Raw genomic sequence first — 65,991 nt, forward strand, 5'->3', positions numbered from 1 at the left:
CCACGACAAATGATAAGGCGGTGAACTACAAAAAAAATATATAATAGCCTAATGGAGTACTGCAGATCAACAATCTAAGGTGCACTACCTGCACATCATCTAAGTAATAAATATTTTGCTAGATTACAAATATATGGACAACTATAAGAAATTCTTTTTTGCTCAGAATGCTAAGCACAATAGATAGTTGCCCATGTATTTATATAAAACTCCAGCATCATGTAGTACTTAATCTTTAACTTGCTTTCAAAATTTCATGTATATAGAAGTAAGATGCTGTAGGAGTTGCTCTTTTGAGGGTTTCCCTGGAACAGTAACAACAGTTAGTGTTCCTGGCAAACACCACAAATAGATCAAGGTTTGATGTATTGCTACATTACAACGGATGTTAAATTATATCTATAAAAATATAGTAGTTTATATATGTGGCTTATTTGAAATTTATTATTATACTGTTTTTTTTTTTAAAGAACTAATTGAAATTATAAAAAAAAAAGTGATCAAGATAAAGAAAATAATCATCTTATGAGAATTCAAACTTAATTTATAAAACATCAGTACAGATAAGTCGCATAAACTATAAACTTCAACAATAAAAAGAAAGAAAGGAGAAATTCACAAATAAATAGAGAACACATAAAATTTGTTATTAAAAATATTAAAACTTAGACTAATGTTAAGAATTAAAAAATAAATAAGAGCTGATATGCTGATATTGTTAAAGCAAAAAAAAAAAAATAAGAGCTGATATGCTATAAAGGTTTCAATGGCATGACAAAAGCTGAAACAACAAACATAAATTGTCATTCACTAATCTTTTTATTAGGGAGGTTAAAATAACCCTCTGCATAGATTATTATCATAAAAAACATTACATTTTAGAAGATCTCAAATCTTCATTTATTATTACAGCTCCATTTCTCAAGCGTTGCAATAACCTATCACTAAAACAACGTCTAAAGAAACACAATCTCAAGCACAATCGGATCATTGCTCTGCAAAAAAACAATTCCGATTTTCCCATATTCTAACTGACCATCTGCAATCACTTGCGAAATTCCACCCATTATCCTATTATGAATGTTTCCATTCAATCGGGAACAAATTTCGACGACAGAATCCCATCTTCTATTTCCAAATTGCATTTGAATTTCAGTCCGCATATTGACATGATCAAACACCTGATTACCAAAGGCTACTGGAATTTCCTGCAAATGTAACACATAAAATGCATTAGATAAAATAAGATCACTTATTTAAAATCTTATATTCATAACTTAAATAAATAGAAAAAGATACTAACCAAAGTATCTTCTTCATAACATGTTGGTGTAATTACCCAAGGGAACCATGGCTGATTCCCAATTCCTAGGGAAGCAAGAAAATCATCATTAGAAGAACCAATTCCACCACTTAACATAGACCTATGTAAAGGTTCCAGAGAACCAAACCTTTCCACCATCGACGATGAAAATATTCTTACATAAAATCTCCTATTCCCACCATAATATACAATAAGGATCTCACCTTCACAAATATGATTATCATTGACAAACCCTTCCCAACCAAAGTCTAATAGCATAAATTGCCTACTATGCTCTGTCACTTTCAGCAACTGAACAATCCATACACGACTATTGCTGCCACGAATGACTTCCACTGGACTGGATACACCAGTTAACATAGATGTCCAACTCTCCGGTAACTCCTACAAAATAAATTAAAAATTGTATTGAAATCTAAATCCAAGAAATAAAAACACCTAGGAAAAACAAAATTATAGTTGATAAATATCCAAGAACAGGAAACAAAAAAAAAAATTTAAACAAATCGTTTTTTTCATACCAACTCTTTACGATATTCATCTTTAAAAAACAGCAAATGAGAAGGTAAATTTGTGTATAGACTCATAATTCCTGTAATCAAAAGAATTTATTCAAAATTAAAATGCAAGCATATATATCAAATAGAATAAAGTTGTTATTAAACATTTACAGAAACAGAATGTAAGAAATTTCAGCAAATTTCAATCTCAGTAAATTACTTTGTAAAAATTTGCATAAAAAAATAGTAAAATACAAAAAATATAAAATAATCAAGCCTTTCATACACCTTATCACGATCTTTCTTTCAATTACTTGCACATTACAATGGAAACTGCATATATAGTAAACTGTGTATGAAAAACATCTCATTGACAGTAATTCCAATTAAAGATAATATTGATAAATATTGACCACATTTATAACGGCTTATTAACTATATATTAAACACATGTATAACTTCATCAAGAATAAGACTTTCACATTAACTATAAATTGAATGCATTGAAAATAGATAATAGAAAACTTGACTATTCATCTAACATATATGAAAATTGGTCAGTGAATTTCAAGAGAGCTGATAAACATACAACCATTGTATGTTGTCCCTACATACAACACCATTAGAAATTTGACACATTATCAGAAAAGGGGAGAAAATTAGAAGTCAAATATAAATTGAATATAATGGAACTTAAGCCCATTATTCTAGCCAATAAAAATATGACAAATTAGAGTTGTATGTGGGGACCACATACAACAATTGTATGTGTAGCCTTTACAGAATTTCAAACTTATATACCTATTAATTAAATCACAAATACAATAACTCCTTTGGAATTTGTCAAAGTACAGACTGATAAATAAATACAAGATAAATACTCAAACTAAAACATTGATGTTACTTAACCAATTTTACTATAACATAGATCTCACTGCTCTATATAAAGCCAAGTAATAAAATTCAGCCACTACAAAACAAAAGCAGCATCATCAGCAATATTTAAAGCGTTCCGGCATATGAATAAAGCAAACAAATTCAGCGGTAAATGTATATAAACTCAACAGTTATTTGTATTCAATAGCTATAAACTAAGCTTAAATCCTCATAAAATAATAAAAGACATTATCAAATAACAGATAATGCATCACATAGTAGTTACAATTACTAAAAGATAAAGGGTACATTGTACATTATATGAGTAGAATAGCTAAAAACTGTAGCCATGTGAATCAAAATATGAGAAGGCACTCTTCATGGACTGCAAATACTTCAGCTTTGCAGTATGAAATCAAATCACTGTAAAAAAGCTTATAAGAAATGTACACAATCTAAAATCAATTCACACACATGTATCTTCTCAAATAAGTCATACAATAATAAACCATCCAGCATTGCTGCTATATATGACAATTGTTTAGAGGTTCATTCAGATGATCACCCAACTAATGATTAAAAACACAGCCTTCAATCCTAGCCAGGGTAGTTTCTTAGATGAGTCTTAGTCATAATCTGACATAGCATAAACATTAGTGTAGCTATCCATGTATGGTAGTAGCACCATTCCTTCAAGAATTTGATGGATGCTCTTTAAATTAGTACCTAAGCATTTGATAGAACTTGTTAAAACTATAGAGTTCAGACCTTAATAAAGCTTTAGAGTCACAATCTGAAATGTTAAAGTTTAAAGCAGCAACTTGGACTATCAAAATGGCATCAGTTAGATTTAAAGTTGGAAAAAATCTAGCTTATTTCTATTTAAACTTACCAAGAGATACTATATCTGAAAATCTTTACACAATACAAGAGCAAATTAATCTTTAAGTACTAAAAGTACAAATTAAGAAACTCCAAACTTCAATGAGCTTCATCCATCTGGTAGAGGCAATCAAAGGAGATTTCGATCATTCATAAGCCAACATTAAGTATATACTGAACTTGATATCTTATGATCCTCGTTCAGAAACCTATATATTAAAATGAACCACAAGTAAACTGAAACATGAATAAAGTATAGACGGAGTCCATTTCATGCGTAATTGATATAACCTATGGTTGTATGTCAATTTCGCTGAACATTCTTTAGAAATCAAAACTTAATTTGAAATGTAATGTCTTAATCGTTGTTTTCTGATTTCTCAATTATCCTTTGAAGTCTTATTTATTATTATCTTACACCCAATTTAAATGAACCTTTAAAACCCTCAGTATAGTTAACTCTTAAAAACAATTGACAAAATTTGAACGTCCCACCAAAATATACAACATAGCTAACTGCAATGGCAATATAGTTTGTTCAAGATAAGACTCAACATTGCAGAATCTTGACAACAAAGCTGCATCATTAATTCCAAATTGTGAAGAAGCATGCATGTTCATACTGCAGCAAAATAAACAAGCATGCATGACACTTATTCAGAGATGACAACAATTGCAATTTATCATGCACCATTCGTTTACAGCTGTAGCCATGTGATGCTTAAAGTGAATGCATTGTAAAATATCTCTATGAACCAGAGGCACTATGCAAGGTATTATCAAAATAAAGGTGATGCTTAAAGCTGCAATTTTTCAAAGAGAATAGCCGTAGTACTTTTAAGCCATTGAACTTTTAGACTTGCTCAATTTAATTTGAACAAATTATCAATTCATTTTCTTATTAAAGTAAAGCTAAATTACTTATGCTGAACAAATAGTTTTATAGCCGCGGTAGCTACTTACACGAGCTTGCTTCTTAAATGGTGTATGGACGTAGATCCAAGGATCAGCACTTATTCTCACATAGGCGAGTATACTTTTGGTAATGCTGGTAAAGTAATCGTATCAATTGTTCTTTATGTTGAACTTTATATGGTTACTTCAAGTTACATGATCTCGGAAGGAGATAATCTAAACAAGGTATTCCCGGGATTTTCAGTTGGAGTATTTGGAATCCCAATCGAAGGCAAATCATGCTTCATAGTAATTGTTGCTCTAATTCTTCTCCCAACTGTTTTGTTGGATAGTCTAAGCATTTTGGCTTACATTTCTGCGGTTTATAATTAAAAATCTATTTAAAGTGATAGAATTAACAGACCTATCACATAGTTTATAACTGTCAAAAGAACTTCAGATCATGGTGGTTCTCCAAATGGTTAAGATTCTCAATGTAACTTGTAAGTATGTAATTTCTTTAGTAATTGTTACATTATTGTATTAAGATGATATTAACATTGTCAAATAAACAATCTGTTGGCTTGGTTCTGGTAATTGAATTGTTTAGAATTATATTGATATGTGTTCTTTTACAAGAATATCATGCTGCTTAGCAATTTGATATTGGTGGGCCGTTCATACATGCATACAGTCAAATAAAAAGCAATAATGAAAGCACTACAAGACAAGGTGCTCACCTAAAAAAAAATTACCTGTAAAAAAAAATAAAATAAAAAGGAGCATTTTCTTACTATAAATAGGACTTAACATGTGAATGAACAAATGCAAAATACTTCATTCCAACACATTGCAAACCAAATAGAAACCAAAAATTCTCTACAAAAAGAAAAACAAAAATTCCTTATCATCCTAACTTAAAAAATGCCTCAAACAATAACTACCAAAAAATATCGACTTCACCTTCCTATTATAAACCAAAAAACAATTTCAGCTTACATAAAAATACCGTTACATCTACACATAAAAACACAATCAGCAGCAAAGTTTGTGGTAAAACAGGGAATCAGCAGCAAAGTTGGTGGTAACGTATTCCCTTAAAATGCACTTTAATATAATTATGTTGCTGGCGGTTAAATTCACTGCAGAAGTAACATATTAATATTAAAGTGTATAAATAAATCCCAAGTTATGCATTAAAGCAAATGGAGTGGGTGTTTATATGAAAGAAATGGAATTAATTTCCATCTAATGAATCCAACTCCAACAAATAAACTTGGGAGAAATGTGCGAATATGAAAAAAATCTATAATTTTTCATATTACGTACACGTATATATATATCTGTTTAGGTGAGTTGTCACTAAATAAAATCACTAAAATTTTGACAACTAAATACCTAATCAGAATCCAAATTGGTTGGTGTTGGTGTCTACATCAAAGAGATGGAAGAAAACTCCATAATAGAAGATCAGCACCAACCGACCAACTTCATTTTGGAGGATTTTGCACGTTAGATGGCTAATAGCGAAAAAAGTTTTACATATCATTAGAAAAAATTGTATCTTAAAGTATATAGTGTAAAGTCACGATATTACCATGTAATATAATTACTATTACTTATTAAATGTAATTTAATATACTTTTAAATTATTTTTTAATATTGTTGAAAATCATAATAAATATGAAGCTATTTTTATGGATCATTCCACCAATAAACGAAATATTTGAACTGATTACTCACTAGAAAAATTCGAAAGGATCTATTATTACAAAAAATGACCAAGGTAGATACATACAAAAGGTTTATAAAAATTCTACTACAACATTATACTACTGGTACATAAAATTATTTGTCTATATATAAATTGTAAATTAGTAGCTAACAATATATGCTTAGAGTTAACATAAAATGAAGAGCTAAACGAGTTAATTAAGAAGTGAACACCTAAAACTGTCCTTTATTCTAACAATATGGACAAACTTCACCAGTAAAATTAAATTATCATACATTTTTTTTTTTTTGAGGGAATAAATTATCATACATTAGTAATAAGCAAGTGGGTCCTTTTTAGTTTATTTATAAAAATGATTTGAATCTATGTAGCATGTACATATACAATATGGTTTAAACTGTAGAACCATAATTAGGAGCTAAGTCCAAAGTTAAATTGTGGATTATATTTCAAAAGCTTAATAATATACAAAGTATGTACTCGTATATATACTCCATCCAACATTCTAAAATTAATAGTTACTCGTACATTAATAGTGTGATTCGAACTACTAATATAATTTAATATTGCAGCTACTATGCGTACATTCAAGCCCTAGAATTTTATTCCATGACAAAAGAATTCGAGATTTGTTTATTTGTGCACAACTAATATTCAATGATATGGAACTTAAGTATGATAGACATCATTGATTATTAAATTATATCCAATTACACAAAAAGGGATGCTTTTATTTATTATATATATATAAATAAAAAAATAAAAAAAGGGATGCTTATATTATTTATACATAAGACTAACTTGAAGCTTTGTAAATATCGATGTAGTCATACTCGCTACCTCTTTCATAAAACCGTACTCATATTTAAAGTCATGAAAAATAGAGTATGAATATTCACTACAATAGAAAAAAGTACAAAATATGTATAAAGTTTGTATAACTCTTGTTATTTTCAATAGAAATGCATGCTAAGTGTTAAACTCAAGAATATTGTGGAGAAAACGGCTTAGCCTTTGTATTCTATTAATCATACATATATACCCAATACAATAGAATACCTAACTTGCCTAAAACTCCTAAACAAGATAAACTCTCCAATAATACAATATTAACAAATATAACAAACGAAACTCTAATACTCCCCCTCAAGTTGGAGCATGTAAATCAGTATCACAAAATACCATCAATTGTAAATCCATTGCAGGTCGCAACAAACTACCTTGTCCCGGACTACCCTTAAGATAACGCAAGACACAAATGGCCGCATCCCAATGAAAAAACTTGAGGAACACTCAAAAACTGTGCCAAAACATGCACTACGACCAACCAAATGTCGATATTATTCCAGATCAGCGAACGACTCACTTGAAGCATGCGCAAAACGATGATTCTGCTCCATCTATACGATGATAATCTAAGTTAAATAGTCTAAGAAAACAACACCTACAAACAATCAAATTACGGCGAATTACATTAAAGGATAAACAGCGGCTAATTAGACACTAATCACCAAAGCAAAATCACCGTTGGGGGACTGCGCGCGTTGTGCGCAGGCCAACAACTAGTGTATATAAAAGTACCATTACACTTTTTTTGGACAAATATCATGATGACTCAATTCACCACAACCTCTACATAATCTCTTCTTTTTTTGGTTTTGTTCTACAACCTTTTCTTTTTCTCCCTTAAGCCTTTTTGCACTTCTACCTCTTGTTTCAACATTTGACACATCAATCTCAGTCGCTTTCTTTTTTGAAGTCTCTTCATTTGATACATGAACTCCAGTCCCTTTATTCTTTGAAACTTTAGGAGGTTTGACAATTATTTTAGTTGGCACACTAGCTCCAATCAATAGCTCAATGTCTTGCTCTTTGTTTTTTGCACTTCCAGCTGTTGTTTCATTATTTCTTGCAATCCTCTTTGCTTCCAATGAAAGTTAGTTTGTTAGGCAGGCTTATAATCTCAGCGGTTGGATTTCATCTAATCTAGCGGCTGAGATTTGTTCTCACATAAGGTGTGGGTTCTCACATATATATATATACCATGGCATTTTAGAACCTTTTTTATTATGTGAATATTAGAGTTGATTTTATTACGGTTTTCTTTATTTAAAACAAGAGAATTTAATATCAAGATTCTAATTATTACCAAAATCTTGATATTTACCAAAATAATCCTTGAATTTTAATTTATTTACTTTCTTTTATTTACAAATTAACCCCTTTATTTTCCTATAAATAACCCCCTAATTCTCAAGTTTTAAACACATCAAAAAATTCTTACAACTTCTCTCTCTAAAAATTTCTCTTCTAATCTTTGTTTTAGTTAAAATCTCTCTAATTTAGCTTTATTTTTAAGTTATTAGCTTATTAAAAGCATCTTATAATTAAGTTGCTATTTCTATTTTTTTATTTAAGTATTGTTATTATCTTTAATTCCTATAAAAAAAACACAAAAAAATATTTCAAGTTCAAGTATTGTTGTTATTATTATCTTTGTTAAAAATATTAGTTTAATTGCTCAAGTATCCTAGTCTATATTAAAAAAAAAAACTAAAAAAAAAAATTTCTTTCTTAAGATTTAGTTTTATTTTTCAAGATTATTTTCTATAATAAAAAAAAAATAAAAAAAAAAATAAAAAAAAAAGGTTCTTTAGCTTTATTTTGCATTAATTTCTTTTAATATCTCAAAATTCCAAAAAAATCACTTAGTCTCTTTATTACACTTTAACTAAGGAGTAATCATCTTTTCATTCTTGATAAGTAAGAAGGGTTATCCAAAAAATTGCTACATCTAGTTCAAGGTATTATCTTTATTCCTTTCTTAATTTCCTTAATTATTATTATTATGCTAACTAATGTGTTTGTTTTCATGTGGTGTTACCAATAGGGGTAATGACGATATTAGGTGCTAAATTAGCCCTAAATATTTCATTACTCCACATTAGAAAGCCAAGCCTATTGGTGAGGTGATAGGTTACAAAGTGGGGGGGGGGGGTAATTGCATTTTGCATTGTATCTCTTTATAATGCATTTTAAATATGAAAGGCTAATACATTCACGTGACTACCTAATATATTTTTTAAAAGAATGATGTATTTCTTAAAGTGAGCTTAAAGACCTAAGGAATTAAGAGTTTAAGCAAAGGTTGTTCAAGAGTAAAGAACTACTTACCACGTCCCAAAGATAGCCTATTAAAGAACCTTTACGACCAGAATCAGTTCTAGTTATTTAGCTCAAGTGATAGAAATTTTCAAGAGCTTTCCAACCATATCTCACAATAATTTTTTTGATTTTTCTATGATTTTTAATGATTTTTTTAGTTCAAGCTATCAAAAAGAGGAAATATGCACGTTTTTCTCTTAATTGCTTTTTTTAAAAAAAAAATTTATTAATTTCTTTTTAAGAACCTAATGGTGGTATGAAACCTATATTACACTATATTATATATATATATATATATATATATATATATATATATATATATATATATATACTTTTTTTTTCTTTTTTTGAAAGAATATATATATACTTCTTAACTTATGAAGTTTTAATGAAAATGTCTTTAATCTTATTTTAAAAATGATTTTAGAAGTAAGAGTTTTAACAAGCCTTAATTCTAAGTGTTATTTTAAGAAACTTTAATCTCATTTTAAACATGACTTCAGAAATAAGAGTCTTTAATTCTAAATGTTGTTGTTTTAAAATCTTTAATCTTATTTTTTCAAGATGACTTTTGAAATAAATGATGTCTTAAGGACTTTAATTTTCTTTTAAGATGACTTCAGAAATAAAAGTTTTAACAAGCATTATTCTCTTTTATAATTTTGTGAACCTTCTTATTTCAAACCCTTTTGTGAACAAGAATGAATCATAACTTTGATTGTTTGTTTTTAGGTAATGATAGTTAATATGAGGTTATGGCCTCATTTCCAAACATGAGGTTAAGATTAATTATTTAGTTGTATAAGGTTGTAACAATTATCCATCTCCATGAAAATAAACTTATATCCCATCATAATTACCCGATGGATTAATTGACAATCGGATATGATTAAATAGTTTATTGTTCCCTCTTATTTGGAAGTAAGGCCTTGACAGGTGTCGTGTTTTATTTTGTCAATTCCATTAAGCCTAAACACATAACCCTTAAAACCTTACAAAAATTAACCTTGAGTGAATTTAAACCCAAAGTGAGATTATATAGTGAACCCTTACAGTTTCGCTCCAAAAAATACCTTGACCCACTAAAAAGTCGTCAATTGGGACGCATTTGTTGAATTGTCTTATTCAAAAGACATTTTTTTTTTTGTGATCACTAATCGGGGTGATCTTCCTCAACCAAGGTGGTTCATTTTACTTTTATGAGTGAATCCGTCAAAGATCACAAAGATCCCACTTACAAAAATGACATTTATGTCGACAACCCAAATTAAAAACCTAATGGAATTGGTTATTTAAAACATGGCATTTGTCCGAACTACGAAAGTTTTGATCCGTGAGTGAATTCAAAATCTCACTATGATCGGTACGTAGTGCAACTTTGGTGCTCAAACCTACCTTGTATTAATTTTTTTTTTTTTTTTATGTGGTTAATATGTCTTAAAACTTGATTTTTGACAACGCAATAGTAAGAGCCCGTTCCATAGAACGGAAGAGAAGATGAGTTCCAGACGTTCGATTCTCTTAACCTAAACCCCGAACCCTATGCCTTATTTCCTATTATGGAGTTAGCAGTTGATTTTTTATTAAGTTTTAATTTCTTAAAATTGACTGTTCTAAAATCCGTCCTTATTCGGATAAAAATAAGGTGGCGACTCTAAGTTTTGTTTATAAGTCTTATCAGACACTTAAGTGGAACCTTTTATAGACTAATTTCTGTCCACTAAAAACCAGGTACCACACATTCCTCATTTGGAAATATGGAGAGTGACACCCAAGTGATTGCACAATGCGAACAAATAACTCTCTTCCCATTTGAAATCTTTGTCGAAACATATTTGCTGGGTAAACTGGATCTTCAGAGAAATAATCATTGAAAAGACGATATACAGTCATACCTTAACCCACGATTTTGAGGTACCTCAACCCTTAGAGGTTGTTGACTCCTCCAATGTTCTTCCATGAGCATTGTCATCATTTGTTCATCTGTATGATCATCCAATTCATTAACCAAGAACTGGGCAACAGTTTGGAAATATATGGTCGTCTGACATTATGTTGTGGATGGAAGGTAATTGGAAATGTAAGAAATAGATTTTGAGATTAAAGAATTGATAAAAGAGATTATTGTAGTGAAAGGATATTTTTGCTTGAAAAGTATGAATGCTCAATGATTCAAATAAATAGACAGTATATTATGAGTAAGAGGCTAAGACTTTTATCTTTGTAATCCATTTTGCCCAATTGTTAAAAGGAAGATATATATTATCCTTATCCTTGATGATTGTGATCAGATAACAATGTTATCTTTTATGAAAATTTAATAAAAATGAATATATATATATATATATATATATATATATATATATATATATATATATATATATATATATATATATATATATATATATATATATATATATATATATATATATATATATATATATACTCAATTAGATAAATTTCCTATCATCTATATCTCCTTTCGAAATATAAACGTGGGAATTATTGAAATATTTTTTTTATTGATATTATTATCTTTAAATACACTTTGCAAAGCGATCGATAAAACAAATGATAATGATACAGCTTTATTCCTCAACTAAACTAAATTAGTATTTCTAGAGTCCACTTCTTCCCCATACTACAACTGAAAGAGAAAATGTATATCTTGTATATATATTTATATATATCCTTAAAAACTTTAAATTAAAATGCATTAGATATTACACAAATTAAAGTACATCAATTAAAAATACATAAAAATTGCTAGAGCAGATTTTATTTTTCCTTAATATTGTTACACACTTTCTCATGAACGAGTAATTGTTGTTGGGTCATGACAGAAGTGTCCTTGAATAGTAATTCCACTTCTTTCACCTTAATCTCCTCTTGTTTAGCTTTCACACTAGCCCCCAAACCTTCCCTTAATTCCTTCATAATTGTAATTTTCCCGACTTGGCTGTCTTGCATGAATTTCCATTTACTGTCGAAGGGATCTGCTTCTACCTCTTTTTTCTTTCCTTTTGCTTTTTTTTAGTGCCTTTGATTTCTTTGTACCCATAGGATTAACTTTAGCTTCTAAGTCAATGTTTGTATCTGCACCAGATGATGATCTTTTAGAAGAAGTAGAATTTATTCCTTCGGGTTGGTTTTGTTCTTTCCACTTTGGACAATCTTTGAGAATTTCCCACATGTGAACCAACTTGAAATGTCTTGTAATTGTTTTTCCATCTTTTCCTGTAGTTTTTTTTTATCATGGAAAATTATTCATGTGCAGCTGACCGTAGTTGATCCTCCGACCATCCACTAGGGTACTGACCACGAATTTGGTTGTAATATTGGTTGAACTCATTAATTAAAGGATTAACTCTAAAGTGAAATGACTTTACCGTACTAACATTTTGTTTTATAGGGGACTTACTCCACTCATTGAAGTATGTAGTCACCTTCCTCCAGAATTGCTTATCAGATTGTGCATTGCCAGTAATATTACATTGTGATATAGTACTCCAAGACTTCGCAACACGATTTTGCTCTTCTATACTCCATGGTTGGCGCCTCCCTACATCATCATCATCTTGATCATCATTCAGAGCAATGTTATCCAATCCATGTTGAGTAGAATATACGGGCACTTCTATAGACCCTGTCTTATACGCTGGAGTTGTGGGTTGTGATCCTTCCGTAGTTTCTCTTCGTTGCTCATTTTAACTACCCACTGGACTACCACACGGACCTTCAAATCTAGGTATTTCGTATGGAGCCATACCTGGGTGATAATATGGCGGATATGGATACACGGGATATTGTTGAAAATTTGGAAATGGATAAGGAGGAAAATTTTGTGGGTTTTAAGATGTGGGTTGTGTAATATGGGAGTCATTTTGAGGTGGATTAGCTGGGTAATTATGTGGGTATTTGGATTTTGGGGGTCATTAGGAGTATTCGAGGAGTTTAATAAATTTATAAAACCTCTATAATTATCCTCCATTGTAAATAGATACTACTGGAAAAAAAGATAACAAATTATTTTAACACTAGCATTAGATAGACAATATTATAAATTGGTAAAGACAATGGAGAAATGCTAGTGTATTATGAATACTTTGGACCAACATCTTCTATAAATAGTGTACAAATTATGAATTTATATTTTTTTTATAACTTATGATTATTCAGATTTCTGTACAAAAAAATTGACAACACTTGAATTATAAATGTTACGAAAAAACTTTGCATGTAATACTTCTCTTGATGAATAGAACTACTGTAAATGAAAATATTTGCACGCATGAAGTAACTTGAGGCATGATTGGAGTTGTCAAAATAAAATAGACAACACAATATTACTGTTGTATGCATGCAAAAGCTTTGTTTTTTTTTTTACTATCTTTAATGCTAATACAATATAGTGGGCCCCCAACATTTTTTCTGTAAAAAAATAAATAAATAAAATAAAATAAATTAAAAAAAATGAGAGAGAGAAAAGGAATCAATTTTTGCTAACTCATCTAGTGCAAAACAAACTTCAACCCACAACATGAGGTTTGTTCCCTCTAAATTGTTCCCACTAGGAATGGCAACGGATCGGAGTCGGGTCGGACTATGTAGGATCCGACTCCAATCCGCCACATTATCAGACCTAAAATCCGGCTCAAACTCTAAATCCGACTCCGAGTAGCAGAACTCCGAATCCGAGTCCGATAACTTTCGCCAACTCCGGCTCTGACCCGAATCCGAACAGTTTATTAATAAATCTTTAACTTTTTTTTTATATGTATACATCCAAATCATTGAAGACTCTACATTAATGTATAATTGCAAATAAATTTTCAACATAATTAAATATTTAAATCGAATTAATATTTTAAAAATTTACAATTATAAAAATTACAAACTCAGATGTAGAAATATATACTAACACTAATAATTCAAACTAGCATATACTTACGTTTTCCTCAGATTTAATCCTTATTAACAAGTTGCAAAACTAGATCTACAAATTGATAAAAGATCTTTGGGAAGGAATTTTGCAGCTTTGAACGAGTACGAGCATAAGTACTACACATTAGAACCAAAATGGGGGCCTTCAAATTGATGGGAGGTGAGAGAGAGTAACTTCTGAGATAGAAATGTTAAAGGGTTTAAAATGGGAGATTTTTAGAAAAGAGGAATTTTGAGGAGAGAGAAAAGAGAGCATAGGTGAAGATGAGTATTGAGTAGCAGAGAAGAGTAAGTAGCGGAAGAATAGAAAAAGGGTTATGGGCTTTTGGTTCTTTAAATGACCCCCAAGGCCACAATAATCAGAACTATAAAACCTACCCGTATAATTTTATTACATACAGCGGGTCGGACTCGGACTCGGGTTGAGTCCATCGGACCCCAAGCAAGATCCGAGTCCGATCCAACTCCATTCGGATTCGGACTTTTTAAATCGGATTCGGATTTTTCCATTTCAGATTTGGATCAGACTTTTTTCTTCGGATCAGATCGAACTTGGATCGAATTCGGATTAAATTGACATCCCTAGTTCCCACAAACCTCTCCACAAACCTCTGATTTCTATTGCCCTTAGCAACTTTTCTTGTGGAGTTGCTAAGTTTAAATACCAACTTATTGGTATACATTGCAAAAAACACACTATCTCTCTCCTAAAAATACATATTGTTATTGCCCTTAGCAACTTTCTTGTGAAGTTGCTAAGTTTAAATGCCAACTTATTGGTATACATTGCAAAAAATACTCTCTCTCTTCTAAAAATACTCACTTGAGTCTCACCATTGGAGTTTTAGGAGAGGGTCTAAGAACATCTTCTTTCTCCAATAGTTGAAGATAGGGGGTTTGCTTATAATTTAAAATATTCCCTAGGTAGTAGGTACTAGCTTGACCATTAGAGCTAAAAAATGAAATTACTTTGGTTAAGAAAATTAGCTTGAGAAAAGATTTGCCAAAAAGATTAGAGTATTAATTGATATATTAATAAAATTAATTTTACAAAGCTGATTAAGAAATTAAGACTCATTTAAATCATAAGTTAATAGCTAACCAATAGAGCACAAACTAGCTACAAAAGAGATTAGCTTAAAATCTTATGTGGCATAAAAAGCTAATTTGCTAATTAATCTAGCATTGAAGTTGCTATAACTTTTCTTGTTGGGAATCAAACAAAAGAAAACTAATAATTATTTGCAATTGTTATTTTCTTTAAAGATTTTTTTTTTAAAAAAAAATAAAAAAAAATCAATTTTTCATTTAAATTGTTTTACGTCAAACCAAACACAATTTAATGATGCAACTAGTGTGTATCCCGGGCCCGGATTGCTAGTTTGTGTAACTCTTGCTTTAATTTAATAATTTTGTTCATTTGTATAGTTAGTGTGTGTAGTGGTTCGAGCGTTGCCTCATATGTCACTTTTTTTTTACATCATATGTAGTTATATTTAATCTTGTGAAAAATAAATGAATTATATTACTTATAATCTACTTAATAAATGAAAGTAATATATAATATTATGTGAAACTTGAAACATTAATAATATATAGTTGGTTGAGATGGTAAGTGTAATACCTATATGTATTGGAGGTTATGAGTTTGAATCTGCTTCAAAGCATATTTTATTTTGTTAAATGAAGTGGCTAGCTTATGTAGCGCATATACTTTGGATGATGATGTGGCATCGTGACATAGCACGCATACTTTGAAAAGTGTCATGTGGCACAGTTTCTCTAAAAGGAATGTCTTTTAATATATAGTATAGATATAGATGCCTTTTAATATATAGTATAGATATAGATTTTCTATCATTGGGAATATTGATTTTCACACCTTCACAACCGAAACAAAGAAAAATAGGATATTTGGCAAATTCGCTCATGATCTTCAAAATAATAGCGATTTAAATATTTTATAAATTCGCTCGATTGAATAGTTGGCAAATTTATTTACTAAGAAGCTTCCAACTTAAAGATGGGCACGGACCGTGCCGACACGTGGGCGACACGAGCCCTGCACGATCACCGACATGGCACGTCACGGCGGCCCCCTTGTGGGCCGTGAACAAAAAAATTAAAATCCGGCACGGGCACGGCGAGCGGCACGGTCGCCGGCCCATGGGTCGGCACGCCAGCATGGCCCATAACCCAATTATAGCTAACTTATTTAATTAAGATTATTTATATAAATTTATTTAATTAAATAAACTTATTTAATTAATAAATAAATAAGTTTATTTATAAAAACTTATGTAATTAAGTTTATTTATATAAATTAACTTATTTAATTAAGTTTATATTTATGTTTAAACTTAAACATAAATTATTTATATAAACTTAATTAAGTTAAAGTTGTTAAAAAAAAAGGGAAATTCTCTTTGGTAAACCTCTAATTTTTTTACTTTTCTCAGTGGTAAATTGCAAAAATTCTTATCCTTGGTAAACTTTAATTTGTTATATTTTTTCAATGGTAAACTTAATGAAGCAATTTAGTTAATATTTATCCATGGTTAACATTTTTTTAAAATTAAAAAAATAAAATTCCTAAAATATCCTCACTTAACTCATCATCATCATCGATCAAGATCACCAAGACACCAATTCATCCAACTCTCCGCTACCCCTACCCACGGCCGGTGCCCAACCCACCATCGTTGGTGCGCCGTCCTCCCCCAGCCCCCGGTGATGCCCAACCTCCCCCAACACCAAACCGGCGATAGCCTCCCCCGTTCCACCTTCTCTCTTTCCCCGCATCTAAAAAATGTCCCATTTCCCCGACCGCACTAACCATCCAGAAAACCGGCCATCTTCCCTGACGACCCCTCTCCCCCTGTTTGCTGGCCCAGAAATCCTAAACCCCACCCAAAAACACAAAAATCCAAACCCATTTAGGGTATTGAAACCAAATTAAACCCAGAAAATGGGTTTGGTTTTCAGGTGGTTTTGGGTGGGGTTAAAGGTTCTCGGGCCGCACGAAAAAGGGAGGGGACGGAGTCGTCGGAGAAAGAGGTTAGATTTCGGGTTGGTTAGTGCTGCGATCGGCGGTGGCCATTAGGTGGTGAAATGGGACGTTTCAAGATGCGGGGAAAGAGAGAAGGTGGGGCGAAGGATGTTGGGCGTCACCGAATGAGGGTGGGGGAGGTCGGGCGTCGTTGGCCGAATGTGGGGGAAATCGGGTGTATTTAGTCGAGGCCTGGCGGCCGGCAGGGGGAGGGGCTGTCGGTGGCTAGGTTAGGTGGGGGAAGGGCCGAGTTTGATTTTATTATTTTAAATAAAATATATTTATAATAATTTAATTATTAAAAAAAATAAAAACTAACTATAGTTAACAATTTTAATTCAAATAACACTTGTCAATGGTAATCAATAATTTAGGTTTACCAAAGATAATAAGAATTTTTGCAATTTACCACTAAGAAAAGTAAACATTAGAGGTTTACCAAGAGAATGCCCCCCCCCCCCAAAATATATATATATATATATATATATATATATATATATATATATATATATATATATATATATATATATATATATATATATATATATATATATATATATATATATATATAATTATGGGGCTAGCCCACAGCCCAACACGACATGGCACGCCAGACACGTGGGTCGTGTCGTGCCGTGGGCTGGGGTGTGCCAAAATTTGGCACGGCACGAGCCTCACCCAGGCACGACACGATGCCCACCTTTATTCCAACTACAACAATTAAGAACTACGTCGATACATTAGATTGCGTTATCTTAAAGATCTGTTGTAATACCCCTCATGATTGTTTTAAATGGATTTAATATACTACTCATATCAATAAGATGCAACTTTCTTTTAGGGAGCTCATATGCTAAGATACTTCTTAGTTAAGTGTGCTTGGCTGGGAGTAGTCTTGGGATGGGTGATCTCATGGGAAGTTTTCCCGGGGTGCGCATGTGTGATGACAAAATGCGTCAAAAGAACTTGTGTTGGTCCGTAAGGACAGATGTTGGCTCTTGACGTGCATTACGTGACAATAGACCTCTCCCTAATTTGTTTGGGGTCGAGGTGTACATTTGTAGTGATATTATTATGAGAATAGTTTTGTGCGCTACATTTTTTTTCCTTATCCAAGGTTTTTTTTCCCGTTGGATTTTTCCTGGTAAGATATTTTTATAAGCCCTCATCCTATGCACATTAGTAGGTATTATATTGTTGTAAATAATGAACATCCAAGGGGAATGTTGTAAAATAGTGTCTTTCAATATCTCTTTTGGTAGTTATTTTTGTATACATCATTGCTATTGGATGATTATAATAGACAATTGTTTTCGCTTTCTCTCTTCCATCTCTATATTTACATGTTACTTTTTACAAATTATTGTATTCCAGTTTTCATTAAATTGTTCACCTCATAACCCACAAAGCTCCTAAGAAGTAAGTGTCATTATCTTTTTTTTGTTTTTTTAATTATTTTGAAACCAAGTGTCATTATCTTATGCAACTGCGGCCATGGTGAAGGAGGCGAGAAGGACAAGGAGCGAGGAAAGAGGAATGAACTCTAAATTTGATTACTTCCCTAAATTGATACTGAATTCAATTAAGAATGAACTCTATTGTAGAATTGATATTCGGTGATTGATAAAAAAAAATAGCTGAAATTCCACAGTACAAATCTTAATTATGTTTCAATAGCTCAAACTGATAATTTCATAACTTAATAAACATCATACCGCAAAATTTGCATCAATGGAGTAGAGAAGGCTCAGAGTACATCTTCAATGGTGAAGAAATAGAGAGTGGGAGGAGAGAGATAGAGATTTTTTTTTTTTTTAATTAATGGTAGAATACTCAAATGAAAGAGGAAGAAGAAGACGTGAAAGAAGGGAAATGAATGGAAGGGAGGAAATTAGGGAGAAAGTATAATTTAGTGACTCAACAAATTAAATGAAATTGCACCCAAATGCAAGTTGGTCAAACTCTTGCAATTTTGCAAGTTATGAACAATAATTTTCATTGACTTGTGACTCATATCACTATTACTTTTATTTGGAGTAGTTCCCTCTTTTTAAAGGGTTAGGGATTATTGTATTCCAGTTTTCATTAAATTGTTCACCTCATAACCCACAAAGCTCTTAAGAAGTAAGTGTCATTATCTTTTTTTTTTTTGTTTTTCTAATTATTTTGAAACCAAGTGTCATTATCTTATGTTACTTATGGTCTTCACCCACAAGTCAATAGCTATGGTTAATTTGTAAATATCTTTATTGCTTTTTTTTTTTTTTTATATTATTATTTGGATGGAAAACAACCCAATTTGCACTTGAACAATCCTCAATAATAATAATAATAATAATAATAATAATAATAATTAAAAAAAACATTTCACATAAAATTCTAACCCCGTGATACGAGCTAATCTATCAAAATAAAAGAAAATGGAGGACACCATTTGGACACATTTTTTTTATGAGTTGATTAATCAGAGTAAGTAAACAAGCTAATATATCAAAATAATTTTAGCACCAAAAATAGAGAAGGATTAACTAAGAAGTATATAAATTATTTTGGTTAGCTTATTTATTTAGTGCGCATCATAGAGATGTGTTGCAAATAAAAGAAAGCGAAGAATTTCCATAAAAAATACTTTCTAAAGCAAATCAAACCAAACGGAGCCTTAGCAAAAAAAAAGTGAAACAAGTCACAACTCACAAGTCTAAGCTCATATATTAGTTGTTGAAGGCTAGTCTTGTGACCAAGTACATATTCGTGGCCCCTCATTACAAAATGAACATTTACCGTAGCAAACATGAACATTTTGTAACTAAATATATTTTACAATAATTTTGTATTTCTCAATCATTAAATGTTCATTTCATGCAGTATGATGTTCGTTCTTATAAAATAAATGTTCATTATCATGTAGTATGATATTTATTTGTATAAAATAAACACTAACTTTGTTAGAAGAAGGATACGCCAAGAAAGTTTCGGTGTACACAAAGAATATGGTCTTAAGTTGTCGGATCCACATGACCCTACCACGTCGACGACGACCACCAAGCTCTGCCCATCAATGGGCGAGTTTTAGAGGTGACTGCTCATGATATGGTGGAGGAAGTGGCTCGTAGTGCTACCGCCATTTTAGGATGAATTTGAAGGTTTGGAGAGAAAAAATGGTGGTGGATTTGGAGGGAGAAGATGACAAAAATTTGGTGAACATATATTATAAGAATGAACATGATAGTACGAAGATGGACATTTAATTTTATAAGAATAAATATCCTATAGCAAGAAAATGTTTATATTTTTTATATTAAATTGTAAACATTAATATTATAAGAATGAACCTCTTATAGTATGAAAATGAAAATAATATTATACGATTGAACATTTGATATTATGAAAATGAACATTTAATTTTGTAAGAATAAAGCCCTATTCACTTCACCTTATTTTAGTTGAACTGACATTATTTTTATTGAACTGAAATTATTTTTGCCGAATTGAAATTAATTTTACTGAACTGAAATTAATTTTGCTGAATTGAAATTATTTTTTACTGATTTTCTATCATATTTCTTCTTTAATTTTACTGATTTTTACTTAACTGAAATTATTTTTGGTATACAGAATTTATTTTAACTGAACTGAAATTAATTTAACTCTTAATTTCAATTCAGCTCTAATTAGTTCAGTTTCACTTCAATTTAGTTCAATACCAATTATCTCAGCTCAATTTAGTAAATATCGAGACCAAGTAAAAATTTGCGCTCAAATATCCGTGCGGACACTTGAATTTGGGCTGCCTTAGAATAGCTTTGTGTAAACAGCCTGTTAACTAGTTTGTTGAGCAGCCGCTACAACACACAAAACACGAAAGAACGAAAGAAAGTTTCTCTTCGTTTTGTTCTTGAAATTTGAATCTACCATTCTGTTGAAGCAGCTTCTCAGCTTTCTCTCTCCTCCATTGAAGCAGCTTTTGAGGTAAAGATGTTTCTTTTGTTTAATCTTCGAATATCAATTTCACAATCTAGGGTTAATGGTTAATTTAATTCAGTTTAGGGTTCTTCTAAGGTGGATTGATTTTTGAACTATTGGGTATAATTTATTTCTTCTAAAGGTTAGATTTTTGTTATTCGTTTTCTTAAGTGGCAAGAATTTGAGTCAAATTTAGTTGATATTGTGCTGCAGAACCCTTAAATTGTTTAATGTTAGGACGAAACAATGAAATTGATATTTTTATTTTGTGGGAAAATTGGATCCCAAATTTGAATGCATGATTTGTGTGTAATGAGTGTTTATTATTGTTGATTTTGAATGTCTGTTGAAATTTACCAGGGGTTATGTTCTCCAATTGTGACGAAACGTTTGCCGTACCCTCACTATTATTGATTAGGGTTTCAAAGATTTAGGTTGAATGGAGTTTTGGGGATTAGGTTGTTGTAAAATTTGAGTTGAATTAAGAATCCTATACATAAGCTCTAACAAATGACATTTGAATATAATTCCAGTGTTCGGCTTATCAAATCTGGGCAGTCGATTCTTATTGCGCCCAAGCATCGAATTAATGTTGCGATTTTTTTAGCTATAAAGCTACCTTGATACCGATTTCTCATTATTTACTATATTTTTTTTCTTGTTTCTCTTGATCTGTTTCCATTGTTATAATCGCTAGATGTAAACTTAAAAACTTGCCTTTTGCTTGTCTGGGCGGAAGTCCCTATCTAATTATCGGATAAAAATTCATTGTTTGAACCTGTTGAGCATCGCCTCATCCTCTTCTTTGTCATTCAGTTTTCTTTCTTGCCTGTTTCTGTTAGTTCTATTTTTCATTCAGTTTTCAAACTCCTTGGTGCCGTAAATCATGGCACAGATTCATTTGAGATTCTTACCGTGCAACTCCTTTTGGCCTTTCGATTGCTCCTCCTTTCTACCATTTTCTTCTTTCTTTTTTGGGTTGCACCTGGCTTCTGTGCTTCCTCCACAGCAATTTAGCAAGCCTTCCAGATTAGATATACAAGATGCCGAGGACAAGAGCCGCTGCAGCAGCAGCTACAGTCCCAGATACAAATGAGAAGGCCAGTGAACCAGAAAAGGAGATTGAAAATGAGGAGAAGGTAGATTTGGATGGGGAAAATGATCCTGAAGAAACATTAGAGGAAGAGGTTGAGTACGAAGAAGTGGAAGAAGAAGTGGAGGAAGAGGTCGAAGAAGAGGAGGAGGTAGAAGAGGAGGTGGAAGAGATAGAGGAGGAAGAGGAAGAAGTAGAAGAAGAAGAAGAGGAGGAGGAGGAGGCTGATGGTACTGAAAAAGCGGGTGATGCTGATATTGATATGGAGGAAGGGGATGACAAAAAAAAGCATGCTGAGCTCCTTGCACTTCCTCCTCATGGTTCAGAAGTTTATGTTGGTAATATACCTCAAGATGCTACCGAAGAAGATTTGAGGGGCTTTTGTGAATCTATAGGAGAAGTCGTGGAGGTATGTTTTTGTTTTAGTTTTAGTTTCCTCTACTCTGGTTTAGATGTAAAATGCCGACACATTTATGATTATGTTTGTTTGTGACTACAGGTCAGGATAATGAAAGGCAAAGAGCCAGGTGAAAACAAAGGATATGCTTTTGTGATGTTCAGGACAAAGGAGATGGCCTCTAAAGCTATGGAGAAATTGAATGGCACTGAACTGAAGGTAACCTTGGATTGCTTTCTTCGTTATACTTGTAAGAAGGCTCTCATCTAGAATACACCTAATGAGTACTTGTATGCATCTAATATGATTAAATATATGTCTCTACTAAACTGCTAATGCAAATTAGTTATACGTGCTGATTAATTTTAGAACAGTAATGGTGCATTTCAGAAGGCCTCATTAATATATTGGAAAGGGGATAATTGTAAATTTGCAAGACAGACAGAGGCTTTATCACTTTTATAGTAGGTTGACTTATTTGTATATCTTTTCAGGGCAAGAAAGTAAGATGTTCCTCATCACAAGCTAAGCATAAGCTCTTTATTGGTAATATTCCTAAAACTTTGGGCGAAGAAGACTTAAGGAATGCGGTTTCAGAGTTTGGGCCTGGGGTGATTGCTATTGAACTCCTGAAGGTTTTAATGCATCTCCTTTGCATCCTGTATATCTTACTTTTCTTTATAATTTGGGCATTTTCTACTGATACTCTTCTTGTTAATGTGGTTATCTGATGTAATTGCAGGACCTACAAAATTCCAGTCGTAACCGTGGATTTGCATTCATTGAGTACTATAATCATGCTTGTGCTGACTATGCAAGACAAAAGATGTCTAAAGCTGATTTCAGGCTGGGTGATAAGTCTCCTACAGTCAGTTGGGCTGACCCTAGTCCTAAGAGCGGATCAAATGCAGAATCTTCTGGAGTGTCTGAGGTATCTTACTCTGTTTATTTTTCCTGCACAAGTGTTGAATTATCTGTGTCATTGTTTTTTGTTGTTCAAATTAGTAATTTTAAGAGGCCTGCAAATAATTTCTGGAATGCCTAATTACAGCACTTGATTTCTTCTAGCATTTTACTGTCAAAAGTAACTAGGATTTTGTTGTCTTGTGCCTTTTCAATTACTTACTTAATGTATGGATAGAGGGAAGATTTATATATGATAAAATGTGTCTCAAGGTACCAAGGCACAAAGCTTTGTGGATGATAGCCTTTAGGTTGTCTTAAGGTGCATTAATTTTATACCTTTGGCAGTGTATTTTGTCAGGTCTTGTGCTTTGTGAATCTTGTTTATATACGTGACAATCATGGATTCTTATAGGCTCTTGGATCACCATTGCATATTTGTGCTGCCTGCCTTTTAACGCTCTGTGTATGAGTTGGATTTACATATTAAAGATGCAGCCTATGTACTTTATTAATTGCATCAACTGGTTGAGGTATACTGTGCTATATACTGTGCTATATCAACATCTTGTGTGGTTAAATCAGATAATGGTGATATTAAAAAATTGCTAATACAATGATAAATCAATCTAATTATTGGCTTGAGAATGCTTGCTTTCCTATGTAGGTGTACTTTTTATTTGCCTGGCAACATGATTGCACTACGTTGAGTGTAGTCATTACTGCTTAGTCTCTTTACTGATTGTTATATATGTTGTTTTCTATGTTTTGTGACATGCTTCATGACTTGTGAAGTTATGAGCCACCACTTAAACCATAAATTAAAAACTTTTGGCTTGTAGGAAAGATGTCTTTGGAGTCTGGATAAACTCATCACTTAAGTACGCCATTGAGTCTCTAATGTTATACAAGTATTTTTATGTGTTAAATGACTGATTGATCATTTGTAGCTTTCGTAACTGTTGATTTGAATCTGGTTCATGGTGTGAAGTGTATGGTGTAAGTAATTGAATTTCATGTGGGTAAAATTGATAGGTTAAGGCTGTCTATGTCAAGAACCTGCCCAAAGATGTCACGCAAGATATGTTAAAGGATTTGTTTGGGCGACATGGGAAAATTACCAAAGTTGTTTTGCCACCTGCAAAAGCTGGGCAAGAGAACAGCAGATTTGGCTTTGTGCATTTTGAAGAAAGGTCAAGTGCTTTGAAATCTTTGAAGAACACTGGTAGATATGAACTTGAAGGTAATTTTGTTGGTTCGCTTGTTTGGTCCTGATTGTTTCTCTTAGGCCCTGTTCTCTTCACCTTAAAAAAATAATATTAAGTAAAAATAATTTCAGTTCAGTAAAAATAAGTTCAGTTCAGTAAAATTAATTTCACTTCAGTAAAAATAATTTCAGTTTAGTAAAATTATTTCAGTTCAGTAAAATTCAATTTTCTTAAAGTAGAATTATAATAGAAAATCAGTAAAAATAATTTCAGTTCAGTAAAATTCAATTTTCTTAAAGTAGAATTATAATAGAAAATCAGTAAAAATAATTTAAGTTCAGTAAAAATAATTTCAGTTCAGTAAAATTAAGTTCAGTTCAGTAAAAATAAGTTCAGTTCAGTAAAAACAAGTTCATTTCAGTAAAAACAATTTCAGTTCAGCAAAATTAAGGTGAATCAAACAAGGCCTTAGATTCTATATCCTCTGATGCATGCTGCTAATTGCTCGGGCTTTGGTTTCATTTTGGGGGTCACAGGTCAAGTTCTAGATTGCTCTTTGGCAAAGCCACAGGCTGACAAATCATCATCAGGGTCCAATCATCAGAGATCAGCTTTACTTCCTAATTACGGGCCTCGTGTTGGCTATGGCATGTTTGGTGGGGGATATGGTGCGGTTGGTGCAGGATATGGAGCTCCAGTGACTCCAGGCCTAACTCAAGTAAGAATTTATTTTAAATTGTGAGGAGAAAAATTGACTTCATTCTATATTATCTTCTTTAAAGGCCATTATGGTGGTGTCTGATGTGGTTTCTGACTTTCTGTTATGTCAATTATTTGTAGTAGTGATTTGAGTTTGTAAAATGGACCAATGATTGTTACTTGTTTACAGTGAGTTATAACTTAGGAGATGCATGCCATGGAAACTATTGTGACTGTAAAGCATATTTGGTTCACCCTTCATAAAAAAATTTCGGCAACCTTATTATAATTTTTTAAAATGATGTTAATTTCTTTATTTTTCTATTCAGTTAAGATTTTGATGAAGTTAATAAGTTATAGCTGTGGGATCATTCTGCTTCAGTTCTCATCACCCAAACTAATAGATTTTGTTCCCTTGGCAGTCTTGTGTTTCTTGTCATGTAAAGGGTCTCAAAAGCCACAGGCTATTGGAGCCTTCATATTTAAAAAGAGCTCCCAGGATTGCTAATTTGGGGTTTTTTGCTAGTTTAATACAAGTAGTTATTACTCCTCCCCTCAGTATTTATTCGACTCCCCCAAGAACTTAACAACACCAAAACCCACAACACCACAATTTAAACTTTTTGAAAGATTAAAACATGTGGACATGAGTGAACTGTTTGGAACTAGTGTGGCATTCAAGATTGGAGACGGTGGTGTTGTCGTAATTAGACAAGGGAGACACAAAGAGAGGGGGCTGACCACAAGGTAGAGGCATATGAGGCTGGAGTTTATATTGTAGTGAGTTGTATCTGGAAGATGGACTGATCTTGGGTTGTGACATTGGGGTTTTATGCGTTGTTGGCTGGTGAAGGTCAAGATTGAGAGACTACAGAGAAGGAGGGGGGGGGGGGATTGGGGTTTAATTGGTTAGTTTGGGAGAAGTGAGCGTATGATAGGATTTTCAATAGTGTAATAATGACAAGGGAAAGATTAAGGGCTAAAGTGGGAATTGTAGGACATCAACGGAAATATTGCATACTGAGACAAAAAGGAACATTGAATAAAATTAGCAGGAGCTACAAAAAGGAATAGAGGGAGCTTTTTAGACTTGCATATCTGCAAATATTTATCTATTTTAACTCAAAACAGTGAACAGTATATGGAAGAGCGTGTCTAAGGCGTGCCTTAGGCACTAGATGACTGTGGTAGAGTGCTTTTTAAAAATGTAGGCAAGGTGCATTCAAAGAGATGACCTGAGCACATTAGACAATTTTTAGATTTGAATATCTACAGCTATTTTCCATTTTAATCTTTTTGAACATTTACAGTTTATGAACCCTGCATTTTAAAAAAAAAAAATGATTTTAGTATCTACAATTTATATGTGATCTAAATGAGCTGAGGGATCCTTGAGTTTTTATTTTTATAAGTTATGACTTTTGATTCTGTTTTTTTTTTCCAAGTGAGGGAGAACACTGCAATTCTCCTAGAAAAATGTTGGAAGCTTAAAGTCTATGCATTACCATGGGAGGGTTCAAGCTCTTTTTATTTATTTATTTTTTTTATTTTTTTTTAACGTGCTTTGTTAAGTACTCCCTCCGTCCCTTATTTACATGCCTACTTTCCTTTTTGGGGGTTTCAAAATTACATGCCTATTTCTATTTAAAGAATGTACTTTTTAACTATATTCCCTCTTTTTGATGAGTTGTCATCAATTTTCTTTTATATGTTTGTACTTTTGACATCATTTTCCAACACTTTCTCTCTCTATCTCTTCAATAATTACCAACTACATTTTCTCTCTCTCTCTAACCCCACATGCACATTTGTACTTCCCAATCATGGGTTTTAAGGAATTTCTAAGCTCCTTAATTCCCGTGAAAAATAAGTAATAGGCATGTAAATAAGGGACGGGGGAAGTACCTTTTATGATAGGTGATCAGAAAATATTTTCTTATCCTAATTGAGAGAGTATTATATGGATTGTATTTGGATAAATGCATTGCCTTGGGAGGATTTGGGCTCATTTGTTTTGTTTTGTTTTTTTCTTTTTCATGTGCTTTGTTAAAGTACCTTTTACGATAGGTAATCAGAAAATATTGCCTTATTCTAATCGAGGGAGTTTATATGGATTGGATGTGGGTAATAGTTCCAGTAGCTTTAATGTTGTCTACACCTTTTTTTGGACGGTTCCTTATGACCATACAAGTTAGCTGACCCCAACTCATTTTGGGGCTGAGGTTTAATTGCTGTTGTTGTTTAATAGTTCTGAGAAGGTTTTCTGATGCTGAATAACTGAGGTTTTAATTTTGCATCTGTTTTTCTGTCTGTCTTGCATAAATGATCATAATTGAAGCATTAACCAAAATGAGGAGTGATATTTTTATTGTTACTTTTTTTATAATTTTTTTAAAGTTTGATGTACCAGTCTGTTCCCTGTGCCATGTTGTTCTGGTTGAATTCTGACGTTTATTATTGTTTTTTTCAGCCACTACTTTATGGCGGCGGGAGAGGTTCAGGTCCTGCTGGTATGGCAATGATGCCGATGCTTCTACCAGATGGAAGGATTGGATATGTACTGTAAGTTACTACTGTTGATTTATGATTTTTTTATTTTTAGTTTCTACTTTTTACCCTTTCATCGTCTTAGTTTTGGGATGTTAATTCTCTCCCCTGCTCACTTCTCTTAATTTACTGGGATAAAAGAAAGGACATTGCTGCTTTATCATTGTTGTTGCTAAACAATTACTGCTCTCTCTTATCCATATTCCTTCTTTCCGATGCTTCAAATGGCAATCTCCCATTCTGGAAAGAAATGTCATAGAAATGGTGTATATTTTGTGCGGACTACTAGATTTTGCTAAGGATATGTGCCTGTATTGTCTAGAGCTTTAAAACTTAGTGCCGGTTGACTAGCAGTACTCCTGTATATAGATTCAGAGGTGTGCAAGTGTGACTGCAGCACTCCATCCATATAGTTCCTTGTAGGTCTTTGCTTGGCTTGAGAGGTTGGTCAATTCAAAATCTCGTCTTTATGTAATACTTAATACCTTTAGGAGCTCTCAAGTTTTTCTATGCAAGACAATGGTATTTAGAGGCAGGGAAGGATATAATAGCCATTCTTATGGAGTACTTTCTTCAACATTAAAAACGATTTCATTTTGTTGGTGCCTTTTTTGAAAACTGCTGTTCAGAAAGTTATTTGACTTTTTTGAAATTTGATTGTGCTCCATGCTGATACAATCTTTCAAGTCCATGTATCATCTACTAGCCAAAAAAAAAAAAAAAACAGTAAAAAAAATGTAAAAGAGAACTTTTATCCACGAGCTTCCGATGATTTGTCTAGTTATGCATTGTAGAAACAGTGTTGTGGAAGAAGACAATGCGTACTATGTAACTGGATTCTGGAGGCACAAATTATTAGGTATCTAGGAGCTTATTTTTGTGGCCCATATTGAAGAAAATACTTAGAAGTTTGGCAAACAATGGAACATTGCCTTTTGTGATTATATTAAGGCTCTATAGTAAGAGTGAACTTTGGGATTGTTGGGACCTTTGTCTTCTTAATGTTTGAGCTTGATGCAATCACCATTGTCTTTTGGTGGAGCTGCTCGATGTAAATAAACAAGTTATAGAATTGGAGGGTTCTGGTGGATTAGAAATATAAGCCTTCAAAACAACAAGGCATGGCTTTCTAAATAACATGGAGGTTCTATGCTCAACCAAATTTTCTTTAAATTACTTGTGCAAAATATAAGATGCCCTTTAATCTGAAAATGATTAATGGTTTGTCTTTGAAATCATACAATGATGTGACTGGAGATATTGCTTTTGATGTGCCATGCTCAAAATAGGTATGGGCAAATTAATTGTGCGACATGAGTAGTATGGTATTAGAGAAAACTTTATAATTTGATGTGTTACAACTCATGGCATATAGCCGGATATAGTTTCAAGACACACAACTTAAATTGAACTCCAGTTGTTGACACCGGTATGGAATTTTTGTAGAGTCACGAGAGTCTAGAGCCATTATAATCTCTCTCCTTCTTGTGTGTGTGCATGGGCATGTCTTTTTGCGTTGAATTTTAATGTGAATCAATTGACACAAAACTATTCCTGTCGTAAGTTTTTAGAGGTGAAATCAGCATTTGACCTTTATCCCCTTGCATATCTTTCCAGGTTGAACTTCATAGTAATATCATTTGTTAAATCTAATATTGCAATTCGTTTCATTACTTTTAGAAGGATCAACATGACTTTTTGTTCCTTGTTCCTCTTTGCTCTGAGATGTGTGTTTTTTCTCTTGACATGTAAAATGCCTTGTTCTATCGCTGTAGGCAACAACCTGGAGTGCATCCACAGACTCCCCCTCCACAGCAACATCGAGGCGGTAGAAGTGGTGGTGGTGGTAGGGGTGGCTCTTCTAGTGGAGGAAAGAGGGGTGGTTATAACGGCGGTGGTCGGGGACGGAGTCGTTACAACCCTTATTGAGGCTAAGCCGCTGAGGCCTTCCACTCTCTATCTGGATGGTGTGACTGGAATATTCGTTTTTGACAGTTGTAACAAATTTAATTTATGGTTAGGATTGCAGGAATTATGTACTCTACAAATTAAATCAACCTGTATTATCTTGTGGATTTGTCTATTAATTTAATGTCATGTCTAGTTGTAGCTGGCTTGGTTCACAAATGGTAATGTATACTCACGAAGTCTTAGGTGATGATCTTTTGGGGCTGGGCAAGGATTTGAAGGTAGGTGGATTCTTGCATTGACCCTTGCGCTCAATGCTTGTGTAATTATTTCTCGTGGTTATTACCATTGAAAAGTCTTTCGACAATGGATGAATTATGTAGGATTTCTAACAGTTCTACAAAACTATAAATACTTTCTTTCCAGTTTCTGAGCGAATAAATGAACACAATTACACAAATAAGCTGTGGAATTGGGTTTAGAATGTTAATATACTTAATTCGTTTTTAATCACTTTTTCACGGTATTTAAAAAGTGGATTGTTAAGAGTATAATTAAATGGCTTATAAGCTTTAAATAAGAGCAATAGTACCACTTTCTACTAAATAACCCTTCAAATTATAGTTATTATAATACATCTATTTTAGGAAATGTTGTAAGTACTAAAAAACAATAGAGGAAGTATATATGTCAATTGGATTGGAGACCGTTGTTCTAAAATTGTACTACCGAGTGTCATACTTATTTTAGCTTGCCACATTAATCATTTACTTGCCAGGTTATTAAACTGAGTTTGAATTTTTTTCCCGTAACCTTGTAAAAGTTCCAAACAAAAATAAACTAGCATAAACTTTTAGTTGCGAAAAAGTGGTGGAGGCTAACTTATAGTGGAGTGTTCCATACATAAGAAAAAGTGATAGTATAATTATATATGTAAAAACGGCTTCAGGAAGAAAAGCATAACTATAATTTCCCTCGTCCAAAAAAAAAAAAAACCCCTTTAATTTCGAAATAAAGGGATTGAATCACTGAAACAAAAGTCATACAGTCGGAAAAACAACATAGAGAACAAGCATAATAATTGAAGAAGCTAAGAAAGAAATAGAGGCATCAACATTACATGACGTACAGCCTTAATATGTTCTTCTGAGTCTTCACCATGCGCAGTTATCATGTACTGATCTGCCACAGGATTAGAAGCAAACAGATAGTTTGATTACAACGGCCTCCTGGTGAATCGGGGCTATGATTTTAAGCTTCCGTGATTAACTGGTAAGTTTCGGTGAATTTGGGAAGATGTCTTCCCTCTGTTCTTCACCTCTTTTTTGATAATGTGTGTGCTTATGTTACTGCAGTCTCAAGGATCTCCAAGCACTCAAGATTTTTGCACAACAAGAAATGAATGGCCAATCACAAGAAGACTATAGCATAGTTTCTTGCAAGTTGCAACTAAGTTAGCTGACATCAACTTTGAAATGACAAAGTTGTGGCTCAGAAAAAATGAAGAATTCTGTATTATAGCACAATATATTTATTAAGGTATGATCTAGCAAGAGTTGCCAAACAATGAGACTACAGACTTGGTCGGCACCACTATGCTTCTAGTCGACTAATTTAAAAAAAAAAAAAACATGTATCAGTCCTCTAAACAAATAATACAGACACCATATGAAGGGTGCAATCTCTCAATTTTAACACAACATGTGACCTTTGCTAATGTCTCTAATATTCTTCTTCTAAAACACTGATTTCACAAAAAACTATCCACTGTTAAAAAAAACATCTACTGCTACAAGCGTTGTCCAAAACTCCTTTATTCAGATTTAGGGGCTCTGAATTCTCTTACAGTTGCTCCTTATTATCATCGAGGAACATGGCATTAGGAGCAACGCAAAATTTTCAGAAATAACTGAAACATAATTTACCTGCAGAAAAGCCAGATGGATCATTGTCAGATAAGTTTTTTTCCCCTAACCTCTTTTTCTCCTGCACGGTGGGAGGGGCCAGGAGACCAATCTCTTCACAAAGTTCATGGTTATATGAGCAAACATCTTCATTACCAATTTACTACAACAGAGATCTGAGGATATTTAAAGTTTATTGTGACCCAGTGAAAAATAAAATTAACTGGTATAGCTAACATATTGTCACGCCCAACTGGCTCTTTGCTAGCCAGGTTTGCAGTATAGAATAACAGAAGTAAGAATGAAATACTTGTATCTTAATACATTCAAATTTGGTTTTGAAAGAACTCCCATTTCTATAAACAGCAGATAAAATAAAACAGTAAAAGAGGACTGTAGATTTCCAATGATTTGAGTTGATAACTGAGAAGAAATATGTGACAAGACAGCCCAGTTATGCAAAAACCAGAGATTAGCACACATAACTAATAGTGTGACCAGGTTACTTTCAGCAAGACTGCAAGAGCGATGCTTTAATACTTTGCAAAAGTAAATTACAAAATCACAACTGGGCTAAATCAAACCAAGATCAGCAAATTACAATTACTAAAGAATTTTCTAATTTGAAAGAGCATTAGCATCCGAATGGTGCACAGAGGATCATAATTACTGAGTGACACTAGTTGCAAGTATGGGTTATGTAGGCAGAACTCAGAGAAACAATAAAAAGAGTTTATTAAAACCACTCTGGCACCAAGCTTTCATGGCGTGCAGGGTATAACAACATATACTCAAGAATTAAAATGGGGAAACAAAAAGACTGTCGTAGTTGAATATCTACTCTAAGTTCAAAGCAACAAAAACTACTAAAATGAACAAAATAATGCAAGGTGACGACAAGTATTAAAGTAAAAACTCACAGAATTTGTTAAACGATCACATGAAAATAGAGAGGTCCTGGGGCGGATCAATCCAAATGCTCTCAAATGGATCCTGCTCTCCCCAGTCATGAAATTGCTTGCGAGGATAGTATCTACAGTCCTTCAGGGAATATGATATGCATCGTTTTCCATAGAAACGAACTTTAGAAAAATAAACACTATTCCTCATTATTCCAGGAAGATCTGTTCTTGAATGCGATGAAAGAAAGCTTGCAAAGAGAGTAATCCCATCTAAGGTTTTTACTTCTTCCCATACCATGTTTGTCTGATCAAGTTTGAATATAATTGGGTAATCACTACAACAGGTGTATATCACCAAAATGTCTCCATTATGTTCTGCCAGAAATTTACCTTTCCACCAGTTTTTTGTGAAAAAGTTTTCTGGACATCTTGGAGGAGGCACCACCAGAACATTCCAAGTAAGCTCTTTTGGATCGAAAACCCCAAGCCATCCAGTTAGGCTAAGACAATAAAATTTCCCATCAGAGAAAACCAATTTGTTCCATATACTACTGACAAAAGGCAGGCGATTTTGGTAATTGGCAGTTGTCCATTCTGTTGCCCCCGGATAACAAGTACTAATAGCAACAACTGTAGGGCTAACATGCTTCACTGTAAACACAACACAGCTCGGAGATGTTGGGTCACAAGAGAAAGCAACTATTTGGCAAGTGATTTCAAATCTAGGCAACTTAATCAACTCCCGGGAGAAGGGGTTAAAAAAGAATAGGCGATGAGTTCTGGGTCTGTATAACAGTAGCCAACCACCTTTTGTGTAACAGACTCTTGATCCACTCAACTCTGCTAATTCAATAGAATAAGTCTTGCGGCTGAGAGGGTCATAAAATTCATAAAGATCCCCAAATTTCGGAAAATACATAATCCAGGGAGGCTGGTTCACTAGGCGCACAGAAACAGCAATCGAGTGCCATCTCTTGCAAACAGCAGAAAAACGGATGTTCTCCCTAAGGGTCAAATGACAGAGAATCAGCTCTAAAAGTTCAGCAGGAAGATCAGACCAAGAAGGCAGCTCCTGTGTGTCTTGCTTCACCTCAACAGAAGTCTTCCTGTCATCTCTAATAGCCGCGGACAACCTATCCAGAACATATAATCATTGAGCTCCTGATTCTTAAAATATCAATGCATCACAAAAAAATGACATTCCTTATAAGATAAACCCAAAAATGAATCATTAGATAAAACCTCTTTGATTAATCCTCTTTCTACCAAATCCATTGGAAACCAGACTGCTAAACATCTGAAATAGGATAAAAAGCCAAAATGCAACAACTCAATTCGAATGTATTCATCTTCTACATCCCATTTTTAAACCCTAGATGATTATGCAAAAATCCAGTAAATTTATCACACTTCATAAATGATCAGCAAAATCAATCAACCCACAACCCCAATTTCATTTCTCATGAATAATTTACAATTGAAACAGATCAATGAACACGGTTTACACACAATTGAATTACTCACACCCACATAAATTTCTGGACTCGAATTGCAGATCGTTGATTAACAGTTAATCAAATTTGAAATTCTATAAAAACCCAATTCAAAAATGATGAACAATAATCAATAAATACTCCAATCTCAAAAACGTAAACCCTAATTCATTCAAACCCCATAAAATCAAATTAAAAAAATTCAATTAACATAGAAATTAAGCAGTAATACAATTGAAATTGATAAGATTGAATCAAGAGAACTTACGATTTGATTCTTCTTCTCTTGTTTGATGGCATGATAAGAGAGAAAAATTGGGGAAAATGAAGATAAGAGAGAGAAAACGAGCAACACTAGATGAGCGGTTGAAGAGTAGTAAAGTGCCCAGCAACCAGAATTCAATCTGTCTAATAAAAACTTTGGGTTAAAATAAAATTATAATAAGGTTAAGTCTTATCTAAATCTTCAATTTTTAAGATAATTATTGTTAAGTTCTACAAATGGGGTTTAAAATATGATGAAGATTGTTAGTTTTGATCTTTTGAAGTTATGGAAGATAAGTTTGCGTTTGAAATTTATATTAAGATGGTATTGCTTTTCGGTAATAATAATACAACTCCATTTGCATGTACCCGGTGTACAGTATTTTTACTGTACATCGGGTTTTTCTCACGTGCAACTTCTTTATTGTTTTTTTTTTTTTTTTTTTTTTTTTTTAAAATAGCTTAATTTAAAATCACGGAATTTTATACCTAAATCAAAAAAACGCAGAACAATGGAGGAGAGAGAAAGTGAGAAAACGCAGAACAATGGAGGAGAGAGAAAGTGAGAAATCGCAAAAATTGCAAAAAACGATCATCAATCGAGGAGAAAAAAGGTTAGAAAACGCAAAAATTGCAGAAATCGATCATCAATAAAGGAGAAAAAAGGTGAGAAAACGCACAAATAGAAGAATTCGATCATCAATCGAGGAGAAAAAAGGTGAGAAAACTTACAAATTGCAGAAATCGATCATCAATGGAGAATTCGACTTTCGATACAACAAAATGCAGCAATCTCATTCACGAATTGCTACAAAAACAGAGGCAAGTTGAGACTGAATTTGAAATCGATTTAAATCGATCGATTATAGAAGAAGAAGAAACTTATTGTTTTGGAGATGAATTCGTACCAATATTCAACCATCCAGACAATGCAGAAGCAATTGATAATGCAGAAGACGCAATACACAATGCTGAAAATCAAGTGGTTCCTGATAAATCAATTGATTCAAATTCAGAACAAACAACCAAAACAAATGCAACTGAAGGTAATTTCTATAAATTTTTGAGATTGTATGCTAAAAAGAACCCTTTGAATACATAATTGTTACCCTTTTTATGCATAAACGTGACCCTATTTATGCCTAAATGTTACCCTCAGATTGAATGCAGAACTTTTGAGATTGCATGCAAAAAGTAACCCTTTGATTGCCTAAATGTTACCCTTTTCATGCTTAAAAGTGACCCTATTTATGCACAAATGTTACACTCAGATTGTATGCAAAAAGTAACCCTTTGAATGTCTAAATGTTACCCTTTTCATGCTTAAAAGTGACCCTATTTATGCACAAATGTTACACTCAAATTGTATGCTGAAAATTCAAGTTGTATGCAGAAAGTATCCCTTTGAATGCCTAAATGTTACCTTTTTCATGCATAAAAGTTACCCTATTTTCACACGAATGCTACCCTTTTTTATGCTGGCTGTGGTTATTATCTGATTTGTTTGTATTAAATAACAGATACAAATCCAATTGATGCTTCTGGTTTAGATCTTAGAGGATCATTTGTTGGTGTGGTAAGAGAAACTTTTGAAGAAATTTTGGAATTGTATGAAAAACATGCTGCTATACTGGGATTTTCAATAAGAAAACATACAACTAGATTCAAACAACACACAAAAATAGTAACTGAGAAAAACTATGTGTGTTCTGCTGAGGGAAAGAGACATTCAGGTCAGAAGAAAACAAAGTTAGTTGAAATGGTTGATGAAGAGGATGTAAATGTAAAAGCAAGAAAGCCAAGACAAGTAGCCATTACAAGATCAAATTGCAAGGCATGCATAAGAGCAAAAGTGAATAAAGAAGGACAGTTTGAGGTGGTGTCTCATGTTATTCAGCATAACCACGAGCTAACAAAGCCACAGTGGCATTATTTGCATCGTTCTGAAAGAAAAATGACAAAGGAAAAAACTGAAGCAATCAAAACAATGAAATCTTCAGGTTTAACTACAATGGACACTTACTATTACATGGCTACAGAGGCTGGAGGAGAACAGAATGTAGGCCATAGTGTTGTAGATCACCTGAATTTCTGCTCAAGGTTAAGAATGGAACAAATTGAGGCTGGAGATGCTCAAACTTTAGTGAACATTTTAAGTCAAGAACAATCAGAGGATCCAAACTTCTTTTTTAGAGTGAAGTTTGACAAAGAAGGAAGAATTTGCAATATCTTTTGGAGAGATTCAATGATGCTAGAAGACTATAGGATATATGGAGATGTTCTTGTCTTTGATACAACATACAGAACCAACAGATATAATCTTATATGTGCTCCATTTGTTGGCATAAATAACCACTGGCATAATTGTATGTTTGCATGTGCTTTTATTGGGGATGAAACAACAGATTCATTTGTGTGGTTATTACAAACCTTCTTCAAAGCTATGGAGGATAGAAAACCAACTTCAATATTCACTGACCAGGACCAAGCAATGGCAAATGCAATTCTGGAGGTAAAAGATTTATATTGACATCTTACAGATTTGAGATCTGACAATAAAGTTTTTCTTTTCACATAAAAGTTACCCTTTTATCTGCATAAAGTTATCCTTTTTAGTGCATAAAGTAACCCTTTTAACAGCATAAAGTGACCCCTTTATTTTCAATGCAGGTGATTCCAAATACAAGGCATAGACTTTGTATATGGCATTTGGAGCAAAATGCCATAACCAGATTTGGAGCTCTTAAAAAAGACAAAGAATTCAAATTTGCATTCAACCAGTGCTTAAAGATGTGTGTGACAGAACAAGAATTCGAAGAAAAGTGGCAGGCAATGTTGCAGAAATATGAGTTGACAGAACACTCTTGGTACAAAAGAGTGTATGAGTTGAAAGACAAATGGTGTCCTGCCCTTAGTAGAGATTTCTTTTCAGCAGGAATCTTATCGTCACAAAGGAGTGAAAGCACTAATCATGCTATAGGATTCAGAGCAAGTAAAACAACTACTTTGACAGAATTTTATACCATATTTAAGAAGACAACCAATCGTTGGAGAAGCACAGAGAAATATGATGAGTTTACCTGTAGCAAGTCAATAGCATTCACTTCATTGCCTCTCTCTGGAATGCTAAAGCATGCTGCACAGGTAAAAAGTTAACTGACAACTACATAAATTACACCTAATATATGGCAATTTAAATGAACCTACATGATTTTGATGTACAGGTTTTCACTTTATCACTCTTTAGAGATTTTGAAGAGGAGTTTGGATACTCTATGGCAACAACTGTTCAGATGTTAGGCAGTAATGAAGAATGCCTACTTTATCAAGTAACACTAGAAGACAAGCCATGGTCTGCACATCAAGTAAACTATATACATGAGAGCCAAACTGTATGGTGCACTTGCAAAAATTTTGAAGCATCTGGATGGTTATGTTATCATTGCATCATAATTCTACATTTGCATTCAGTAACAAGAATACCAGATAAGTATGTTTCAAAAAGATGGACTAAGTTTGCAAAAACAGAGGCATGGGATAGGTTGAAGAATCAGGATCCTAAACAGCAATATATTCCATGGAGGCAAACAATGATGAGGAAATACTACAATCTAATCTTAAAAAGTCAAGAAAATGAAGACACAAGAGCATTTATGGAAGAAAGCTTCAGAAACAGTCTTAAAATGGTGGAAGACTTACTTGCTATTGCTGCTCAGAAAGAAAGTGCAGAAGCTGCTTCTAACATTCCTGATGTGGCAGACAGCACTCAAAGCAATACTGACGTTTCTTCAGCATCGAGTACAAGCACAAGTGTACCACAAATACTTGATCCTAAAACGGCTGTAACAAAAGGAAGAAGCAAGAGAGCAAAAGGAGGACTTGAAAAAAGCAAGAGAAAAAGAAAACCAGCACTGCCACCTCCAAATTCAGAATTTGGATCAAAAACACCTAACTTACGACTCTTTTAAGATCTTTTTTTGAACATTTTTTTTTTCGAAATTAATATACCTTGTATTATTAAGCTTCAGAAACAGTCTTAAAATGGTGGAAGACTTACTTGCTATTGCTGCTTAGAAAGAAAGTACAGAAGCTGCTTCTAACATTCCTGATGTGGCAGACAGCACTCAAAGCAATACTGATGTTTCTTCAGCATCGAGTACAAGCACAAGTGTACCACAAATACTTGATCCTAAAACGGCTGTAACAAAAGGAAGAAGCAAGAGAGCAAAAGGAGGACTTGAAAAAAGCAAGAGAAAAAGAAAACCAGCACTGCCACCTCCAAATTCAGAATTTGGATCAAAAACACCTAACTTACGACTCTTTTAAGATCTTTTTTTGAACATTTTTTTTTTGAAATTAATATACCTTGTATTGTTAAACTATTTTTCTTTTGTTTTTTTACTCTATGACAAGTTTAATGAAAATGTGATTGACACTTTTATTAGCAGATATTTAATTCTTGGAAACATCAACTTATGTTACCCTTTTCATGAATTAAAGTGACCCTTTTCATGCATAAACGTTATCCTTTATATCCACTAAAAGTTACGCTTTCTGGTAATAAAAGTTACCCCTTTTGTCAATAAAAGTTACCCTTTTCACGCATAAAAGTTACCCTATCTATCCAAAAAAAGTATACCTTATCCTTTCTATCCACTAAATTAACCTTCTCTTTGTTAATAGTTACCCTTTCAAGTAATAAAAGTTACCCCTTTTGTCAATAAAAGTTACCCTTTTCATGCATAAAAGTTACCCTATCTACCCAAAAAAGTATACCTTATCAAATATAAAAAGTAACCCTTTTTATGCCACAAAGTAACCCTTTTTATGCACAAAAGTGACCCCAAAAAACATACACAAGAACCTTTCAAATTACTTAATGTATGCACATACATCAGTATTCCAAAAGAACAAAAAACTAACCACTAAGTTTAATTACATCATTTAACTTGATGTATATGCACAAACATTAAGTTTTTTCATTGTTCAAAAAATGCTCCTAGACCTAATCAACCTTTGCTTCTAACAGTCATTTCACCCTTTAGAAGGAGTGTACTTGTCTGTCTTCTTTTTTGCCCTTTTTCCTTTGGGATTCTCTTCGTCTGCCTCTGCCTTTGCTTCTACTTCAGCTGCCATTATTCTTTCTTCATTATCTTTCTTCTTCTTTGCAGCAATTGCATCCTTTCTTCTCATTTCAATTTCTTGGCAATAAGCAGGATCTTTCTTCTTCTCATTGAACTTCTCTAATTCTGACAACACATCATTCCTAGATTCATTCAAATCACACAGCACCAGTGTCGTACAAATCTCACCTCGCAGAAATTTTCTCCCAATAATCTCACAACAGAAAAAAAAAAAAAAAAAAAAAAACTTATCAATATGTAATTAATAAAAGCATTAGAAAGGGAAAAAATACATACAAAATAGATGAATAATTACTGTTTTGAGTTCATTTAATTTGAACGATTCGCCAACAAAATGGAGCATGTGATACATAACAAACACCCCACAGTCCAAATTGTCAACTTTTTCTTTTCTCCATTCCAACTCAACAATTTGAAACCTATAAGAAGGTAGCTGAACACTCTTTGGATGATTTCTTTTTCCGAGAAAAACACCCATTTGATCACACTGACATAAAATATAAAAGTTTAGAATAAAATAAAACAAGAAAAAAGAAAAAAAAAATTTAAATGGAAACAATAAGTAAACAGAAACATAACAATGAAATCAACATAAACATACCAAGTGTGAAGACAATTCTTTGGTATATTCAAGAGCATCATCACGCCAGATGATATTGTCAAGATAATATACCACCTCTTTTGTATGATCAATAACAAACAAAATGTAGTGATTCTCAATAAGAACAGGAAAATATATCTGAAACAGAAAAAATTAAAACACTGATTTAGACAGTTTAACACAAAACAGAACTTTTTTAAAGTTTTGATAGTAATTTATCATGAAATATACCAGTTCAGCATCCATAATATCACATTCAGGATTCTCATAGCTCACCCAACCTTCCCATAAACCGTGCAAATCATTAACAGCTTGTGAAACTTCACCTTTGCCAATGTTTTCACAAACATGCAAGAATGCAAACTATTAAAAGTATGAGAACTTGTTTATATAAAAAGATAATAACTTTAGTGCACATAAAGGGTAACTTTAGTGCACATAAAGGGTAACTTTAGTGCATATAAAAAAAAAAATCAAATTACTTACACTTTGCCTCACACCAAAGAAGAATTTTCGAGGACCAGAATCAAAACATGCCTTCTCGTTCAAATACAGACAGTAGCAATCAATGATGCACCATCTAATTCTAAGTGGAGCTACCAGGGATACCATGTCTTCTCTTGGAATTAAAAAATTCATCCCAATAGTAACAAGATTCTCACTGCAACAATAAAAAATAAGATAAGCATTAAACAAAAAAATAAAGGAAAAAAAACATATAAAATATAATTATTATAAAAAATGACATTTAACTTCCTCATCATTGAATCATCCTTCAGTAAACAATAATCAAGAATTTCCTGATGTAACTTGGGCAATTTCTTGAAAATCCGAGCATTAGACCTCAAAAACAGAGTAAGAAAAGGAACATCCACACCTACTGGCCCACAGTCGAGTGAGCAAAAAGATTTATTGCCTCTGACGATACGTCTAGAAGCATTTGCTACAGAAGGCCCAGCATCATCCTCAGACCTATTCATCAAAACACTTTTTCCTTTACCATTGACATCATCCTCAGACCTATTCAAATTCAAATCTTCTTCAGATTCATTATCAGGATCATCATTCTTATGACCTTCAGGTTCATAAAAATCACGAAACATTTCATGAATAGACTTCATCTTGTTACACTCCTCAATTAAACCATCTAAAAGCTTCAGGTAATGAGGATCAGAAAGTAACTGTTGTGTTTGAGAAAATACAACAGGATCATCAGAGGATAATGATTGAGTTCTGCGAGAAGCAATCATATCACTCAAGGTTTGAAAACCCTGTGACTGAACCAACAATAATACATCCATATTTCTTTTGACCAAAAGAAATGTTTCATGAACAGCCTGCAAACATATGAACCAATAAGAAACTATACAAATGTAAAAAATAAAAATAAAAAACAAATGAAAATTCATGATATATGCATAAAGTTACCCTTTTAAATGCATAAAGTTACCCTTTATTATGCATAAAGTTACCCTTTAAAATGCATAAAGTAACCCTTATAACTGAATATTTAGGGTAACTTTAGTGCACAAAAAGGGTAACTTTAGTGCACAAAAAGGGTAACTTTAGTGCACAAAAAGGGTAACTTTAGTGCATATAAAGAGATAATAACTAAATAAAAAAAAAAAAAGAGCACTTACATCAGTTGAAATTTCTTTAATTTCATCATCAGTCATCACACTTTCTGGAAGATCAAATGCAAGAATGCGGCCACTTCTACCACTTGTAGAAGCCCCTTGACCACAAGTTTGCTTAACAACAGGAGTTATAGGATCCCTAACTTCAGGCTGTGAAACGGGATATGTAAGGGTATCCAATGGTCCCTGCCCAAAATCACCAGCTTTAATCTCCAAATTGATCCGCTTCTTAATCTTCGCATCAGTCCAATGTTGAATCAAAGGAAGGGTACTACTTTCCTTTTCTCCTTGGAAATTTAATCGATGAAAATACATAATTTGCAAAGCTAGCAAACAACCACTTACATTTTGAGCATTTTCATCATTCTTATAATTCACAACAGCCTTCTTTAATTTTTTCAAAACATATGAACACCAATCAAATGTTTTGATTTCATCAACATTTTCCACAGCCTTCAGCAACTTCAATGAAACAGTCCTATTAGTAGTAGGAGCTAAGAAGCTAGACATAGCATGTAGCACAAAACATCTCTTGAATTCTTCACCACCATCATCCAAATCAACCATCCTAGACTCCACTTTTGACAAATGTAGAGGTTGCTTCTCAGTAAGACCATAATCATGTCTCCATGACTGAATGATACGTTTATCTACACTACCTTCTTCAGGATTCTTCTGAAGTTCAGGAACAGCAATCTCACTCATAGGCAAGCCAAAGACATCACATATATCATTTTTAGTAACTACAAACTCTTTACCAGCAGCAATAGTGAACATGCAGCTACCTCCATTAAAGTGTTCAACCAGCCAATGTAGCATTTGACGATTCAAAGTTTTCAATTTCAGATGTAATAAACCACCAAAACCTATTTCTTCAACAGCTTTTTGTTGATTAGGACTAAAATTACTCATCATTAATTCCAATGTGTGTGGTCTGCACCTTGCAATCAAGGGTCTTTTTTCCCTAAATAATAATAATATAAGTAAAACAATATCAGAATCAGAATCAGAATCATGATATATATGATTAAAAAAATACAAAACAAAAAACATTTATACTTACACAACAGTATCAGAATCAGAATCAGAAACTACTTGCAATTCAGCATCTGCTTTGGCCTTCTTAGATACAATTTTAGACTTCTTAGGAGATGCTTTAACCTTCTGAGACTCTGCTTTGGCCTTCTTAGGAACAGTTTTAGCCTTCACAGTTTTAGCCTTCACAATGTTAGACTTCCCAGTTTTAGACTCTGTTTTGTCCTTCTCAGGACCTGTCTTGTTCTTTTTAGCAGGCTCTTTACCCATTCCTTTTCCCCTTGAAGGCGATTTATAACGATATCCACCTATTGAACCACCTATATCTAATTAATACAGAGGATAACCATAAATTACAAATTCACAAATTACTCAGGGGAAAATTTAGAATATATGCATAAAAATCCTTTTTACTGCATAAAGTCACCCTTAAAATACAACAAGTAACCCTTTTAAATAAAAAAGTAACCCTTTAACAAGCATAAAGTGACCCTTTTAACTATATAAAGTGACCCTTTTAACTATATAAAGTGACCCTTTTCACTGCATAAAGTCACCCTTTAAACTACAACAAGTAACCCTTTTAAATACAAACGTGACCCTTTTGACAGAATAAAGTGACCCTTTTCACAGCATAAAGTGACCCTTTTCAAAGCATAAAATAACCTTTGTCATGCATATAAATAACAATGTATATATTACTCACACACAATGCACAATGCACATATTACTGGTACTCAAACACATATACACAAACACAATGCAGATATGCATACTATTCTCATAATCTAACTAAAACCTAACATCAAAACTTGAAGAATAATGAATAAAACTTCTGAAAACAAACATGCAAAATTTGTTTAACATGTAACAACACCACAACACATATATATCAAATTTTGAACCAATTATCACAATGAACAATAAAATAAAGCAAAATTAAACATAATAACTTCAAAATTGAAATTCAATTATCATAATATGCATAATAAATCAACAGAAAACAATAAAAAATAACATGCACTACTAATTCGACATATATAAGCGAAAATTCAATTGAAAATTCGAAAAAATGATGAAAAATTAAACAAACACACCTTCTTCAGCATCTACAGCCTTCTTTGTAATCTTCTTCTTCACCATTGCTGAAACTAACACTACAAAAAACGAAAACAAAATCAAAATCAAAAAACCTAAAAATCGAAGAACCAAAACAATTTAAACTAACAAAAATCTCAAAAAAATAAGTAAACTAACCACAATTAAGCGATAAACAACTTCACAAGTGAAAGAAAAGTGAGAAAAAGCTCGAAAAAGCTCGAAAAGCAACAATGGAGGAGAGAGAAATCGCAGTTAACTGGTTTTTAGAGAGAGAAAAACGAGGAGAGAGAAAGCGTGAATGAGTGAATGAAGGAGAAAATCAAGGAGAGAGAAAGTTCTTTTTCTTTAATTTTGGAAAGCACGTGCCCAGGACAGTTTTTTTGTCCTTAAAATCCGCCATTCAATATCATTATTGAACACCCGCTTTTTTTAAAAATTTGTGATAATAATATGACTTTTATGATCACAATTCAATGATTAGGATAACTATCTACTCGTAATATAGATCTCGCAAATAGAAGGATTTGAACACATGATAGACGTGTATGATAATATAATCAGTGTGTGGTTATATTCAGTAAAAATTCAGTATTTATGATAATAAAATTGATATATTTATTTGTTGATCCAATATACTATCATAGAAACTATTCAAATATTTCATGTACATGTAGCTTTTACAGTTTTACTGGTTGAAGACTTCACACCTTACTATAGGATGGATAGTAGTTTATCCCAAAATGTTCACTTATAGCAACAATATAAAACTGCTTGAAAGTTATACTAATATACTACCATACAAGTTGAAGTCTTTACACTTAGAGTTTATTCTACGTAGTAAAATGTTTATAACAGCAATATAATTGCAATTGAAATACTACCTTCGTTAATTTTTATGTGCAACTTTGGAATATTTTATACCTCACAAATAATACCTCAAAGTTGCACATAAAAATTAACAGAGGTAGTATATATGAAGTAGAAGTACGACCTTACCATGACGTAGCATTCACAAGGTTTATACTACCATACAAGTTGAAGACTTTACACTTACTTTAGTAGAGTTTATTCTACCTAGTAAAATGTTTATAACAACAATATAACTGCAATTGAAATATATATGAAGTAGAAGTAAGATCTTACAATGATGTAGCATTCACAAGGTTTATAGAAAACGAGTAAGTTTGACATATAATACATAGTACTACTATGTAGTTTTAAGAGGCAACATGACGTCCTATCGAACAAAAACATTTCACAGATAAACCCAATCCAAATAAGTTCTAATCTAAACATGGTACTTTAGTTAAGTTAGTAAAGTATTTGAGAGTGATAGCGTAATTTTGAGAAATGAAGTAAGCACGAATACTATATCAGAAAATTTACAACATGTTTGTATGGTGGAAATTGTAGTCGAATATGAAAATCTGTACTTATTTATAAAAATCTCAAAGAATTCTCCATCAATTTGTTACCCACAAGCCAAGGGCAAGGGGGCAAGTAATTTTTTATTTTTTTGAAGGGAGAGGGGGAAAGTAATTGGGAAGAAAGAAATTTTAAAAAAATAAAATTAAAAGACAAAGGGCGTGTTCGGCGCTAGCTTTTGAGTAGCTTTTAGTGGTTTGACCAAGTCAAATCACTACTTGACAAAAAATGTAAGTGTTTGGCAAAGTAGTGATTAGGGTAGCTTTTAGTGGTGGAGGTAGCTTTTATGAAAAGTTAGAAATATTAGCTTTTGAAATTAGAGGTAGCTGTTCAAAATTTAATCTATAGTTTTAAAAATAAAATGTTGATTTTTATATGTAACAGCTAATCAACCGCTACTTTACCGAACCCTCATATCTAAATTATTTATCTTCACAGCTAACAGCTACATACACAACTATCTCCACAGCTACAGCTACCTTCACAGCTATATTTTGCCGAACATACCCAAAATTACCATTACTAAGAAAGGGAGAGAAAGAAGTAGGAGAAATATTCATAAGGGCATATGTGTAAATTCATTAATTAATTAAAATATACATTCATCACACAAACAAACAAAAATGAAATTAAACTTACCCTTCGTAAACTTTGTTTTTTTTTTGACAAACAATAAAAAAGGGAAAAAAGAACTACATGTCTCTTCTTGCGGTAACTGCAAGTGTATGGGCTTCATAAACTCTACTCCTACTTACTGTTCTAATTTCGAAACTCTTGAACGTTTGAGAGAATGTTGCTCTAATTCCTTCATAATTTGGCTTTTGGTCTGCCTGACACTATATTGTTGGTAACCCATCAGTCGCTCTCCACTCTGATAGCACTACCATCTAATCTTGGCAGTTGTGAATCAATCTGAAAGTTCAATAAAAACGTCTCTATGCCACGTAGACCACGATGATAAGGAGATTCGAACACTCAACCTTTAATAAGAAAGATAATTACTTAACTATCTAAGCCAATTATAAACTATATTATAAACATGAAAATAAATTTATATAATTGATAATCACACGGTCTAATTAAAGTAGCAACCGGTGCAATGTCCGGGCCACACACTAATTTATATTCTATACGGAGTATTTTATACCAGCTGGTATTAAACTATTGTTTATGTTCTTAATGCTTGTCTTGCTCTTAATTTTTTTTATATATATTAATGTTATTCAGTATGTGTAGATGTAGATTACATCCATCAAAGTATGAATCTAAGATACATCTATCTATTTTTTTGATTTTTTTGGTGTTGGTAGAGAGTTGTGGAGGGCAATGAAGGGTACAAAATTTATATTTATGGGTAGTAAAATATGGTCAAACTTAGTATAGAAATAATGTAAAAAATCGATATGATGGAAGTATTGAGAAATTAAAGAAGTAATGAGCAATTTATTGTTTTTTAATTTTTGGTAATTGAAAAGAACAAATCCTTGTGGGGTTATACCGTTAATCCGTTATATATTTTATTTTCATAGTAAATATTATAGATAAATAAGTAGTCGTAAAAATGGAAATTGGGTAAGAAAAAAAAAAAAAAAAAAAAAAAAAAAAAACCTCTTTTACCATCATCATAAAGGAAGGAATCGACCACCAAATCACTCAATACTTTTTTACTAGTTTTTTTAACACCTTTTTATGATAGAGACTACTACACATTAAATTGCCAAAGGTTGGAGTCTTAAACGGTTGAACCAAAAGGATATTGCTTTTCTACAATCAGTCAACCAGCAATGTACCAAGATCCACTAGCAAAGTAGCAACAGAAATTGAGCAAAATGAAACTTCTTCATAGAATATGAATATGAATATGAATATGAATATGAACAAAGTCCCTAAATGATCACACAAATCCCATATCAGTATATCACACATCAAATTCGCACCCAACAAAAAGTTGCACACAAATTAATCAATAATAGTTGGGAAGAAAAATAAATAAATCCAATCAACATACAAACCGAAATGAATAACAAATTAGGCAAGAAATAAGATCAATCCTACCTTTAACAAACCACGAACACATGGTTCAGGATCATACAATAATTTCCGGGGTTGGGGAGAGCAAAAAACAAAAGCCCTAAAACTACCTTAAAATCTTCAACCAATCTTTGTTCCTCCAAGTCAAACAAATAAAGAGTTAGCTTAGTTACATTTTAGCAACAAATTGGACATTGTATTAGTCCATTTTCATTGCATTCTCCACACTTAACCATATTTTTGTTATTCTCATCCAAAACCTTACAACTTCCATTACAATCCATACACATTACAAACCTTATTCCACCACACCCTTGACACCCAATTGAAGCTGTTGCAATCCCTTCTAACAACCCTTCTAGTTTCCCTTCTTCATCCAACCTTACAACTTCTTCGGCGCCTCCGATTATCCTCCCTTTAACAAACACGATTGGCACTTTTACTCCCTTTGTACCCATCAACTTCCTTAACTCTTCCTTAAACCCGGAATCCATCGAAACATCTCTTTCTATCACTCGAATGTTGTACGATTCCACCACTGATCTTACCACATTGCAATCCTCAAATGTCTTCCTGATCCCTCTCAGTGCAATCCTCGCCTCCAGGTGGGCATTTCTCCGGATATCCCTTGAGTAAAGCCGAAGAAGAGTTATGGTTATTCCTCGAAAAGTACTTATTCTTTAAAACTGGTTTAACTTCTTTAGAACATACCATTTCTTTAATCTGTTCTCCTTTTTCCATTGACAACTCCTTCTCAAGTGAATCAATTAACTCTGGATCGAACAACGGGCTTAAGCTTTTCCTCCTCGATGATGAAACCCCTGAATTACTCCTCCTTGGACTGTCCATTGAACTAGCCTTTCGAATTTTATTAGTCGAATTCGATGAAAATTTCCATGATTTCAACCCACCTGATCTTGGAGTAGTATAACATTGCTGTTTTTTAGTGTTATCAATTCCTCTGTTTTCTTTACCTCCTAATTTATTCCCCTCCTTTGGTGAACTCAATTGACTTGTTACCAATCGCTTGAAGGGGCTTCTCTCGCCTCGAAACCCCGGCTTCGAGGCGAGTCCTTCATCTTCACCTTCACCTTCAAGATCTTCCATTAATTCCCAAGTATTAATCACCTCTAATTCTTCCTGTGATTGCAATCTTTTTGACCCAAAGACTCCAACTTTAGTACCAATTTCTTCCTTTTTCTGCTCTGATTTGCCTTCATTGTTGTTCTCTTTCTTCTTAATTGATTGGAAATTCGAAGAAGAGGGAAAAACAACATGGGTTTTGTTCAAATTTTGATTTTGGTCAAGTTTAAGAACACCAAGAGTGCTAGATTTAAGAGAAACAACATGATTTGGCAAATCTCCACTCCCAAACAAGAGTTCTTGTTTGAGATTTTTCTTCAATAGTTTGGATGATACACAACCCATTGATTGAAAAAATTAAAAATTGAAAATTTGGTTGGGGTTTTTTTCTTAATTTTTCTAAGTAATTTTCATTTGGGTTCAGTTTAACTGAGAAGTTTATTGAAGGGGGTGAAAAGGTGGTGGAAGATAATAATGAATTGAAGGATGTTTCAGAATTAAAATAATTTTGAATGTTAGGGCGTTTTTTTAACCGTTATTTCCCTGTCTAGAACGGGACCCCCAACGGTCGGAAAAAGAAATTCGAATAAGATCTGTTGTCTGTTGCATTGGTGTGAGTTCTGGTTTATTTAGTGGATACTGGATATACCAGTACTTTACTTTTCTCACTCCTAGTACTATTTTATTAAGTTTAATCTTCAATGACTCGAGGATTCACTTTGTTGTCGAAATTGATTTGTATCCGATTATTTGAGTTTTAGTATTCGATCAGTTTCAAACTATATTCAAAATATATATGACTTTTATTAGATTTTACCTAGAATATCACGGAGTACTCAACTTAAATCGAGCAATATAGTTTGAAAAAACAAATTCTACTAAAAATTAATGTACTTGTTAATTAAAATTCATTGATCATATTGTGTAATTACTAATTAGATACGAATTGAATTTAGATATGAATATGGCAACAAACACATAAACCTAAATCCACAAACACAATAGTTAGATGACTCATCACCTAAATATGACTACCAATTGGATGTTGGAGTAGTGGTGATTGGGACTACACTTGGTAGGGAGGACTCGTGTTTGATCCCCCACAACAACAATCGGGATGTGACTAGAACTGATCCCCGAATCCGGGTTAGCCCTAATGGTGAATTGTTTATAACAAAAAAAAAAAAATCACTCAAATATGACTTAGTTGATCCAAACAACTCAACTATCTATCACCCAATCACCCATTAAAGCTCTAGTGTAATCCACGGTAAGTATTGTTTTTCAAGCCTTTGAATTTTTTTTTTTTTTTTTTTTTTTTTTTTTTTTTTTTTTTTTTTTTTGACAAATAGAACATAGAAAAGAACAAAACCAAACAACAAAATTAAAAAGACCAAAAGAGAAAACGTCGACGGCGAGCTTGTCCTACCAACCAATGCGTTGGAGTAACCCAGGATCGATCAACCTTTTGAATGTGGCAAGCCTGAAACTCAGAAAGAAGTCGACGAATATCATGTAGCACCCAGACACAGTCAACGTTATCCGAACCTGAACCGCACAACTGCGCAACCATCTGAGCACAATCCGAGTAAATAGAAACATGCAAATAATTTCTGTTGAAAGCTGCCCGAAGCGCCCAAAAAGAGGCTTGTAACTCGGCCTGAAGAGCAGAGGAAGTCCAACTAGTGCGAGCACCCCCTCCTAGAACTTCATCAGAATCCAGCTAGCGAAAGATCCAACCTGTCCCTGCAGAGTAATCCTTACAATCCTAAGCTCCATCAAGAATAATACAAACAGTCAAAAGATCCTGATCTGAGCCCCTAAGCCAACCCGAGGAGCGAACCAAAGAATGATCCGAAGAACGAGACAAAGAAAGCCAACGAGGAGAAAAGGAAGCCGCCTGCTTGCACCTAAGGAACCAGTCTTGCGCAAGAGCATTAATCGTCGCCGGGGAATAAACCGCATTGCAAAAGACTAAGTTATTACGTGTCAACCAAACCGCCCAAAGCCCAGTAAGGAAGGAAAACAGAGCATCCCATAAACCTCCCTGAACATAGCATGAAATAATTGTAGTAACCCAATCTTCAAAAGAAAGGGAAGTTGGGCCTGCCAACTCAAACCCTGGAGGAACATCAAGAACACAACCACCGGCCTCTGAACAATCCCGAAATAAATGAGAGGTTGTTTCCGGAAATTGACGACATAACACACACACAGGATTCACAGGAATTCCTCTCTGAGCAAGCGCATTAAACAGAGGGAGAGCATTGTGAAGCATCTTCCAAATGAAAAGTTTTAACTTCGGAAGAACCGGTAAACCCCAAAAGAACTTCCACCAAGACGCAGAAGTTGGGACACTCGAGACGGAAACTAAATATTGACGAGCCAACATAGCATAGGCCGATTTGGTGTTGAATTGACCATCCTGACTAAATTTCCAGTAAACAAAATCGTCCATTGGAACTTGTGGACGATCAAGAGACATGATACGAACAGCTGTAAAGTCATCAAACAGCCGGTAAATCCTGGAAGGATTCCACGCGTAAGAACACGGATTAATGATAGAAGAAACATGAGTCGGAAGTTCCGACTCAACCAAACCTTGTTTAAACCGAACCGGCCCCCCTGGAGCCCAAATATCCTCTAAGAGACGCACCCGAACACCACTACCCACCTTCCAAGCTAGACCAGAAGCTAGAGTCGAAGCACCACAAGCTAGACTTCGACTCCCCCGTGAAGAATAAGAACTCGTGGTGGACGTTAAAGAAAAGAGCGAAGGGTATTTTGCAGAGAGGACCCTAGATGCCAACAGCTGTGGATGCTGCCTAAGACGCCAACACTGACGGGGCTAATAAAGCCGAGTTACAAAGACCCAAACTGCAGAGACCCAAACCCCCCAAACCTTTAGGAAGGTGTAACAAGGCTGCAGAGCGGAAGGCCAAGCCCCTGGAAGAAGAAGAGGACTTCCACCAAAACCGGGCAAGAAGGTGATCAATGTACGTAGTAATTGTAGACACCCATTTGTGTCTACCCAAAACAAAACCTAGTGATGAGTACCTGTCGCGTCGAATCATAATCGAATGAAGTGAAAGTGTGGAAAGTTGACAAGGTAAAGTCGTATCCCCTAATCAAAAATAATTACCTAATTTACTAACTAAAGTAGATAGGGAAGTAGGGTCGATCTCCACAGGGAAACAAGTCTTTTTACTCCTAATTAAATATTATAATCTAAATTATTTAAGTAACCAATATTAAAAGTTGAATATGAAACTAAACTAAAGAGAGTAAGAAAAGGGAGAAAATAATATATAAAAGGATCTAGGGCATAGGTTCACCAATAAATAATATTCCGGGGTAAAATAGGGTAATCAATCATTGACATTGCATAAATAACATGATTAACAGGCTCTCGCAATTTATTAACCAACATAGATCTAACAGGCTCTCGCAATTTACTAGATCTAAGTCCTTATCGAAAATAGCCTTTAATATCAAATTAACATCTGCTCGATTCATCAATTTAATATTGCTATACTTTTACAAGCCGCAATTGTAAAACATTAAAACAATCCAATAAGAAATCATCATGCAATACCAACAATCAATAATAGTCAATCATCAATGCATCAATTAACCAGATTGTAAAGGGCTCTCGCTACTTATTACAATCACACAATTAAATTACCGGTATTAAATCTCATCTCTCGAATCTTGACTTAACCATTTATAAATTAACTTGCCTATTGAAACTAGACCTAAACATTAATTCTCATCTCTCGATTCTTGAATCAATATTGTCAAACTCATGCATAAAAGATAGGCCTAATCTAGTCACAGAGCATTAAATCAATCAATAGGAAATTAATCTAGCATTGATAATTAACAACAATAAATTACCCCTTCATATTATTTATTAGATCCCCGTAAACCCTAGAAATTAAACTACTCACACATAATTAAATATAAACTAAGCAAAGCAATAAAATAAATCATGATCAAAGGAATAAAATAAATAACTAAGATTAAGGGAAGAGAAATCGTCACCAAAATAAATCTGGAATTAATCAAAGAAATAAGAACAAAGGTTTTGGGAGAGAGTTTAGAGAGAGAAAACTAAGTAGAGAGAGAAAGTCTAAGAGAAAAGATTAAGAGAAGAAGAAGTGGTCCTAAAATCGTATTACGGAGGAGTATTTATACTCCGTACAAAAATCCTAAACTAAAACAAATTAAAACGACTCTAATTGTCTCCTAAATAAACACGCGCCCGATCGGGCGAGGCATCGCCCGATCGGGCGCGCCTTTTTTCACCTCTAATAACAATCTCGCGCTCGGCTGGGCGCGTCACCGGGCGCTCCTCCCGCCCGGCCGGGCGCGCCTCCGGGCGCCAGCCTTTTTGGCCGGGCGGATCATTTGGGCCAATATTTGGACTTCGATTGGGCTCCAATTCTTCGGGCCAATCTGGGTTTCCTCTTTGGGTCTTGAATACTCGGTCCAAACGCCCCGGTATCACCTCTACCAAGCCCTTAATCACCGGTTCGATGGCTCCAACCGGCCCTGGGCTATAAAATCTGGTCGTGCTTCTCCAGTGCTCGTGATTGCTCCTAAATATCTCGGGAAAATACTCCAAAAGCATAAATCCCTGCAAAGTCAACCAAATCTACGAAAACACTAGAAAACACCAATTAGTAATAAAAGTGGCTCTAAAGAGCCAAAAACACTACTAATTATGACCAAGGGACGGGGGTAAAATACTATATAAAATGGATACATCAAAAGTTTAGTGTTGCGGATAGTTTTAATTTCTTTTCTCTTCTCTCTGTTTTTGAAAACTTATTTTAAGAAAAGAGCCAATCCAATTTGGTTGGTCCATGATATGGGTTCAATAGTAGTGTAGTTGGATGGGGCTTGAAAAGAGCTTTCCAACGATATATTATAAGCCCAATTCCGATGAATATTGAGGAAGTTATGGCCAATTTACTAAACTGGGCCCGGTTTGAGACTTATATGCGGCCCAATGATCTAGAGGAGGGCCTAATATAGATTTATCATTCCTAATGCAATTAGGAATGGTTTTAGTCTTCTAGATTATTCTAGAAGGTTCTTTTCATTCCTAATTCAATTAGCATTGATAAATTGACTTTTGTTGACTTTTCAGAGTTTTAATTAAAATCAAAGAACATATTTTGAGGAAAATACGATTTTACCCTCCTGTACGGAAATTTTTATCTGATTTTAAGAAAACGCGTGGATTTTTGAATCAGCGCCAAACGCCAGCTGTAGCGCCTGGCGCTACGCTTGGCGCTTGACGCTAGCATTGGCGCCTGGCGCTAATGTTGGCGTCTGGCGCCAATAGCCAGCGTTGGCGCTAATCAGATTTTATGTGCACCAGAACTCTGTTTTGATATTTTATCTTTTTGGCTGATTTTCTCCATAAATAACGTCGTAAAACTCCGTTTTCATTCACCAATTCTCATCAACAATCATCAATAACCAATTTTCATTCATCTACAATCTACCATTTCTCTCTCTCTTTTTTCTAAACTAGCTTCTCACAAATATCAAAATTCCGCATTCATTAGATCTAGAAACACCTAGCCATATTCGAAGTTGCCTTCGCCCTAGACGTGAAAGGTTTAATTTCTGAGGGTTTGGTCCCAAATCTCTCTTTCAATTATTTAATTAATTGTTTTGTTTATTATTTTCCTTGAAGTTACTAATGCGTGTATTTTGTTATTAGAAAGAAGTACGAGGCATCCAAGTAAGTGCTTTAATTGTTTGCATTGATGTTATGATGTAGAAATCATGTTTAGGTTGTTATTATGATATTCCTAGTATCATGTCTAGGGTAACTTTAATATCAAGTATGATTAAAAGTATGATGCCTTCTATGTTCTTCCTAATATTTATGATTGTTAGTATCATGTTAGGGTTAAAGCTTTGATTTTTATTGTTTGGTGACATGTTAGGATTAGTTATTAATCTTGTTAGTATCATGTCTAGGATCTTGCTATTATTATGCTTTAACATGATTAATGATTATTAATTATGATTATGATTATTTTTATGATTCATGATTATTATTATGATTGTTAATTTAATTATTATTTTTATTATTATGTTGCTTAATATTTATTATTTATTGCTTGATCATGCATTTTATGCATGTTTAAAGGGAATTTGTACTTGTAATCACGCTTAATAAGATAATTAATAATCTTGTTTAGGGTAATTTGATTATAATTCAAGTGATCGCCAATAATAGTTTTATTTGTACATTAAAACTCAACCAACATAGATTAATAGGTTTAGGGTTAATCCTATTGATTGCATGTTAATCAGAAAGCGCACATGAATACGATCAGAATAAAGTAGATCAGAGGCCTATTATTAGGGCAGGTTCAATCTCTTTTAGGTTGGATTTGTACCTTCATCCCCGAACCCTATTTGGTTCAAGACCTTATGGAGTTGACGATCTCCTGGATCGTTAAGGGGTGTAACCTTCACCTCGTGAACGGTTTACAAGTTCCTAAAAAACTTTTTGACGACTCTTTTGCTCTATCTTCTTTCCCTTTGAACGCCACCGTATTTTAGTGTATGATAACAGTGAGGTTCAAGCTAGGGGATTAATGCTTGAAATATTCCCTATAGTTTTTTGGCGACTCTACTGGGGAGGATTTCTATTTTAATTCCTGAATTTGTTTCGGCAATGATTTTGAATGAGTGGATGAGACTCGAAACGTTCTAAGTATTTCATGTGCGTAATTTTGATTAACATTATTATCATATGCATAAAAAGATCTCATTGGAAAGACCATCCGTAATGAGTTAAAACATAGGATTTTACATGTAGGAAATTTGAGAAATATCTTTCACAACTAGGACCGAAATAACACTGCGCGAAACTGGAAAATTTTATCGAGCATAGAAAGCTGCGGCTGAGGCATGTAGGAATTAGCGTCAACGAACAGAAGCTGGCGCCAGACATTTAGCCGTAGCGCTAGACGACAGCCATGTCGCCAGGCGCTACAGCTAAATCCTGGTGCCAACCTCTGTTTGCCGGCGCCAAATTCTTCAAATACCGAGCCAGGAATATGCGCTCTAATTTCAACCAGTTTTTTCGTATTGTTTGCTCGATCCTACTTCCTGATTGAGTTTTTCTCACTTTTCTGAAACCCATATGTGTTCTACATATGGACATAACCCTCTGGGAATTCATGCTCCATCTACCTGATTGAACGCTCTGAGCAACAAAGGGTACATCCGAGAATGTTGAATTCACCAAACCATGGAAGCGAGTTTTTCTAAAACTCGCGGTTTCCTATCCACTCTTGCTAACCCTTCACGCTTAGGCTTTCGCGCGGTGCATCCGGACAATTAACCATGGACCCTCTATTGACTAAACCATATCCCGAACTTTAGAGAGCTAGAGCCATGGTTAGGTTGCAAACTCATTGCATCAAATTGTGCCTACTTGACTAATTGTGCATTATTTGTTGTGCATATACTATGATTTCTTAACCGTTTGTTTGACTTGTGTTGAGATTTAATAAATTAATGACTTAAAGAACTTTGCCTAATTAATTAATTGATTAATTAATTTGAGTAAATAAAGTCTAATATTTTAATCAGAATTGACCTAGTACGACTTTAGGCATGCCCCTGTTGATTAATAACACCAAAAACAGTCTCAGATTGAAACTCCAGCATTGCCGCCAAAAGATGAGCTGTAGCGCCTCTTTGTGGGGTGTGGCGCTTGGCGACAGCTCTGTCGTCTGGCGCTACACTACACAGTGCGACGCCAGTCCTGTCGTTTTGCCGACAGTTCGGATTATTGGCCGAGTCATCACCTAGTGTCTAATTAACCAGTTTGTTAATTAATTCGGTTAATTTTCGCTGTCAATAGTACTTGGTTGAGTCATTATTCGAGTTTAGGCACTAAGTCCCATGGTCTTACACAAGAGTCCAAACATGTCACTTACACTCAACGCACACACCAATACACATACTTTGACCATGTCTAAGAGAGTCTTGTATGCGCGTTTTTTCTGTCATTTTTTTAGGGGGGTAAGTCGGATATTAATCCTCCATTTTTTCTAAAAAAAAAATATATTATACTTAGCTCTTAACAATATACACATTATTTTTGCTTATTTTTTGCCAAAAGTATGCACCCATTTTTTTTTTTTTAATTTTTTCCTCTTTAAAAAACCGTAAAGTCAAGTCGATTCGAGTCAAGTAATTAAAACGCAAAATGGTTTAAATTACATCGCGTGGTCAAGAAAGGAAGGACGGTTAATCAAAGACAACCTTTTCGTACAAGTCCAACTTTCGACAAACCCATAGCTCGTAAGAGGAAAGCTAGGACAATAATGGCAACACAAGAAGAAGTCAATGAGCTTAGGAACCAACTGGTTACCGTGACTGAGGCACTGAAGCTCCTCACACTTAAGATCGATGATCCCGCGAAACAACAACAGATGGACCTCATGCAAGGGAGTCTAAGCAAGCTGAAGGAGTTATGTCTTCGTCGTGTGCAATTACTAGATTTATAATTGGATTAAATTATGGAGATAATTAAGTCCGGACATTTGGGTCGTTGTTTTTCCATAGCTAGAGGTACTTACGATCTTTGGACTAGTAAAATAGGCCAAAGCCCAATTGGACGGATCCTATAAGGTCACACAAAGGGGCTAGATCGAGCATTAGAGGACGAGGCCCATCTTGGGCCTCATCACTCTAGGTGGCCGGCCATGTAGGGGAATTAAGAGGCTTTTGGGCTTTGTGCACTAGTCTAATTATAATGAGATTATAAATAGACTAGGTGCCTAGGTTTGCAAGTAAGTAGTTTACTGATCTTTTGATCAAACCCGAATTAGCAAACACGAAACCCAACCCCTCTCATATTCCTCTCTCTCACGGCTCTCTCCTCCTCCCCGATGCACGGTGGTGTCTCATGGTGGTGGTGGTTCGTGCGGTGGTTGGTTGTCCGAAAAGGTGGTGATCGCGGTTTTCCTCAATCACTCGACCAATATAGTATTGGTGGACGGCTCGTTCGAATCTCGTGGACTAAGTAGAGGAGCAACACTTGGGGCTCTATTCTCTCCCTAATTTGCCTGTCGAATAGCTTCGTGGAATTCACGCTTCAAAGGTATGATTATGTGTCTTGTGTGTTATGCATGTGATTCTTGGGATTAGGTACTTTATTGAATATGATTCATGTTATTTTCACTGCGTAGTACCTATAAACTCTTATAGTGGTATCAGTTAGCCTCTTGCATGAACGCGCTAGATCATAATAATACGATTATTTGATGTCCACGTTAATTTTATAATCAATTAAGAGGGAAAAATTAATTTAATTATAGTTCGATTATTATATTTAATGTGATTAAACTTTTGGAATCGATTAAATGTGATTTAATTATGCTCAAAATAGCCATGAAGAGACCGAATTTTAGCCCTAACATGTTCGAAATTTTCGAACCTCCTCACCCTAAATTTCGAATTTTTCGAAAATCCTAGCCCTAAAATATGATTTTTGTGCTTGATTTTGATTTAATTCGATTTATTTTATGATTCATAATTTTAATCGGATTGATTTATGCATAAAAGTGTTTTTTGTATGATCATCAATTTAATTTTAAAAGTTAGAATTAAATTGGGATTAATTTTATGAAGAACCCTAATTTTAAAGTTGAATATGATTTAATTTTAATCTTATGGACTGATTTAATTTAATTAGGATAAATGTTATTTTAATTAAATTAAAAACACAAAAAAAAAATTTATTTTGGTCGGCAACCGCGGCTGGGTGGCGCAGCCACGGCGGCTGCCGACCAGGTGGTCAGTCCAGAGGGAGGGAGGGGAGCGTGGCGGTCCTAGGTGGCTGTGGGCAGCAGCGTGCAACCGTTGCACGACTGCTGCCGCGGCTGCCAGCGCCGGGGTGCTGCTGCCTTGCGCGGCAGTGGCGGCAGCCAGCCACCGTGGCTAGCCTTGGCTGGCCACGCACGGTGGCCTGCAGCCCCGACAGTAGTAGCTGCCACGCTGCTGCCCTTTGCGGCAGTGGCTGCTGTCACGACAGCCAGCCACCGTGGCTAGCTTCGGCTAGCCAACCACGGTGGCCGGCGTTGGTGGTTGCGGAAATTTCAAAAAAAAAAAAATTCTATTTTGAAAAATTTATTTCAGGATAATTATGAATTATTTTGGGATAAAATCAGTTTATTTTGGATAAGTTAAAATATTTTGAAAATATGATCTTTTATTTTTAAAAGATAAAATTGGTTTTATTTGGATAAGATCTTTTATTTTAGGATAAAATCAAATATTCAAAAGTTGTTATATTTGATATTATCCATATTTAAGTTGTTAAATTGGTAATTATCCTAAATTAAAGTGGTTAGTTATGGATAAGATTGACTAGGATATTCTGAGTATATTCCAAAAGGATAATAATTGATTTAAACAATGTGATTATCCCATAATTAGATTAGGATGTAATTGATTTTAAAATTATTTGATTGGCTAATAATTAGGATAGAATCCCCTAAATTAGTTAGGATAATCATGGAAGATTAAATATGATTTATCTTTCTAGATTAAAATATGATTTGATTCTATCTCATGACTAAATTAAATATATGATATTTTATGAACCGTCATGAATAATATATGATATTATCTAATTATGATTAATATATAAGATATTTTAGGAAATGCGTTGACTTTATTATGAACATTCGATGTTGTAGTTTAGACAAGCATGTTGAGTGATTTATTATATGGCACTTTTATAATATATGATATTATGTTGCTATATATAGACTAGTATGGCCCATAGATTCTTAAATACGATCTGCGCATCGTGATGTATTTTTGTAATCTAAATACGGTCTGCGTAGCGTTAAGTATTTTATAACTTTTATTTAATGTAAATAGAATAGTTATTTAAATGGTATTAGCCCAAAAATAAGCCCATGAAGTGAAGGCCCAAAGGAGCAAGGTGGATGAAGATCCATGATGATTCAAGTGCGAGCATTTTTCATTTCTAGTTTTCTTAGGACTAAGGGGCCATACTACGTCATGTTTATTTTATTGCATTAGTTGATTATGCATGTTTAGGTTTATTTATGTTGATTGATGATGCACTAGAGTTCACTAAATAATCACAACATAATAAATCTAGATCCCAGTAATATTGAGGCAACTTTTCCAATTAAAAACCCGACGAAACCTTCGATCGTTTATGATAGGTCGGCCCTCAGCAGAGCATCATAATATATCTTGGGGAAGTGGGGGTAGGACCCATTCTACAATTTTAATTGGTTATACTCAACAAGGTTACCTAAAGCGTTTAGAACCTTGAAGCTAAGGGTAATAATTAAACATGTGATGGTTAATTATTCAACCAAGAGTTACAAGAGTTGTAATCAGTAAAGAGTTTACTCACCTTTGAAAATGTAATGGTTGATGGCAGGGCCTCACTCTGGTCAATTATTGCACAAATAAAGGATCTTGGAATCACTTAAAATTCAATAGGGATCATTTAATCATTGAGTAAAGTGTTTTAAAGTTACCAAATGAATGCGTTTTATGGTACTTTAATTTTATTAAACATAATAATTAAACTTTGCCTTATTTTGACTTAGATGGGTAGCCGTAATAACAATGACAGCAACGTTTACAATTTCCGACCATTCCTTGAGAAGGATAGGTTAACAGGGGAAAACTTTTCCAACTGGGAAAGAATGCTAAGGCTTGTTATGAAATCTGAAGGTAAGGAGGATGTCATTGATACCCCATTGCCAGGACCTCTGCCAGAAAATCCAACTGCGGCAGAGATTAAGAAGCACAAGGAAGCTCATGATAGAGCTATGCCTATCACTTTCTTAATGATTGCAACCATGGAACCTAGTCTTCAAAAGCGTTTTGAGGACCAGGATGCCTATTCAATCATGGAAGAACTCAAAGCATTGTTTAAGAAACAAGCTAGAGTTGAAAGGTATGAGCTTCATCGTGAGATTCTGGATTGTAGAATGGAGAAGGGTGCCACAGTTCATGATCATGTTTTCAAAATGATCGACCTAATTCAAAGTATGGAGAAACTGGGGTACCCATATAGTGATGATTTGACAACAGACATCATTCTCCACTCACTTCCAGAAAGTTTCAACCAGTTTATCATGAACTTTAACATGACTGCCAATGCAAAGACTATGAATCAATTGCATGCAATGCTGGTTAGTGCTGAGAAAAAAATCCCTAAGGAACCTAAGAAGGAAGTTCTTATGATTCAAAAGGGAAAGGGGTTCAAGAAGAAGGGGCAAAAGGCTAGTGCCAAGAGCAAGGGCAAGCAAGTTGCCAAGGCTCCTGAAAAGCCTAAGGCGAATCCAAAACCCAAGGCTGCAAGTGAGAGTGAATGCTTTTACTGCAAGAAGAAGGGGCATTGGAAACGTAATTGCCAGAAATACCTTGATTTCCTCAAGAAGAAGAATGGAGCATCAACCTCAGGTATAATGCTATAAACATTTTAACTTTCACTAAGGTATGTGATACCAAATTGCAGTGCTTAACATTGTGATGTTGCGCAGGAACTGCAAACAAGTGAAGCTAGCAAGGAAATGGAGCTAGAAGGTGCACTAGAAGTGTTTTTTGAGTGGCCAGAAATAACTTCATAGTTTTAATTTCTGATTAGTTTATCATGACATTTAGAACAATTTCCAGTTTTTGATGAGACAATATTTCGGTTTTCTTGTTTTGAATACTGATTTGGTTTACTTGGCTTGGACAAATGTTGATCCATGACCAAGGTAATAAATTGTTTTCATTTTGCTAGACATGAGTTAATTTTGTTTTATGACATTGATATAAGTAGATCACAAAAGTAAAATTAGATGATTCAAAGTAAACTTACTTATAAATAAAGTAAGGTTAGGTCACATAAACCATTTGCACATCCAAAGTTATGGATAGACTCTTACTCTTATATGATTATGAATCACTTAAGAATTAGAAGTCATGCTTGATAAGGTAAAATGACTAAGTTACCTTTTAGTTGAAAGGGTAAAAGAGCTAAAATGACCTTTTGGAACACAAACATATGATGTGAGTGTACCATAAATTCAAAATTAGCAAGAGATTTAACTATTTCATTGCTCTTATTAACGATTTAAGTAAATATGTCGATAGTTACTTAATGAAATAAAAGCTGGAATCATTGAAATGTTCAAAATTCCAAAATGAAATGTAAAATCAATTTGAGATAAACAATTTAGCACTACAATATGATTGTTGTGATAAATATTAATCTCAAAACAAATGATCATCTAAAGGGATTGTTGAATTAGTTCACAATCCAGGAACATTACAATTAAAATGTATGTGTAAAGCAGGAATCAAACTTTTCTTGCCATGGTTCGATCCAAGATTTAATGATTTACAAATATCATTTTGAGGATATGCATTAGAACAACAATTGCGAATATACTAAATAGAAACTTAACCAAAGCAGTAGAAAAAGATGTCATAAATGTTATGGATTGGAAATGTTCCAAAAGTTATCTTTTCTAAACAGGATTAAGGGTTATGAAATCAATGTAAAATGTTTACTAAGATGACATAATACACCCTAAATCAGAAAAATAGTTCTTCATGGGTTCTCACATGGAAACTAAAAGGTATTATTCCTACAATCGCGTAGAAACAAAATGTTTGTTGCTCGCGATAGTGTCTTTATAGAAAGAAATGTCTTCCTACAAAGCCAAGTGGGAGTAAAGTTAGATCTCGATGAGATTCGAGACGAGCAACAAAAGGATGTGGATAACACTACATCAGAGATGAATGCGCATGAAATCAGCTAATTTGATAAAACATGTGTCGAAGCAAGCTAATTCAAGTAGCGAGACTTTTATCGTCCTACTAGAATGAAAGTCTTCAAAGAGTTGAAGAGAATAATTCTATTGTCGCTCATACCTATCGTAGGTTACTTAGGATCGAAACAAACAGTTTGTTGGAATTCTATTAAAAGGTGGATTCTAAAATTTTCCTATTGAAATGGTTGGAATCCATACCTACAAGCAAGCTTTGGACAAGTGCCAACTCAGGAAGTGACTTAAAGCCAAGAAATCCAGAATGGAATCCATGTCTGTAAAGATGTGCTAGTCCATGATAGTCTTACAAATAGGGTCAAACCTATTAGTCATGTAAGCCTATTCGGATTATTTCTAGTTATGGAAATCAAAATCACCTTCATGAAATGTTCTTGATGGATGGCAATGTATATGATACAACCTTAGAGTTTTGAAATCCAGAAATTCTAGAGAGTTTTGCAAACTTCAGAAATTCGTTTATGGATTGAAGTAAGCATCAGGGAGTTGGAACATTCATTAGGAAATCAAACAGTTTGATTACCTTGGAAGAATGAAAAGGAATCTTGTAGAAACAAGAAGTTTAGTGGGAGCAATTGGTCTTCTTAGTCTAGTGTGTGTTGACATACAGTTCATATGAAATGATATATCAATGCTTGAATGAATCAAGCAATGGTTATAAAGATTGTTTCTATATGGGAGACTTAGGAGATGTTGAGTACATATTGGGAATCAAAATCCACAAAGTGAATCTTGAAGGATGACTGGACCTAATCAAGAGACTTATGTTGATAAGGTTCTTGACAAATTCAAGATGCAAGACTCTAAGAGAGGATCTCTTCCCATGCCTCATGGTTTTACACTCAGTAAAACTCATTGCCTTATAAGCTAGTAGAGTTGAGTTGAAAAGGTAGTGTACCTTATGCTTTTGCAAAAGGGTCCATTACATGTGCCATGAAATTATGGCCAATTTTAATTAAATATAGCTATTATTTTAAATTTATATTATTCTTTTTTGGACTTTATTTTTAATTCCAAACACCCGACATTTTATTCAATTTTTTTTTCCTTTTTTATTTTTCTTTTGGGGGAGAGAGTCGGATACCCTCCATCAATAATAAAAATGACGGAATTTTTGCGCAAAATTGTTGTCACATTTGTTCTTGCACACACTAACACACACATGCAGTAAATAAATTTATGATGGCATAAATATAAAAAATGTGTCTATGAATAATGAGTAATGATGTAGGGGAGGGCCTAATATGATTTATCATTCCTAATGCAATTAGGAATGGTTTTAGTCCTCTAGAATCTTCTAGAAGGTTCTTTTCATTCCTAATTCAATTAGCATAGATAAATTGACTTTTGTTGACTTTTCAGAGTTTTAATCAAAATCAAATAGCATTTTCGAGGAAATTATATTATTTTATCCTCCAGTACGGTAAACTTATCGGATTTTCGAAAATGCGTTAAATTTGAGCTTGGCGTCTGACCCCAGGCCTTGGCGCCTAGAACCAGGCCCGGCGCCTGACGCTAGCCACTGGCGCCTGGCGCTAGTGTTGGTGCCTGGCGCCAGCTAGCCAGGGTTGGCGCCAGCCCTATTTTCTGAGCGTCAGACTTTATTTTTTTTAATTTATCTTTTTTGGCTAATTTTCTCTATAATTATCGTATTAAAAACTCTGTTTTCATTCACCAATTCTCCTCATTCGCAAGTTTTCATCAACAATCATTAATTCTTTAGCATTCTCTAAATTATTCATCTCTCTTAAACATTCAATTCTTTCTTTGCTTTTCATACAAAATTCCACATTCACAAGATCTAGATACACCTAACCATATTCGAAGTTGCCTTCGCCCTAGACGTGAAAGGTTTTAATTTCTGAGGGTTTGGTCCCAAATCCCTCTTTCAATTATTTAATTTGATTGTTTGATTTATTATTTTCCTTGAAGTTACTAACGTGTGTATTTTGTTATTAGAAAGAGGTACGAGGCATCAAAGTAAGTACTTTAATTGATTTATTGATATTATGATGTAGAAATCATGTTTATATTGTTATTATGATATTCCTAGTATCATGTCTAAGGTAATTTTAATATTAAATATGCTTATTATGATTGTTACAGTGCTTCCTATGTTCTTCCTAATATCTATGATTGTTAGTATCATGTTAGGGTTAAAGATTTGATTTTTATTGCTTAGTGACATGCTAGGGTTTGTTATTAATCTTGTTAGTATCATGCCTAGGATCTTGCTATGTTTATTGTGCCTTAATATTAACATGAACATGATTATTGTAATTGTTATAATTTATGATGATTATGAATATTATTATTTTTGATGTTTATGTTATTATTGTGATTATAATTATTATTCATGATATTGATTATTATTATGTTGCTTGATATTATATTTATTGTCATTTCTTGATCACACCTTTATTGCATGTTTAAAGGGAATTTGTACTTGTAAGCACGCTTAATAAGTTATTAATAATCTTGTTGGTGTTAATGTGATTATAAATTCAAGTGATCGCCAATAATAGATTTATTTGTGCATTAAATTCAACCAACATAGATAAACAGGTTTAGGGTTAATCCTATTGATTGCATGTTAATCAGAAAGCGCACATGAATACGAGCAGAATAAAGTAGAGGCCTATTATTAGGGCAGGTTCAATCTCTTTTAGGTTGGATTTGTACCTTCATCCCCAAACCCTTATTTGGTTCATGACCTTATGGAGTTGACGATCTCTTGGATCATTAAGGGGTGTAACCTTCATTCTATGAACGGTTTACAAGTTCCTAAAAAACTTGTTGGCGACTCTTTTGCTCTATCTTCTTCCCTTTTGGACGCCACCGTACTTTAGTGTATGATCACAATGGGTTCAAGCTAGTGGGATTAAAGCTTGAAATTATTCCCTACAGGTAGCCTTTCTTTATTCATTATTTTTGAATTGCTACTTCAATTTTACTTTGTTTCTGATTTAATTCTTTTTGCAGGGCCAGCCCATTGCTTCTCACACCCGCACGAGTCCTGAGGGGCGGAGGGATCCGGCGAGGTCTACCTCGAGACGTCGTCGCACTTCGTCAGGGGGTAGAGGCGGTCGCTCTGAGGCTGCTCGCTTTGAGGCTGCTCGAGCTGACGTTGCAGAGGGCTCGGGATCTTCTTCTGAGGGCGCTCATGCTGCACCGGTAGGAGAGGCTACCTCGGATTTCAGAGGTGGTGGGATGTACGAGGTTGGCTCGTCATCGCAGCAGCCTCCGCGGCCTCAGCCTCATGTTGATCCTGGTTGGAGAGGTCCTATATTGAGTCTTCCTCCTACTACGGAGACTGGAGCTGGAGCTGGAGCTGGTGGAGAGGTGACTCCTCGTATGGCGCAATTTTATGACATGATGGGCCTACGCCCTCCGGCGCCGTA

The 65,991-nt window shown here is 33.9% G+C and overlaps 3 protein-coding genes, 1 long non-coding RNA gene and 1 pseudogene across 8 annotated transcripts; 1 reads left to right on the top strand and 4 right to left on the bottom strand.

Annotated features, from left to right (window-relative positions):
• The first annotated feature begins 21,166 nt into the window (after window positions 1–21,166).
• On the top strand, window positions 21,167–30,520 carry LOC145623759 (heterogeneous nuclear ribonucleoprotein Q-like). 2 transcript variants are annotated; one of them, XM_081676624.1, is made up of 9 exons: window positions 21,167–21,338; window positions 22,342–22,834; window positions 22,925–23,041; window positions 23,317–23,457; window positions 23,565–23,753; window positions 24,761–24,968; window positions 25,470–25,651; window positions 28,103–28,194; window positions 29,955–30,520. In XM_081676624.1, exons 2-9 carry the CDS (start codon window positions 22,376–22,378, stop codon window positions 30,106–30,108), a joined length of 1,542 nt encoding a protein of 513 aa, XP_081532750.1. In that variant the 5' UTR covers window positions 21,167–21,338; window positions 22,342–22,375; the 3' UTR covers window positions 30,109–30,520. The 2 variants fall into 2 exon arrangements, with proteins under 2 accessions (XP_081532750.1, XP_081532751.1); XM_081676625.1 differs by lacking the exon at window positions 21,167–21,338 and having other exon boundaries at window positions 22,319–22,834.
• A 1,058-nt stretch (window positions 30,521–31,578) lies between these two features.
• On the bottom strand, window positions 31,579–34,907 carry LOC145623760 (F-box/kelch-repeat protein At1g57790-like). The gene is made up of 3 exons (XM_081676626.1): window positions 34,655–34,907; window positions 32,912–34,026; window positions 31,579–32,012 (listed from the first exon to the last, which is right to left on the bottom strand). The coding sequence occupies exons 1-2, from the start codon at window positions 34,684–34,686 to the stop codon at window positions 32,928–32,930; spliced, it is 1,131 nt and encodes a 376-aa protein (XP_081532752.1). The 5' UTR covers window positions 34,687–34,907; the 3' UTR covers window positions 31,579–32,012; window positions 32,912–32,927.
• A 265-nt stretch (window positions 34,908–35,172) lies between these two features.
• LOC145623763 (uncharacterized) lies at window positions 35,173–38,978 on the bottom strand. Its single transcript, XR_014110221.1, has 4 exons — window positions 38,350–38,978; window positions 37,731–37,786; window positions 35,559–35,639; window positions 35,173–35,458 (listed from the first exon to the last, which is right to left on the bottom strand). It is a non-coding gene; the product is annotated as an uncharacterized LOC145623763 (long non-coding RNA).
• A 523-nt stretch (window positions 38,979–39,501) lies between these two features.
• Window positions 39,502–44,619, bottom strand: LOC145623761 (uncharacterized). 4 transcript variants are annotated; one of them, XM_081676628.1, is made up of 10 exons: window positions 44,325–44,619; window positions 44,165–44,224; window positions 43,096–43,393; window positions 42,036–42,996; window positions 41,149–41,732; window positions 40,882–41,056; window positions 40,627–40,758; window positions 40,396–40,533; window positions 40,090–40,281; window positions 39,502–39,987 (listed from the first exon to the last, which is right to left on the bottom strand). In XM_081676628.1, the coding sequence occupies exons 2-10, from the start codon at window positions 44,208–44,210 to the stop codon at window positions 39,685–39,687; spliced, it is 2,829 nt and encodes a 942-aa protein (XP_081532754.1). In that variant the 5' UTR covers window positions 44,211–44,224; window positions 44,325–44,619; the 3' UTR covers window positions 39,502–39,684. The 4 variants fall into 4 exon arrangements, with proteins under 4 accessions (XP_081532754.1, XP_081532755.1, XP_081532753.1 ...); XM_081676629.1 differs by having other exon boundaries at window positions 43,096–43,375; window positions 44,325–44,618; XM_081676627.1 differs by having other exon boundaries at window positions 44,165–44,618.
• Window positions 44,620–47,598: 2,979 nt separating this feature from the next.
• On the bottom strand, window positions 47,599–49,219 carry LOC145610959 (uncharacterized; annotated as a pseudogene).
• Window positions 49,220–65,991: the final 16,772 nt, after the last annotated feature.

Source organism: Chenopodium album, chromosome 3 (genome assembly GCF_948465745.1).
Source record: "Chenopodium album chromosome 3, dcCheAlbu1.1, whole genome shotgun sequence".
In the NCBI taxonomy this organism is placed as follows: Eukaryota; Viridiplantae; Streptophyta; class Magnoliopsida; order Caryophyllales; family Amaranthaceae; genus Chenopodium; species Chenopodium album.

Excerpts from the sequence above, each read along its gene's own strand:
- LOC145623759 (XM_081676624.1), top strand. The coding sequence starts at position 22,376 with ATGCCGAGGACAAGAGCCGCTGCAGCAGCAGCTACAGTCCCAGATACA. Across the intron at positions 22,835-22,924 it reads CTATAGGAGAAGTCGTGGAG|GTCAGGATAATGAAAGGCAA; the intron begins GTATGTTTTTGT and ends TTGTGACTACAG. Across the intron at positions 24,969-25,469 it reads TGGTAGATATGAACTTGAAG|GTCAAGTTCTAGATTGCTCT; the intron begins GTAATTTTGTTG and ends TGGGGGTCACAG.
- LOC145623760 (XM_081676626.1), bottom strand. The coding sequence starts at position 34,686 with ATGCCATCAAACAAGAGAAGAAGAATCAAATC. Across the intron at positions 34,027-34,654 it reads AAGAGAAGAAGAATCAAATC|GTTGTCCGCGGCTATTAGAG; the intron begins GTAAGTTCTCTT and ends TGTTCTGGATAG.
- LOC145623761 (XM_081676628.1), bottom strand. The coding sequence starts at position 44,210 with ATGGTGAAGAAGAAGATTACAAAGAAGGCTGTAGATGCTGAAGAAG. Across the intron at positions 43,394-44,164 it reads GGCTGTAGATGCTGAAGAAG|ATATAGGTGGTTCAATAGGT; the intron begins GTGTGTTTGTTT and ends TGTATTAATTAG. Across the intron at positions 39,988-40,089 it reads AATTAAATGAACTCAAAACA|ATTATTGGGAGAAAATTTCT; the intron begins GTAATTATTCAT and ends TTCTGTTGTGAG.